The sequence below is a fragment of the Bos mutus genome, chromosome 11 (genome assembly GCF_027580195.1).
Source record: "Bos mutus isolate GX-2022 chromosome 11, NWIPB_WYAK_1.1, whole genome shotgun sequence".
NCBI lineage: Eukaryota > Metazoa > Chordata > Mammalia > Artiodactyla > Bovidae > Bos > Bos mutus.
The window spans coordinates 69660836-69721783 of record NC_091627.1 but is presented as its reverse complement, the minus strand read 5'-3'; the positions used below and the strand labels follow the sequence as shown (position 1 = coordinate 69721783).

At 39.3% G+C, this 60948-nt stretch overlaps 1 protein-coding gene across 2 annotated transcripts; it reads left to right on the top strand.

Moving 5' to 3' along the window:
- Positions 1–5710: 5710 nt before the first annotated feature.
- CIMIP6 (ciliary microtubule inner protein 6) lies at positions 5711–32465 on the top strand. 2 transcript variants are annotated; one of them, XM_005907305.2, is made up of 5 exons: positions 5711–5914; positions 9935–10142; positions 17418–17571; positions 29799–29914; positions 31688–32465. In XM_005907305.2, exons 1-5 carry the CDS (start codon positions 5889–5891, stop codon positions 32054–32056), a joined length of 873 nt encoding a protein of 290 aa, XP_005907367.1. In that variant the 5' UTR covers positions 5711–5888; the 3' UTR covers positions 32057–32465. The 2 variants fall into 2 exon arrangements, with proteins under 2 accessions (XP_005907367.1, XP_070236262.1); XM_070380161.1 differs by lacking the exons at positions 5711–5914; positions 9935–10142; positions 17418–17571 and adding an exon at positions 23810–23864 and having other exon boundaries at positions 31688–32464.
- The last annotated feature ends 28483 nt before the right edge of the window (positions 32466–60948 follow it).

Sequence of the window (60948 nt, the reverse complement as noted above, 5' to 3'; positions counted from 1 at the left end):
CAGTTGGATTATTTAAAAATGAATCTTGAATTATGAAGTTATAGAACCCTTCAAACTTATAAAATATAGTCTTCTTCCTTCAGTCAGGTGAATTACCTAATTATTGATTTCTAACAATGATTTTGAGTAACCCAGGCTGTAATTGTTTTAGTTATTTCAAGAAATTTCATAAAATTAAGGTTTTAAATTATACATCTACATGAATAAATCCATACTCATGAATACATCCAGGGTCACTTATATTGGAGTGATCTATATGATTTATACTAGACATCTTTACTTTTTAAGAGACACAACACTTCTTATTTGTTATATAATCAATTGACTTTGAACTTGGACCAGAGGGAAATTAACAGTCCCTTTCATATCTGGAGAAGGGAAAGGCTACCACTCCACTATTCTAGCCTGGAGAATTCCATGGACTGTATAGTCCATGGGGTCACAAAGAGTCGGACACAACTGAGCGCTTCACTTCATATCTGTAATTCATCCAAACTTATCCATCCTCAAAGATAAACAAAACTAACACTAACATTTCTCATTCCCATTGCCCTCAAATTAATTAATGTGTATTTTGGCTTAATAAAGGTCTTATAGTCTAAGGTAATGAAATAAAGACAATGTAATGCATGTACTTCATGAATTTTCTATCCTATTAACTATAAAAATAGGAAGAATACTAACAGCCAGTTTTTAATGTATGCTCCCTGGTGGCTCAGACAGTAAAGAACTGGCCTGCAATGCAGGACTTGGGTTGGGAAGATCCCCTGAAGAAGGGAACGGCAACCTACTCCAGTATTCTTGCCTGGAGAATCCCAAGGACAGAGGAACCTGGAGGGTTACAGTCTATGGGGTTGCAAATAGACACGACTGAGCAACTAACACTTTCATATTTTTTTCACTTTACTTATGAGGATAAGTTATCTGCATGTATTTTGTAATTTAATCCTTACAACAAATGTAAATGAGGCAAAGAAAAAAACCTACCTTTAAAACAATAAATAAAATTAGAGATAGCTTTGTTTATTTGCCGTCTTCTTGAGATCCTCACCTGTATCCCATCACTGAAGAAAGAACTGAGAAGCAGCAGGAGCTTCCTGAGCCTCAGCTCCCATCAGGTTATACAACCGCACCTTCATTATTTTTGGCATTTTCCTATGGTTCGAAAAAAAGTGTTGACAATTTTCTGCATCTATAACATTTTGGATGAGCAATTTGCATCCTATTGTGTTTCCTCACATATGGTGCTCTAGCTCAAATAGCACTGGTATTTTTATCTCGCACAATTTAAGTATACCACTTTGAATTCTTCTTCGCTGACAAGTGTCCAAATTACCTAACACAAATGAGAAAGCTCCACGTGTGTTCATTGATTTCAGACAAAAAATTTCCAACAGAATCCTGTATTTTACAGCTAGAATGGATCATAAGGACAATCTAATCTGACTATCTCTCTTTAGAAGTGATAATCTACAGCAGAGAGGTTTAAGTGTCTCTGCTAGGTCAGGTTAACTAGTTGATGGTAGAAAAAACTAATAGTACTTCAGTACTTTTTTCTACATAAAAATGTCAATAGTTATTATAAAAATCCATATTATTTTTCAGTGTCCTGCAGAGGATGTTTCAATAATAAATGATGAGCACATTTTTATAATATTGTATTATCAGTACTGAAATTGAAAATTTGTGACTATGAGTTATGTAATATCATTGTGGTTCAGAATTTTTTCCTGTATCCATAAATAGATTATGACTTCCCTGTTGGTTGGCAGAATACCTTTTTTTCTTTATATGCTGCTGCTGCTAAGTTACTTCAGCTGTGTCCAACTCTGTGTGACCCCATAGATGGCAGCCCACCAGGTTCCCCCGTCCCTGGGATTCTCTAGGCAAGAACACTGGAGTGGGTTGCCATTTCCTTCTCCAATGAAAGTGAAAGTGCATGAAAGTGAAAAGTGAAAGGGAAGTCACTCAGTCGTGTCTGACTCTTAGCGACTCCATGGACTGCAGCCTACCAGGCTCCTCCGCCCATGGGATTTTCCAGGCAAGAGTACTGGAGTGGGGTGCCACTGCCTTCTCCAATATATGTATGTGTATGTATGTGTCTGTGTGTATATATATATATATATATATATAATTAAAGATAGTTGACTTACAATGTTTCAGGTTTACAGCAAGGTGATTCAGTTATATACATACACATATATTACTTTTCACATTATTTTCCATTATACGTTATTACAAGATACTGACTATAGTTCCTTGTGCTATATAGCAAACCTTTGTTGCTTGTTGCATATCTGTTTTTTTTTTAATTAGAAATCTAGCATTCTATTCATACTACGTTAAACAAGTAGAATCAAAATGTCATAGATTTTTTAGCTAGGCAAAAATTCATAAGTTTTCTAAAATACATATAGTAGGTTACATACACTATATATATGTATACAAAGACCTGTGCTTGATAAAGGCTTGAGAAAGAACATAAAAAAAAAAAAAAAAAAAGGCAAGAAGAGATGGAGAAACTGGAAAACATAGACTAAATGAAATGTAAGCACTGAATAAAAATAGAAAAAGTGAAACACACCAGAAAAAAGGCACAATTTCTTTTTAAACAATCTTTTTTATACCCCTTAATAAACCTTCACATACATGAACTACTTCACAGCTGGAAAGAGACTGACATAAATATATTTATATTTTAGACTAATACTATATGATTCAAAATAGAATCAAACAACTGTCATCCTGTATGAATGCAGGTGAGTATGTTATTTGGAGAGACAGAAAGTTGAGAAAACTTTTTTTTTCCTATCAAGCAATTGAGATTGTCCCTGACGGTGAGGGGATTTAGGTGCTTCAAGAGATTGGTGAGGACTGGAATAGAAAGTAGATGGAATGATGAGAGTTGACTGAGTCTTAACACATCTGGTGGCATATGCAGATCAAATTTCTCAAAAATAATAATAATAACTGAGGACTTAGTACATGTTTGGGTCTCCTCTCCACGCTCCTGAGTTAAATCATCTACACTTCAAAAGTCAGTTCAGTCACTCATTCATGTCCAACTCTTTGCAATCCCATGGACTGCAGCATGCCAGGCTTCCCTGTCCATCACCAACTCCTGGAGCCTACTCAAACTCATGTCCATCAAGTCAGTGATGCCATCCAACCGTCTCATCCTCTGTTGTCCCCTTCTCCTCCCTCCTTCAATCTTTCCCAGCATCAGGGTCTTTGCCAATGAGTCAGTTCTTCGCATCAGGTGGCCAAAGTATTGGAGTTTCGGTTTCAGCATCAGTCCTTCCAATGAATATTCAGGACTGATTTCCTTTAGGACTGACTGGTTTGATCTTGCAGTCCAAGGGACTCTCAAGAGTCTTCTCCAACACCACAGTTCTAAAGCATGAATTCCTCCTCACTCAGCTTTGTTTATGGGTCCATGAGTTGATGTGAGTCCAACTCTCACATCCTTACATGACTACTGGAAAAATCATAGCTTTGACTAGACGGACCTTTGTTGACAAAGTAAAGTCTCTGCTTTTTAGTATGCTGTCTAGGTTGGTCATAGCTTTTCTTCCAAGGAGCAAGCATCTTTTAATTTCATGGCTACAGTGACCATCTGCAGTGCTTTTGGAGCCCCCCAAAATAAAGTCTTTCACAGTTTCCATTGTTTCCCCATCTATTTGCCATGAAGTGATGGGACCAGATGCCATTGATCTTAGTTTTCTGAATGTTGAATTTTAAGTCAACTTTTTCACTCTCTTCTTTCACTTTCATCAAGAGGCTCTTTAGTTCTTTTTCGCTTTTTGCTGTAAGGGTGCTGTCATCTGCATATCTGAGGTTATTGATTTTTCTCCCGGCAATCTTGATTCCAGCTTGTGCTCCATCCAGCCCAGCATTTTGCATGATGTACTCTGCATAGAAGTTAAATAAGCAGGGTGACAATATACAGCCTTAGTGTACTCTTTTCCCAATTTGGAACCAATCTGTTTTTCCATGTCCAGTTCGAACTGTTGTTTCTTGACCTGCATACAGATTTCTCAGGAGGCAGGTCAGATGGTTTGGTATTCCCATCTCTTGAAGAATTTTCCACAGTTTGTTGGAAAATTTGCAAAAAACTTCACAAAACCTTGTTATTCTTTCCCTATTCTGTAAAGAAACTGAGGCTCAGAGAAGTCAGAACATTCGCTCAACTGAACCAGCTACTTGATAATGGAATCAGAATTCAAACACCGACGTCTGCCAAGGCCTATGCTCCCAACCATAGTTTATAATAGTTAGGATACAACCTAAGTTAATAGATGAGTATGAGGCACTTAATTCAGTGCAGAGCAAATACTGGGCTCCCAAGCAGGAGTTCGCTTATTGTTAATTCCCTGCTTTTGATTTCAACCCACTCGCCTCATACACATTTATTCATCTTCTCCTTGACTCCCTGAGTACACATACACATAACCATATACTCACACACATTCCCGTCTTTTTATCAACAAGATCCACACTCAGGTGTCTAGGTAATGAAAGTGAAAGAAAGTGAAAGTTGCTCAGTCCTGTCCAACTCTGTGCAACCCCATGTACTGTACAGTCCATTGAATTCTCCAGGCCAGAATACTGGAGTGGGTAGCCTTTCCCTTCTCCAGGAATCTCCCCGACCCAGGAATTGAACTGGAGTCTCCTGCACTGCAGGTGGATTCTTTACCAACTGAGCTATCAGGGAAGCCCACTATGTATCAAACTTCTTTTCATTTACTCTTCTTCCTCTTAGGACTTAAGCTCGTTTCTGTACAATGATTCCTGTGATCCTACCTCAACAAACCTCTGCTGTCCCATATCTTTCAAGGTAAATGTAAACACATACTAAGACTGAGGCTGGGTTACAAAATATATGCATATGCATAGTCCAATATACAGCAGAATTCAATTCAAAAAGGAATCTTCTCTTCCCAGTATCTAGGGAGATGCCCAAGCAATACCAAAGACATTTGGCTCTGGTAGTGGAAATTGGGAAGCAATGGTGAAATGAGGTAAGACATTCCAGGGCCTGAAAGTGGACGCAAGTCATCAGCTGCTTCTCTCAGGAGGCTTGTTCTTTTTGGATAAGGGCTATATGTACAAGCCACGATCTGCTGCTACAGCCTCCAGCCCCCTCTACCTGATTCTGAACCCCTCTCAGTCTGGAGCTGATGCCCACAATGCGGGGAGTCTCATTTGTAGATGAGTGTTCCCTTGCTTTATTTTACTGTTTGCCGCCAGCCAGGGTAAGGAGGATGTGTCAGAAATCATGGAGAACAGCGACAGCCAAGCTTTCTCACGCAAAGACTAGGCAACTCAGGAACAGCAAATCATGACTTGCACAGTATTTAATGGATCATGGGAAAACAAGCTTCTCTCTTGCCTGCCTGCCCTTTTGGAACCAGCTCTGGCAGACATGGGCAAAACCGGGGTGGCGTCCTGAGGGGCTCTAGAGGGCGGGCGATGTAGGGACGCAAAAAACTCAGCACCTCACCCAGGGACAAGGGCCGAGCGGGAGGCTCCGGAATCGCCCCTTGATGATCCCAAAAGACAGACTGGGCCCTGATAAATATCCCGCCCGGCCGGATACAGGCAGCGGAGCTTGCAGCGGGTCTGGGAAGTACACAGTCAGATCCAGCCAGCCACTCCCTCCCCATCACCAGCCTCACCCTCTCGCTGCGGAGCCGACAGGGTTACTGCGCCTGCGCAGTCCTAGTCCCGCCACTCCCACGCTTTCCGAGGCCTTCTACCCAGCTTGCTGTCGCTTAGCAACGCACAAGTCACAGTCGCGATTTCTCTGCGCGTCCCTTTCCTGGCAAGGTTTAGTCCATGGTTTTCCCGTGAGGCTCCTCATTGCCTCGAGTCAGACGTAGGAGCCCATGGAGGGAAAGGAGGATAAGCAGCAGTAAGTGCTGAGCATTGGTTTTCTATTTCCCCTTCCGAAAATGTTTTCTTCCCTGTGGGGAGGGTTAAGTGAGATCTGAAGGGTGTCTTCAGGCCATCAGGGCGTTTCCTCTGCCAATCCCCTTTCCTACTCTAACTTCTAGTATTGAGTGCAATAATACTTTTTAAAACGCACTGTTTACTGAGCGCCTACAATGTATCAGGCATTTTACATGCATTGCTTGGCCTAAAATTCTTGACACAATACCATCTTGAATCATCCATTCCTTCTGACATCTAATTCATTAGCAAATTCAGTAGGCTTTACCTTGAAAATAAATGCAGACTCCACCATGATCCAGCATCTCTACCGTCATTCCCACTCAAGGCAGCGTTCCGCGTGGTCTTTTTACAGCATAAATTTAGATTCCTGTTCATCCTTGGCTACTGCAGAGGAAAAGGCAGGGCTCCTACAATGGCCACTGGGGCCCACACAATGTGTCCTTTGCCTTCCTTGGCCTTGTCTGCACTTGCCTGCCTCTGACAGGGTTCTGCTCCAGCACTGAGGCCTCCCTGCTACATCTGCAGTAACTTTCTGAGTGTGGTCCCCAGAACAGCGTCAGCATCACCTGAGCACTTATTCAAAATGCACATTCTGGGGGGTGGGGAGAGGTTCCCCTCCTCTCCACAGATGCACCATATCAGAAACTCTATAAGAGCATGATAATTGGGTATTAACAAAGCCTCCAGGTGATTCTGATGGACCCTAAATTTTGAGAACTATTTAATCAAGCAGCTTGTTACAGCTTGTTATGTCGTGGAGCCAGGTTATTTGCTTCCAAAGTCTGTTATTTTTGTCTCTAAAATGGTGGTTCTCAAATTTCAATGTATATAAGAATAATAGGGTTTCCTGGGAACCTGCCCCAAAGATTGATTTGGTAGGTTAGGGAGGGGGCCCTTGAATTTGCATTTCTGACAAATTGACAACTGATGCCAGGGCTGCTACTCCAGGAACCTCGCTTGAAAAAGCACCATCCTAAGGTCAGGTACTTCTGCTGCAAAGCTTTGGCAGCTACAGTTCCCTTGCTAGAATGCACTCCCTCAAATACCTACTTAGCTCTCTCCCCTCTCTCCTTTCTTCATTGCCATCTTCATAATGCAGCCTCCACCTTATCTAAAAATGCCACCTACCTCCCATATACACGGACTTTCCCCCATTCCCTGATTTATTTTTGTCCTCAGTACTTAACAGACTATATACTTTACTTTTTATTTCTCAACTGCCTTCACCTCCTAAAATGTAAGCTCCGTTTGTTGCTTCTCTATCCTCAGTGCCTCAAACAGCACAGAGCATATAACTCATTTATTGAAAGAATGAATTATTTAATGTTATTCTCACATGTCTTATGATAGGTATTATTGTCCTTACCATGCAAAGAATTGGAAACCAAAGCTCAGATAGTAACTGGCAGAGCTGGGATTCCAACCCAGGTCTAACTTACTTCAGAGCCCACTAGTATTTTTAACCGGAGAAGGCAATGGCACCCCACTCCAGTACTCTTGCCTGGAAAATCCCATGGACAGAGGAGCCCGGTAGGCTGCAGTCCCTGGGGCTGCTGCGAATTGGACATGACTGAGCAGCTTCGCTTTCACTTTTCACTTTCGTGCACTGGAGAAGGAAATGGCAACCCACTCGTGTTCTTGCCTGGAGAATCCCAGGGACAGGGGAGCCTGGTGGGCTGCCATCTATGGGGTCGCACAGAGTCGGACACACTGAAGCGACTTAGCAGCAGCAGCAGCAGTATTTTTAACTGTGCTTTCTTTCTAGTAAGAGATAACTAAGAACTCCATATTTCACATTTATGAGTCAATCTAGAGCCACTCAGACCACAAATACTTAATAAAATGACTGCATCAGTATGTGAGCAAACAGCCATAGTCCTTTCCTTAGGGACCTGATTCTAGTACAAATGCACTGCTGGGTTACAACTATGAGAAGCAGATGGAAAAAACTGATGCCAGAAGTCTACGATGATAAATAATGGCCTTTAAATAAATTCATTTCTGAAAAGATAACAGGAAAAGCCTTTGAAGTGATTTACACTTAACCGGTAATCATTTTTTCCAAACCCTTCACAGAGAGCAACTTCTGTTGGGACACAGGGAACTGGAATCCAAGGGTCCTGAATATTGTATGTGTTCTGGGTGAGGGTTGGATGTGTAACAGCTAACACAAAGCCAGAGTGACAAACAAGTCCAGCAGATTCACCAGAAATGTGTAGACAGTATAGTGGCAAGATACTTGTCTGGATGTTGGGTACATAATGATGAATGAAACCCAGTCATCACCTTCATGGAACTTAATGGCTTGTAAAGGACATTTTTGTAGTGCTTACTAGAACAACTAAACAAAAATAGGTACATAAATGATAAATCGTAGTTTGCGTTATGAAAGAAATGAACAAAGTACTAAAACAGAGAATACATAGTGTGGGAAGGGGAAGTCTAGGAAAAGCTTCTGGATTCTTTACCCACTGAGCCACTAGGAAGCCCAAAAGCTTCTGAGGAGATGACTTTTCAGCTGGAGACCTAAAGGGTAATGAGTCAGGAGCTGTGCAGGGAGCTGCGGGGGGTCGGGGGGCGGGGCGGGCAGCAGATGCCCTGAGGGGAGAGGAGACCAGTGTATTCCAGGAACTGAAGGTAGGCAGTCTGGCTGCAGAAGGGAAGGGAGAATGGCTTGAGTGGCTGAACAGATTAGCGGGAGCAGGGTCACACAGGGTCTCAGAGCTATGATAAGGATGAAGTGTTTTATCGTAAATGCAATGGAAAGCCATTGGGGCTGCTGCTGCGTCGCTTCAGTCGTGTCCGACTCTGTGCGACCCCATAGACGGCAGCCCAGCAGGCTTCCCGTCCCTGGGATTCTCTAGGCAAGAACACTGGAGTGGGTTGCCATTTCCTTCTCCAATGCATGAAAGGGAAAAGTGAAAGTGAAGTTGCTCAGTCGTGTCTGACTCTAGCGACCCCATGGACTGCAGCCCACCAGGCTCCTCCATCCATGGGATTTTCTAGGCAAAAGTACTGGAGTGGGATGCCATCGCCTTCTCTGCTATAGTGCCACTGGAGGGTTTTAATTGGAAAAACTGACAAGATAGAAGGGATGGACTTGGCTTTGGTTTGAAGTAAGGTAAGGCCATGGACAAGGCTAAACAGAACTACTTACTTTCTCAATAAATTTCGAATATTATTCACTCACTTTCCATGGGTCAGGGCTTTGATTTTTTTCTACATAAAAAGTATCTAAACTCAATATTTTGTTCTTACCTTTATTTTTCAAGTATCTGAAATTTTTTAAAAAGCACCTTTTATAAAGTCTATTACTCATTTGAAAGGAGAAAAACTTTAATAAACTATTACTTTAAAATATTTTTATTTATAACATTTGAGAAAATCAGTAATTTTTATTTTTATTCCAGGGTAGTCATTAGAAGCAAAAAATGATGAGATTGAATTAGCTGTTCTGATGTCTGCACAGTGGTCTCTTCCTGAAAAGATAAATAAGTGCTCATTTGGTAGCTTTTGTAACTCTGCTAGGTGAGCCTTTAAAATTAAACAGATGGCTTTGTCACCTCGTCCAGATGACTAAATTTACTACATAACTAACATAAAGAAGATGAATTAAAATTAGCATGTGACATAGGCACCTGAATAAATACTGTAAACATGATTTGTAAGAATGATCAAATCACTACTCTTTCTTTACTCCAAGCAAATGTCTGTACACTGCATTGGTATAATAGTAATAAAGAATCATGAGTAAAACAAATATCTTTATCTTTTATATGATTTCAAATGAGAGGATACCTTCTCAAATTTTAATTGCACCAGCCCCTAATATTTATTAATAAAGCCTAAATTGTCTTGACACCCGAAATATATTTAAATCTTATTTTATATGACAATCATATAAAATGATATGTTCATTGGAATGAGCACTGAAATGTTCATTGGAATAAAGGATATACAATTTAATTCTGTTTTTCAGACAGCATAAAATAGAAGATGCTGGTATACTGTATGTAACTGAAAAAGAAGAATTCAAACATGAAAAAAAACCTGGAAAAAGTATTCAACATTCAAAACCATGTGTTGGGAGAGGACGTGTATATTATGCTAAATTCATTAACACAAATGTAAGAACATGCAATGAACCAGTTCCCTACATAGATGTCAAAAAAGAGCCAGAAAATCAGGTTGGATTGATGTTCATTACATACAAATATAGATTTAGATTCAGAAATGTTTTGCAGGATCATTTTGTCACAGACTACTTAAAGGATGTGACATATCTCAGACTAATACTTTTTATAATCCAATAGTTAAAAGCAGTAATCTGGAACAATACTCGCAGATAATGTTTGCATACAAACGATGTGTGTGTTTATAGAAGGAATCCAAATAATTGTTTTTCTCAACTGGATCACAGTCACTCAGTGGTGCTTAGGGAGAGGAGGGGCTATTGAAGAAATCTCTTCTAAAATATTGTATGTGTGACAGATATTATAAAATTTTCCATGATACTCAGTAATTCAAATACTTTCTATAAAATAATAGCTACCAATTATTGAAAGTGTGCGACGTGCTAGGAATGAGCTAAGAGTTTCATATAAATTATGTCCTTTAATCTGCACAACTATTTCTAGGAGATATTACTGGAAATAGTTTAGTGATAACATGCTCTAATATAGTAAATTAACATAACCTGAGATTACATAGTAAGCAAATGTCACAGTCACATTTCTGACCCAGGACTCTCAGTTTAGCCAAATCACACTTTCATTCACTATTATATTAAATATATTCCATTATCATTTTTTTACAATCAGGTTTGTTGAGGTTTATTGTATTAGTTTCCTATGTTGCTGTTAATGATTACCACAAACTTAAAACCATAGCTTAAAGGAACACAAAGTTATTCTCAACAGTTCCGAAGCTCAAAAGTCCACAGTCAGTCTCATTGGCCACCGGCAGAGCTGATTCCTTCACCAGGCTCTAAGGAAGAATCCACTTCCTTGTCTTTCCCACCTTCTAGAGGTTGCTGCATTCCTTGGCTCACAGACCCCTCTCTAAAGCCAACAACATAGCATCTTCAAATCTCTGACTGACTTCCCTGCCTCATTCTTCTAAGGACCCTTGTGATTATACTGGGATCCTTAGAAAAAAATAATCTGGGATAATTTCCCCTTTCCAAGATCGTTAGTCATAGCCGCAAAGCCCCTTTGCCATGTAAGGTTAGGTGTGCCTAGTCATGTCCAACTCTTTGCTACCCCATGGACTGTAGCCCACCAGGCTCCTCTGTCCATGGAATTTTCCAGGCAAGAACACTGCAGTGGGTTGCCATTTCCTACTCCAGGGAAGGTTAGGTGTAGTTTTGATTTAATTTAACATTTCAGTGGAGATTGCTTTTCGCGAGCTCTCTTTACACAGATAACATCAACTACTCCTGTCATGAAACAGCACACCACAGCCCTGTGTGTGAATGTGAAATAAATAATAAGATAAATAGATAAATAAAGTTTACCTTGGTTTTTTAAAATTAACTGGTTTATAGTAATATTGGCTTTAAAATGAGTAAAGAAAATAAAGTTACCTAAATATTTAAATTGACATATATCTGTTATGTATTTTTTTAAGAAAATGTCTTTAGCATACCAGATTGGTTGACTTTACTTATTTGCAAGATTTTTAAATTAAATAATAAATTATATAGTTCTACATAGGGACATCAAATTGGTGATATTAGAAAAAGTAAAAACAAGTTTCAGCTCTGTTAGTTCCAATGAAAACTAACTTGGTTGTCTTATTGTTTTAATTATTGGTAAATATTGATATTTCAAAGACAATTATACTAGGTCAGTGTTTTACAAATTGTATTTTTTGGAGCACTAACCTTTGGCTATGTGCTCAACAAAATAAAGCTTCACACTCAAATATGCTGTGGAAAAGCTGTATTTTTATATACCCTTCTGAGAGCTTCACAATTCACATCAGTAGATAAAGGTTCTGGGAAATCCTGTGATAAACTTGTTTAACTTGCTTATCTTTTTATTTGTCAAATCTATTTAACTATGGAAACCTCTTTTATATAATACTTAACATGCTGCAGAACTAGTATTCCACAGAACACAATTCAAGGATAACTGTTGCCTTTTCCCAAAAATGGTGCCGAAGGCAAAGAAGGAAGCCCCTGCCCCTCTCAAAGCTGAAGCCAAAGCAAAGGCCAGGAAAGCAGTGTTGAAAGGCATCCACAGCCACAAACAAAAGAAGATCTGGAGGTCACCCCGCTTCCAACGGCCCAAAACACTGCGGCTCAGGAGGCAGCCCAAATATCCTTGGAAGAGCGCCCCCAGGAGAAACAACGCTGACCACTCACCACCGAGTCAGCTGTGAAGAAAAGAGAGGACAGCAACACGCTGGAGTTCACTGCGGCTGTCGAGGCCACCCAGCACCAAACTAAACAGGCTGTGACAAACTAAACAGGAGCTCTATGACATTGACATGGCTAAGCATGATACCCTACGCAGGCCTGATGGAGAGGAGAAGGTGCATGTTTGACTGGCTCCTGACATGCTGCTTTGCATGTTGCCAACAAAATTGGGATCATTTAAACTGAGTCCAGCTGGCTAATTCCAAATATAAAAGCTTTCACTATTAAAAAAAAAAAGAGTAACTGTTATTGAGCAAAGTATGAATTGCTTAAAGAGAGGTATTTCTCAGCATTCTTTCTGATCCACAACAAAATACAGAGGAATGTGGATACAATGTAACTCTAATAACAAATTTTTTAAAGCCACGGAGGTCTACTAAAAAACATATGATTATCTATGTGTAAGTTGTTGTCAAAAGTCTGTATTTCCCTAGGAGTCCCTACAGTATAATGTTTTGTTCCACAGACAGCACCCCATCAACCACACCCCCATCATCACCAGCAGTCATCTTGGCCAGGCTGCTCTAGAGCTTGGCTTACCACCTCTAACATTCTCTTAACTAGTTTCTCCAAGATATCCCACTTGCTTTCACTATATCCCCCCAGGATTCTCCCTTAGTTTCTCAAAGAATGGAAGTAATTTTACTGATGCATTTTTGAAGATATTGGGATGACAGAAGTATAATGCAGAGATGGCCTCACAGTGGTTTCCAAGGGTAGCCAAGAGGCCTGCAGTACAACGGCTCTTGGGCATTCCAGGAGCCGGCATCATAGTGAGTCTTGTCATTAGGAATCGCCAGGTACCTTCCTACCATGGAGCCCCAGTGCTGGTCATCCTGGGGCAGGGACCCTGGGCTGGAAGGGAGGATTTCATCCTCTCTCTGGGTCCAAAGTTTGGGGAACAACTTTTTCTTTAGGCAAAACTCCCTCTACAATCTGCAGAATTGTGGTCTGACCCCCAAAACCTAAACAAAGCAATTACAGAGAGGGCCTTTTCCAGTCTCCTTTATCATAAATAACTCCACATCAGCCCCTCACAATCCAATGTAAGTGATTGTACACAGAGTGGTAAAGTTTTATCCTTAGTCCTCCCCTTCAGCATGTAGTAAAGGAAAGAAAATAAGCCTCCACCTTTACCTTTAATCTTTATAATCTGAGCAAATGCTTGGATCAAAAGGGCATGCATGTGTATCTGGGTGCATACATGTTTTCAGTCTTCTAGGAAGGAACCAGACTTTTGAGGCATAGGGCAAACTATCCAGAAAGAGAAAAGATTAAAAAAAGTTTTTGAACTGTAGGATTTCATTCTCGTGAAGTGAGGATTCATCCAAATGATGACACTAATCAGAACACTCACCAACTCCAAGGGTCTTAAAATCATCAATTACAACAGGAAAAATTGCTCATTATTTTCCTTATATGCATCTGTAAAACCAGAGAGACCATTTTGGTAAAATTCTAAATTCAAGTTTTCTTGAAAGGTGAATAATCTCTGCATTAAGGCTAGCTTTTGCGCTATACTCTGGTTTAAGGAAAAAAACTGAAGTCTACCAGACATAGTGGTTCACTCATTCCAGAGTCACTTCTCTAGTAACTTGGATATTAGCAAAATAAATTTCCGATCTACAGAAGATGATATAAAGAATATACCTTAAAACCTTATCATATGGCTTCCCTGGTGGTCCAGTGGTTGGGAATCTGCTTGCCAGGGTGAGAGACACAGGTTTGATCCCTGGTCTGGGAAGATTCACCCACTCCAGTGTTCTTGCCTGCAGAATCCCAGGGACGGGGGAGCCTGGTGGGCTGCCGTCTATGGGGTCGCACAAAGTCGGACACGAATGAAGCAACTTAGCAGCAGCAGCAGCAGCAGCTGGGAAGATCCCACATACCGTGGAGCAACTAAGCCTGGGTGCCACAAGAGAAGCCACCACCACCTACTGAAACTAGACAGTAGCTCTCAACTCGTTCACAACTAGAGAAAGCCTAAACACAGCAATGAAGAACCAGCATAGCGATGAAGCATCAATCAGCACAGCCAAAAAAATAAATAAAATAATAATAATCTTTAAAAAAAACCTTATCATAGAAGATCTTTCTCAAGATATTTACTTAGAGCCTCTTTTTATTTTTGAGATAATTTAAATAACTTGGTGTTTGTCTGGCTTTGCCTTCCACAGCAGACTTGTGATAGCAGTGCAGCACAGAAATGAGAGGCTCACACCAATAGATGGGGGCAGAACCAGGTGCAGCTCTGCTACCTGGTGGAGATACACCTTGGAGAAGTTACTTCATCTGCCACCAGTTTCTCATCTGTACAGTGTGTGTACACACCTGGTAGAACTGGTACACACCTCAGCACCTTGTGTTGAGAATCAGGGAGAGAAGGCCTAGACCCTGGGACATAAGCACCACAGTAATCACAGAGTAGAGAAGAGCAAGAAGCAGGCACTCTGACAACAGTAAGACGAAACTATTTTGAGCCAGGGAGTTAGAAGATGCCATCTGTGTAGTGATCTGTTCTAGAATTCCTAGGATCCACATCAAGTAGTCTTTTTTGCAATTTACCTTTAAGTTCATTCTGAAAAATGAGGCATTAGCCGGTTTTTCCTACTTTCCAAAATTCTTTGATTTGTGCAAACGTATTCATTTTTACCTCTGGTTACAGGTTGTTACTGGCCCTCATTACCAGTTGCAAAGGGAGGTCTAACTCTTTTCAACTGTGCAGGGCTTAGTTCATGCACATGGTCTTTGGTCCACGTCCATCCTATCCTGTTTTGTTTTGTTTTTTTTAATCATTTGGGGGCTTCCCTGGTGGCTCAGTGGTAAAGAATCTGCCAGCCAATGCAGGAGACACAGGTTCAGTCCTTGATCTGGAAAGATCCCATATGCCACTGAGCAACAAAGCCCTTGGACCACAACTACTGAGCCTGTGCTCTAGAGCCCAGGAACTGCAACTACTGAACCCATGTTCTGCGACTACTGAACCCCGTGAGCAGAGGGCCCTCTCCAGAGCCCGTGCTCCACAACAAGAGAAGCCACCGCAATGAGAAGCCAGTGCACTGCGACTGGAGAGGAGCCCCTGCTTGCTGAAACTAAGGAAAAGCCAGCGCAGCAATGAAGACCCAGCACAGTCAAAAATAAACAAACAAATAATTGAATCTTTGGGCCATGCCGAACAGCATGCGGGATCTTAGTTCCCCAACCAGGGAGCAAACCCTTGCCCCCTACCTTGGCAGTGTGAAATTTTAACCCCTGGACCACCAGGGAAGTCCCCATCCCGTCTTTTCAGTTTGAAGATAATTTCTCTTAAGGAAGAACCTTGGATTGAATAGCTCTGACTTCAGCTCTAAGCAAGGTACACTACTCCAAATTCTAAGCCTTTCTGTGATTTCTTGCTATAACAGATTTCCTTCCCCAGAATACCCTACTTTTCCTTCCTTTGGTATTTTCGTAACTTTCTGCTATCTAAGCTTCTTGACAATATCCTGACAAGACGACTCCATTAGAGTATGTTTTCTTTGAATCTGCTACTGTGCACCTTTTTATACATACAGGTCTCTTTGGAAATAAAGCTCAGTTGAAAGTTAACTCCCTAATATTGCCATATAGGTTTCTTTAGATGCCTCCTTCTTTTTTAAATCAATGCAGCTTCAATTGTATTTTCAGAATTTAACTTACTAGAATTTCATATTTATCGCCCTTGAATCATATTTTAAAGTCTCTGACTGTGCAATAACAGTTCATTTTTTAAAAGGATGATCTCTTCCTTTAAAGCCTCGGGTAGCTGTTTGAATATACCCAAGGTTATTCTCATTCTCTAATATCCAAGAACTCTGAGGTATCACAGTTCCCTTTTCCCAAGGTTCTCTTCTACCTGATCAACCAGATGAAAAATTTTTTAGTCAGTTCTAAGACAGAAGTGCCCTGGGTGTTCCTTGGAAGGAATGATGCTAAAGCTGAAACTCCAGTACTTTAGCCACCTCATGAGAAGAGTTGACTCATTGGAAAAGACTCTGATGCTGGGAGGGATTGGGGGCAGGAGGAAAAGGGGACGACAGAGGATGAGATGGCTGGATGGCATCACTGACTCGATGGACGTGAGTCTGAGTGAACTCCAGGACTTGGTGATGGACAGGGAGGCCTGGCGTGCTGCGATTCATGGGGTCGCAAAGAATCAGACACGACTGAGCAACTGAACTGAACTGAACTGAACTGAAGACAAGTAACAATTCACCTCACTGCTTTCTCAGCTTCTAAGAGATCAAATTATCAAATGGGCTAATGTAGAATCTTCACTTGCTTCATACTTAGGTCATGTTTTATTATGAAAAATTCAGTAACACTGGAGAAATTTCTGCTTAGAACAAAATTTTTCAAACTGAGTCATTAGTGAGTTATAAATCCATGTGAACTGCAACCAGCTTTATGAAATGAAAATAAAAAAGTAATATAATAGAAAAAATAGCCAAGTGCACTGCATGTCATAAAAGTAAGTATTGTTTTGTGAAACCTAGTTTTATGTGAACGTATGCAGTGGGTACTCTTGCATGACATAAAATGTATTCTGTGGTGGGGGTCATGGACTAAAAACTTTAAAAAACCATTATCTTAGATGATAATACATTATTTGTATTGCTGAAAGGAAAAGAACAGAATGTAAATTTTAGGTTAAATCATGTTTACCATGTTAATACATAGGCATACATGTGTACATATATATATAACAATAGTACAAAACATAGAAACATAACTATTCTGTTGATTTTTACCACTCCATCTGTGGATATAAGGTAGTTTAAGAACTTAGCTGCTGTATTTTAGCTAACAGTATGTGATAATGCATTTTTAGATGCCTTTTAAGAAATATAGCCTTTGTGAAAATACTCAATATATTTATTCCTAGATTTCAGAACTGTATTTTAGGACTAGAAAAATCCAGTAACTTGTTGAATCAAATTACTAAACATTCACAGACATCAAACAGCACATGAAAATATCTTATAATATCCAATGTTATGTTTCCATTTTCCTTCCCATGAAGGGTGACTGGTGGCCACATGGTAAAGGGCTGGAAAATCCCTTCCAACCACCTTATGACACTAAGAGCACCCAGAGGAGTGACTTTAAGAAGCCAACATGCCCATTGGTTTCTCCAGTCAAACACAGCAAGTTGCAAAAGCCTTCTTACGGAATAGGTAAGGTTAGCACGTCTCCATTGTCTCAAGTTACTGCTATCAAATTAAGATGTATTAGATGTGCTTTTACCTCCTGGGGAAAAACAGTCCTCTACAGGAGTTGAAAATATACATGCAGCAAGTGCAGCCCTTGACAAGTTTGTTTCTCATCCCTTCCTGGTGGACGATTTAGCTCTAAACATGTTTAATATAACATAATGAAAATTGTAATGATCATTGATAACACTAGCCTCCAAGTCAGAAATTTAGTGGCATTCTGCACATTATTGCCAGCAAACTTTTAAAACTGTAACTGTTAAAATAGGAGGCAACTCTAACAAGCAGTATTTCTCAAAGTGCACACTGAGGGACACTAGTTTTTCTGATGTTTATAGATACTACTCAAAAAAAAAAAACCAGGGAAAAACTGAATTTAGAAAGTTAAACAGTTTTTGTCTTACTACAGAACTCTTAAAACCCTTATTCTAAGCATAAGCATAATAAATTTCCAAGAAGAGGAATGAAGTATGCTATGTTTGAATGTAAAAGACAACTTCATCCTTTTCAGAAGATCATCTACATGACTGGTATCTCACAAAACATAATTTAGGAAATACTGTTCTATACACTATTCATGTATTTTGAGATCTAAAATTTGTTTTACCTGATGGCATCATTATCATATCTAAGTCTTTCACATTTATTCAATTTGTTTCTCAACCCAGTTCTACTCATCTCTGCCACAGGAGTAGGATTTTTTAGCAAGCCTTTTTTTTTTTCCCCACATTTACTAACTTACTTTTATCATAATAAGAAATGATTTCTATTTTTCTAAGCCAACTAAAAAAGTCTAGGTCAATTGACTGTACTGGTGAAATGAAGTAAAACATGGCTCCCTCCTCCCCCAAATGACTACCAAAAAAAAAAAAATTCACTTGAGTCCTTTCACTTAAGTGAATTGTATTTGATCAATGACACTAATATCAATACATGTTTAGAGATAATAGTGCTTCATATTTTCAAGGCTGAGTGGCAGTTTACCATGGTCTGGGAAGAGCCTAGGTAATTACCTATAAAGAAAGAACCATTTCTGTTTTCTCTTGTCCCGAATGTGAATCTTCATCAGTATTAATTAACTAGAATACTTCCAATAAAAAAAACTGCAGTTTATGTATGTTTAAGGGTTTATTTGGGAATACAATTTTTAATAATTCTCTTTTTTGACCCCATGGACTGCATTAGTAGCCCGCCAGGCTCCTCTGTCCATGGGATTTCCCAAGCAAGAATACTGGAGTGGGTTGCCATTTCCTTCCCCATTTAGCAAGTCTTCAAGCCGGCATCAAGCTTGCCAGGAGAAGTATCAATAACCTCAGATATGCAGATGACACCACCCCTATGGCAGAAAGTGAAGAAGAACTCAAGAGCCTCTTGATGAAAGTGAAAGAGGAGAGTGAAAAAGTTGGCTTAAAACTCTACAGTCAAAAAAGATCATGGTATCTGGCCCATCACTTCATGGCAAATAGATGGGAAAATAATGGAAACAGTGACAGACTTTATTTTCTTGGGCTCCAAAATCACTGTGGATAGTTACTGCAGCCACAAAATTAAAAGATGCTTGCTCCTTGGAAGAAAAGCTAGGACAAGTCTAAACAGCATGTTAAAAAGCAGAGACATTATTTTGCTGACAAAGGTCTGTATAGTCAAAACTATGGTTTTTCCAGTAGTCATGTATGGATGTGGAATTTAGACCATAAAGAAGGCTAAGTGCCAAAGAATTCATGTTTTTGTACTGTGGTGTTGGAGAAATCTCCTGAGAATCCCTTGGACAGCAAGGAGATCAAACCAGTCAATCCTAAAGGAAATCAACCCTCAATATTCATTGGAAGGACTGATGCTGAAGCTGAAGCTCCAATACTCTGACCACCCAATGCAAAGAGCCAACTCACTGGAAAAGATCCTGATACTTGGAAAGACTGAAGGCAGGAGATGGGGACGACAAAGGATGAAATGGTTGGATGGCATCACCAATTCAATGGACATGAGTTTAACCAAACTCGGGGAGATGGGGAAGGTCAAGGGAGTCTGGTGTGCTGCATTCCATGGGGTGGCAAAGAATCAGAAATGACTGAGTGACTTAACAACAAATAGAAGTACAGGTTCAAGTCCAAACAAAAATGTATTTATTGAGTACCCTCTCTGTTCTCACCCTATACAAAAGTTCACAAGATACATATTAAATTTTCTGAACACAACAGTATGCAGTGAAGGATTGCTTTGAGGTCAACAGTTCCTCAGCTGTAGCCTTCTGGCCTCAGTGACTGGGCAGTCTAGTTCAGAATACAAAAAGCAGCTAGACTGAAGGTCAGATATTAGAAAATGGTCATATTTAACATGATTTCTACCTCAAGAGAGGCAATCAATAGGGAGGGCAAACCATGAGATAATCTATAACAATGGTGTCTCTTTTAGGAATGTAATAAAGTTTCCACTTCTAATTCAAGATGGTAGACTGAGCAGAAACATCTAAATCCCCTGCCTCCCACAACCCTATTACATGATACCAAAGCAGTCAACCCACAAAAGACCCATAAAAGTGAGAAGAATGAAAGGAAGAGCTTTCTGACATGTGAGGAGGAATGGAAGACTGTTGATGGACAAAAGACAGCAAAGAAGCAATAATCTAGAATATACAGAAGGAGACGCAACAAAGAAGAGACAATCTGCCTGAAAAAAAACAGAAGTGTCTGAAGGCTCAGCCAGGAGACAAAGCAAAATGCAAAGTGTGGAGGGAGAATTAGAGGGTTATTCAAATAACTTCTCCAGTCATGAGCACTGTACCCTCTCCCCACATTGGCTGCTAGAGTCCAGTGTTTCAGCCAGATGTCAACTACCACACTAGTTAGTTCAGTATTTCAAACTGGTCTTCTCTCCTATTCTTAACTTATGAATGGACAACCAAAGATTAGAATTATGCCAAATTATAAATTCTTTAGTTTGGAGCAAAAAGTCAAGAAAATATCACAGAGCATAAAAAAACAAAGACAAAAACTTTAGAAAATATAAGAGAATAAAAACAAAATAGAGAATCATTCTTGGAGTTCCAACTCTTCTGGAGCTCCAGAAAAGAGTAAATATAAAAGAGAGAGAATTATCCACACATAACATTTATTGAAAGTGAAAGTGTTGGTCTCTCAATCGTGTCCCCAGGTCTCCTGCATTGCAGGCAGATTCTTTATAATCTGAGCCACCGGGGAAGCCCTAAACATTTATTAAGCAGATACTATCTGCCAGGTACTTTACGAACCTTCTAAATGTTAGCTCATTCAATTCTCACAGCAACATAATGGAGTGTAATATTAATAGTACAGGTGACACTAGTGGTAAAGAATCCGCCTGCCAAGGCAGTTCAATCCCTGGGCTGGGAAGATCCCTTGGAGCAGGAAATGGCAACCCACTCCAGTATTCTTGCCTGGAAAATTCCATGGGCAGAGAAGCCTGGTAGGCTACGTCACAGAGATTTGGACACGACTGAGTGAGCACAATACTATTAATATTCTCATTTTTCAGATAAGAAACCAGAGTTTAAGAGTTTAAAAAAAATAATTTTCCCAAGGCTACACAGCAAAAAACTGGTGTCTGAACTCACTTGGACTCTAGTACCTGTAAAAATAACCAGTACTTGGACTTCCCTGGCAGTCCAGTGGTTAAGATTCTGCACTTCCACTGCAAGAGACACAGGTTAGATCCCTCATTGGGGAACTATAAGATCCCATATGCCATGCAGCAAATATTAAATTTAAAATAACCAGTATTCTACACAGCCTCTAAAATAATAATAATTTCCCAATTAAAAGAAAGCCACTGAAAGAGTCCACTGAGTACTTCAAAATATGAAGGGGAAAAAAAAGAGACACACCTACACATCACTATGAAACTGTAAAACCACAATTATAAAAAGATTCTAAAAGTTTCCATTAAAAGAAAACCAAGTCACCACCTAAAGAATAAGTATATGGAATTAACACTGCTGGAAGAGCACAATGGAGTTAGTGTCTTTAAAGATCTCAGGGGAAATCATTTTTAACCTAGCAAAGAGGATTCTATTTGACATGTACACTAGAACTTTTAATCCCTAGTGGCACCGGGCATTGGATCAAATGAGAAAGAAATGTAGTACTAGCACAATATTTGGTCATTAAATGAACAAAATTCATATAATTGTTAATATACTGTAAATACTATATAGTAGTCTTCAACTTTTAGCATCACTCTATAGACACAACATAGAAAATTTAACACTTCCCTGGTGGCTCAGACTGTAAAGAATCTGCCTGCAGTGCAGGAGACCCAGGTTCAATTCCTGGGTTGGGAAGATCTCCTGGAGAAGGAAATGGCAACCCACTCCAGTATTCTTGCCTGGAGAATTTCATGGGCAGAGGAGCCTGGCAGGCCACAGTCCATGGGGTCACAAAGAGTAGGACACAACTAAGCGACTAACACAAACACACAGATCAGACACTACCTACTTATCTCCTGAAAGTCATGTTTGTTTCAGAACCAAGTACACAGGCGAAGATTGGTTCTGAAATAAACATGACTTTTAAAGAGTATTCTCTACCTTCTTGGTCTGAGTTATGTACTCCTTCTCTAAATCCCCATACCATGATATCAGGACCAGCAGGAGATAAAATCGGTAGATCTGGCAGGTCAAATAGGATCATGTAGACCACAGCAGAGTTTGAAATGTATTCTACAAACAATGAGAAATAACTGGAGGCTCTAAACGGGGAGAGTGATATCATTTATGTTTTAAAAAGATCTTTCCAAGGATCTGAGTTTTTTTTTTTTTAAGTAGTTTTTTCTAGAAGACATTCAAAGTTGAATGCTTTAGAAAAGACTTGCTAAAAGGTCATTCACTAACTTAAAAATGCTAATTAAGAGTGGGTAAAATAACTATAAAAGAAGAGAGAGCGCGAATTTTTTAAATCTTGAAGGACGCTGTACTCATTTTCCTTCAAAAGCTTCCTTAAGTTTCCATTCTGTGATGCATCAGGGTGTGGTTTGTACAAGAAATACAAAGTGAAATTCCAAACACACTTCCTCAAAGAAAATGCCTTTGTACTTCAATAAAATTTTGGTAAATGGACTGCTTAAAATATCTAGATATGGTTTCATCATTGACTGTGATTCTTTGCCTTGACTGACTTTTTTGTGAGCTAACCAGTCGGTCCCAATACTTTCTCTGGGAGCAGCTATTTCTTCTCTGGTTCAAGAAGGGACGTTGTGGAAGACGAGACAGAGAGACAGGCTTTGTTCTAGGATGAACAAGCAGGACCTGGCCATTTCATAAAGGAACAACCATAATCACTGTCTATAGGTCCGTCAGTTTTCTCAAAGAGGAATCCTCCAAGCTCTGCCTGGAGTAGGGGAGAGAAAATCTGGGAGTCCCTCAAGCAATCTTCAGTTTACAGCTTCAACTTGCACCACTTTGCACGCTCCTGGCCTCAGAAGCATCTGATGCCAAACACTGGGGCAGGAACTAGATTAATTTTCACCCCACCTCCTCCTCCACAAGCACTTAGCTTCCAGTTTTCTGGGATCTACTCAAGTCAACTGCCACTTATCCATCTGCTTTCCAACCTCCAAATTTGTTAGTATCTTTGCTCATATTTAGTTCTCTTTTTTTTCCTTAAGGCTTTAAGACATTTTAATTTCTTTACTATCACTGTACTATCTTTTTCCTCTTTCTGTCTCTTCCTCTCTCTCTTGTTCTTTTATTGGTATTTCTCATTGCCAAGATCATTACTATATTCCAGGTCCTACCACTATGCCCAGACTCAACAATTATTTATTGATTAAGTTAAATGATAATTCATATTATTCAGTAGATTATTTAAAGTCATAATATAACTTAAACTAATAACATAATATAAACCTGCAATTTATTCATAGTTTAGATGGTGTTTGGATACTAGATGAGAATGATTTTAGTTTATGTAACATTTTACAATGTGTATATAAACCAGTCTGTATGTCAGATTTTTAATGTATATATACATGTGTACATGTTTATATATATGCATACAGACAGAAAATGTGTATATAAACATGCATTACTAATAAAAGTCATCTCATAGTTATTCTTTTCCATCAGCCCACTTAATTACACATGGCTTTTGGCATTTTAGTAATGTCATCTTGTGCTGATAATGAAAGTGCCCTTTATGTCTTGTACCACCACACAATTTCCTGGCTGCCATCCATGGTCAGTTCAACAAATGGCTATACTCCATCATATCCCAGTTGCTGTAGGAGTAAGTGTTCACTTTTGGTTTTATATAATAAAACTTTATAAATTAGAAAAGCTGATCTAGTTTATAAGGGAGGTGTTTTGAACTTAAATGAAATTTTGACTGGTTATAAATTACTTGATATTTTAACATTCTTGCAAATTCAGATACAGTGCTAAAAATATTTTTCTAAAATAGGTTTTAGTTTGTGTTGCTTCTTTTGTATCAGGGTATAACAATGATTTCTTGCTGTAATTGTATCCAAGTTTCTTTTTTTTCCACTGTATTTTGAAAATCTGTACTGTTGTTTTTACATTAATAATCTTTTATTTAAGATGAAAATAAATCCTACTTTGAAGAATGGGGTTTCTAATAGAAAAATTATACTGAGGAATGCTTTCTTAAGTAGATACAAACAAAAAGTTTAGAAAAATTTTCAAAGTAAAAACTGCTAAGTTCCCATTAATATGAGGAGCAAGTTGTGTGCTTGAACAAATCCTGCCTTTGTTGATAAAATATAGATGGCTAGACACCAACTTGTTTGGAAAATTCCTATTTTAATTAGAAGTTTCCAAGAAACAGAGAGTGGATTTCAAATATTTTTCATAGACTTTGCCTTACTTTTGGAAGCCTCATCTAACAAGGTTTCTTTTAAGTAATTATTTTGGGTCCAATTTGAATTCTTAAGTAACCACTAAGAACTTGAATATCTTCTTTGATGTTTTCCCACTTAGATGATCTTCACTATTGTGGGCTTCTTTTAAAATCTCATGTATTTGCATAAATGAATATGGTAGTTATGTCTACTTTTAATAATGTCTGGGTAAGGAACTTCTTTCTGTACTCTAGATTGCCTTGCCTGCCCCTTTATAAGTCTCCATGAAGATATTTTTTAAAGTTACTACTTTTAAGATTCTGGGAGGTCTTATATAAAAGATGATTTAATTGATTTAATTAACTTCCTTCTGAAGTCTTTCTGGCTGTTATCTGCCTAACAAGTCACTCCAACATTTAGTTGCTTAAAACAACAATTATTTATTTGCTCATGATTCTGCAATCTGGGCTGTGCTCAGCTGGGCAGTTCTTTGGCTGGTCTTATCGGTGGGCACTTAAGTGGCTTAATTTAGTTGACAGGTCATCTGAGGACTGGACTCAGCTAGGATGCTGGAATGATTGGGCCTCTCCTTCTGCATTTGGTCTCTGAATGTGGTTTCTCTAGCAGTGTAGATGGACTTCTTACATGGCAGTTCAGGGCTCTCAAGAATGCAGTGTTTTCTTAAACTTTATGCCTGGAACTGGCATGATATTGCTTCTGCCTCATCCTATTGACTGAAGTTAATCACAAGTCCAGTTCACATTCATAGAGGGACTGTGCAAGGATGTGAATACTGGAAGGCCTGATTCTTTGGAGCCATCAATGTAACACATTAGTTCAATGTCTTTAAATAGTTCTTTCCATTAGAATTTAGGAATGGCCAACTCTTCACCTCTCTTTGAAAATGTCTAAACTGAACTGCCCTCACTCTTTAATGAATGAAAGTATAGCTGGATATAAAATTCTAGATCCATAGTTACTTAGCTTTTACACCAGGAAGGTATTATTCCACTGTCATCTGGATTCTATTGTTATGTCAAGTGTACAAGTGAACCAGTTGTTAATCCTTTGAAGGGCTCATGTTTCAGTAGATACTTTTTTATGTTTTAAGGGAGTTTTTGTGTACAGAAAGAGTTTATAGTTACTTATGATTTAAATTAATATTCTAGTTTTAACATTATAAATTTAAAGATATTTCTTTCCTTAAGCCTTTAATTTTTAAATATAATAGTAGATAGTAACTTTCACTTATTCTTTGATGTTTAAACTCAAGTTGAACATAAACCTTAGGCACATAAGGGTTTAAACATAAACCTTCTTGATTTATTTCTCTTCGTGAGTTCTTCCTCTAGAAATTTTTTGAAGTGATCTGTTTTACAGGGAAATATTCTGAGGCCTTCTATGCCTCCAAATATTTTTTATTCTGGCTTCATAATTAAATGGCAGTTTGGCTGGATATAGAAAATCTAGGCTTAAAGATTTTTCCCTTTAATATTTAAAAAATATTAATGTTATCATGTGTCCAATGTTGTTGTTATCAAGTTTGATATAAATCTGCTTCTTACTCTTTTGTAGGTAATCTACCTCTCCTCTTTGAAAACATTTAAAATTTTTTCTTTGTCTCACATGACTTTAAATTTCTCTGTAAAATGTCTAAGTTTTTTTTCTTTATCTACCATGCAGGATTTGGAGGCGTGTGAGTCAAATTAGAGATCTAGGGTGCAAAATGTAAGGAGGCACTCACTCCCAGCATTGTGCAAGTGCCTCCTTAAATCTGCATCCCATGGGCCTCCCCTGCTCCATCTTACTTCTCACCCTGCTACCTGTTTGCTAATCTGTGACCCGTTTCAATCTGAGGCCTCTGGATTTTAATTCTGATATATTTATCATCCTTACTTTAAACATTTCATTTTCTGTCTTCTAGATTTCCTGAATTCTAGTATTGGTATTTTATCATCCATGTCGCTTAGCTTTTTAATTTTTATTTTTTTAACCTTTCCAGATGTCTTCTAGGAGAGCATCTCAGTCTGACTTTCTAGTTCATAAATGTTGTTATTTATCTCATCATTTCCACTTAAACTATTAATTTTTCATTTCTAATATTTTACATGATTCTTTTTTATGTTCTCATTCTTGCTTTATATTAATACCTTCTATATCTTTGAGGATATTTGTTATGCTTATTCTATTCTTGGTGCATAGGTTCTAATAATTCTCCTTCACATAATATATGTTTTAAATTTTGTTGTCTTTCTTTTACAGTGTCTCTCTAGTTTAACTTTAGGTCATATTCCACAAGGGGAATTATCAAGCTCTGTGAGGGCAAGGCTAAAGACCAGAGCTTGGATTTTGTGCCTCCCAGTGAATTTAAGGCAAGAAGACGAAGGTCAGGCTGGGCCAGCTGTACGTCAGGCCCCACAAAACCAGTTTTGACCATCTCTATTTTCTGTCCCTACTAAGACCAATGCTCTAGTCAGGGCTCCACTCCCTTCTCCTTTAAACTCCTAAAAAGAGGCATCACTGAGAGAAAGCTCTTGATGTTTTTAATCCACCAGCACTGACAGTTGCTAGGGGAATGCTGGAGGAGGAAATGCCCAAGAGGGCTGCATGCGTCCATTTTCATCAGCTCCTTACCCTGGAGGGATTTCTGTGCTGTTTCAATGATGTTACTAAGTCGATAACAGATGGCGAGACTGTTGCTGCCAGTTTCTGCTGCCTTCAGGCAAATAGTGATCTTCCTAAGGTAAGGTATGGGAAAGTCAAGAGCAGATTTGAAAAGCTCTCTTCAACCTATTCTCCACTGGCTATTTCTGATCTCCCTATCCTCCAGCCCAAGCTGCCACCAACCCTTCGTACCGGTTTACTAAACTCTTTAGTTTTCTCACAGTCTTTTGATAGTTCATTGGATTCATGCTTGATGGTTTCCCTTTTGTCAGGATACGAAAGAGCTCTCCTGCTGCCTAACTTGGAAATCCCTTTCTAATTTGGTCCATCATCCTGGAGACATTATAGACACTGTCCTTAATCCTCACAGCTCTGAAAGGGAAGTATTATTATCCTCATTTTAGAGACAGAAGTGATTTGTCCAACGTGACACAGGTGGGATATGTGGGAGAGCTGGAATTTGAAAACACGTCTATCTCTTCCCAAAGCCCATGCTTTGGATACTCCATTGACCCCACCTAATTAATGCCTCAATTTAGAAGAGCTTCATTTTATTCACAAAGTTATCAGACTATGTTCCTGGAAACACTGACATTCTGTGAGCTGCACTGTGACATTTACCCCAAAACTGACAGTCTTTTCCAAATTGGTAGAAAAATATGTTATGGTTAGGATTTTCTCCATTTAGTCGTTGTCCACAAATTTTTGTTAAATTTTTGGCACCTGCTCTCTTTTGTGTGATAGCAAATCCTAAAGGAAAGGTAATGATTAGGTAGAAAATGAGTTTTGAGTATCTGATCTCAATTAGAAATCAAGGAAATGTTATCAATTAGCATTTTTTCCTGGTAGTTGGAAAAGAATGCCATCTCACATCATGTAATACATAAATGTTTGAATGCTTCATTCCTGCTAGTAAAATTAGTGTATATTAATGTCTGACTATTGAATTGAATTTGTGAATATTTAATAAATGTAAATTTACTAACATTTTTCCTTTTTATATGCACTCCCTAATTTTAAAGGCATGTTTTTTAAAAATTAAATTTTATTTTTTAATAGTGAATACATGCATATGGTACAAAATTCAAATGGTACATTATGATGAAGAGTGGAAGTGAATCCACCTTTCTCCACCTCCATCCTCCAGTCAGCTAACTCCTTCCTCCTGCAGCAACCACTGTTATCAGTTTCTTGTTATCACTCCATAGATATGGTAGTGATATGTATGTAATTACCTTATGTATGTTTTTTTCTATAAAAAGAAATTTTTTAATGTATTTATTTTAATTGGAGGCTAATTACTTTACAATATTGTAGTGGTTTTTGCCATACATTGACATGAATCAGCCATGGGTGTACATCTGTTCCCCATCCTGGACCCCCCTCCCACCTCCCTCCCCATCCCATCCCTCAGGGTCATCCCAGTGCACCAGCCCTGAGCACCCTGTTTCATGCATCGAACCTGGACTGGCGATCTGTTTCACATATGATAATATACATGTTTCAATGCTATTCTATAAAAAGGAGAAATTTTTAATTTTTTCCTTGACAGAATTTTATGTCACTAAACTGGGTGTTACTCTGACTCCTTATATAACAGTGTGTGCTAAAAGCAGAAATAAAGTGAGTTTTAAAAATTAAAAAATTTTAACATTGAGAGTCCAACATAATGAACCCCTACATAGATAGCTATTACCCACATTAAAAGATTATTTTAAAGTTATTTTTAGAGAGCTTAATACTCTTGCAAATTTTCAGAGCCTCTGTAAATGGGAAATGAAAAGAATTATGTGTTCAACTGTAGGTGCAACAGCCCTGGAATCTTCCAGTTCATCTGTCAGTGCTATCTGAGAGCAATTTGTGCATAAATTTCTCAAAACCTTTCTAGTAGTAAAAAAAAAAAAAAAAAAAAAAACAACAAATAAATTGTACTTATGCTTTTCCTAGCACTTTGGTTGGTATATGTACAAGAAGCAGATCTAACAGTAGGTTTTTAAAAGCCATCAAAGCTATGGTTTTTCCAGTAGTCATGTATGGATGTGAGAGTTGGACTATAAAAAAAGCTGACACCAAAGAATTGATGTTTTTAAACTGTGGTGTTGGAGAAGACTCTTGAGTGTCCCTTGGACTGCAAGGAGATAAAACCAGTTAATCCTAAAGGAAGTCAGTCCTGAATATTCATTGGAAGGATTGATGCTGAAGCTGAAACTCCAACAATACTTTGGCCACCTGATGCGAAGAACTGACTCAAAAGACCCTTATGGTGGGAAAGATTGAAGGCAAGAGGAGAAGGGACAACAGAGGATGAGATGGTTGGATGGCATCACCAACTCAAGACATGAGTTTGAGCAAGCTCCAGGAGCTGGTGATGGACAGGGAAGCCTGGTGTGCTGCAGTCCATGGGGTCGCAGAGCTGGACACAACTGAGGGACTAAACTGAACTGCACTGCATTAATATTAGCTTTTTAAATTACTAGCAATTCCACATGTGGGGCTAATTTGGTTGTTTTGATTTGGTTCTTCTCATAGAGAAAGAATGATAAATCTATCATAGTATTATTTAGATGTGTTTAGGTAACCTTGCATACTTAAAACAATTTAGTTTCATTTGCATTTTTTATAAAGCAAAATATTATACTTATGTTTCCATATACAAATCTAATGTATCCTGACCTTTACAAAATCTTTTTCCCCCTTAGTTCCACTTGTCTCTCCTGATGCATCAGCAGAACTTCAAAGGAACTTTAAAGAACACATCTCCTTTATACATCAATATGATGCCAGGAAAACACCCAATGAGCCCATTCGGGGAAAGGTGAGACAGTGTTTAGAATCAATTATTTAATAGTTTATGATGGGGGATAGATTTATGCTAGAACTCCAAGCCTTTTCAAGTCACAATCATCTTTCTCAAAGTTGATTTAAACAAACTAATATGGTTATTAGGAGGATGAAAATCTTAAACACATGTCATAATCAAAACTAAAGAATGATGTCATCATTTTGGATCACAATATTTGGAATTTGGTTCAAATTAGTAAAATCATTCACTTAACGTAAAGCAAGTTCCAAATAGGAAAAGGAGTACGTCAAGGCTGTATATTGTCACCCTGCTTATTTAACTTATATGCAGAGTACATCATGAGAAACACTGGGCTGGAAGAAGCACAAGCTGGAATCAAGATTGCTGGGATAAATATCAATAACCTCAGATATGCAGATGACACCACCCTTATGGCAGAAAGTGAAGAGGAACTAAAAAGCCTCTTGATGAAAGTGAAAGAGGAGAGTGAAAAAGTTGGCTTAAAGCTCAACATTCAGAAAATGAAGATCATGGCATCTGGTCCCATCACTTCATGGGAAATAGATGGGGAAACAGTGGAAATGGTGGCTGACTTTATTTTGGGGGGCTCCAAAATCACTGCAGATGGTGATTACATCCATGAAATTAAAAGACGCTTACTCCTTGGAAGGAAAGTTATGACAAACCTAGATAGCATATTAAAAAGCAGAGATATTACTTTGCCAACAAAGGTCTGTCTAGTCAAGGCTATGGTTTTTCCAGTGGTCATGTATGGATGTGAGAGTGGGACTGTGAAGAAAGCTGAGCACCAAAGAATTGATGCTTTTGAACTGTGGTGTTGGAGAAGACTCTTGAGAGTCCCTTGGACTGCAAAGAGATCCAACCAGTCCATTCTAAAGGAGATTAGTCCTGGGTGTTCATTGGAAAGACTGATGCTGAGGCTGAAACTCCAATACTTTGGCCACCTCATGCGAAGAGTTGACTCATTGGAAAAGACCCTGATGCTGGGAGGGATTGGGGGCAGGAGGAGAAGGGGACGACAGAGAATGAGATGGCTGGATGGCATCACTGACTCGATGGACGTGAGTCTGAGTGAACTCCGGGAGTTGGTGATGGACAGGGAGGCCTGGCGTGCTGCGATTCATGGGGTCGCAAAGAGTTGGACACTACTCAACGACTGAACTGAACTGAAAGCAAAGCAATTTGATAAATTTTTGATGTGTGTAGCAGGGGGATGCATATCAGGTTTATAAATTGAAACAGTAATGTAATAGCCAATTGCTGGATTTTTTTTTTAACCAACTACAGATGTTTGTTTTCATATTTCACAATGGCTAATAATAACATTTCACAACAACTATTAGTTGTTGGAACTAATAGATGTTTGTGATGCAATCATAAATCCTTAGGTCTTTAAACCGCAGTTTCTACTGTTTCCATAGCAACCCAAAGAGCAAGAAAGGAAATTTGATATGAATAGTCTCATACAATCCAAATGACAGAAAAATTGAGAATGAGAGGTAATGAGATGTTCTTCTGACTTTGTTTTTTCTTTCCTGTTCATTTTCTGGTGCACCTTTGTTCATACTTTGTTTGAATGGTTCACCAATAATTATTATGCTGCTGCAGTCTACAGTTTCAGACTAAGGTGACAGCTAATGAACAGGCAGAGAAGTAAGAGCCTGTTTCAACCAGGACTTGAGCTAATACATGAACTCAGGTCACAGCTGCATCTTCCAGCAACTTGTGTGCCCTGGTTAACATCAACTTTGTTTTCCTTTCCAGAGACATGGAGTTTTTGTGCAGACAGAGATAAAACCAGGGAGTAGGCCAACAGTTCCTGAGAGAACAGAGGTATTACTGAATGCTTCAGGGTCATGCTCATCAGAACAGTCCAAAAAAACAGAGAAAGGAAACTCAGCGGAAAGCAAAATGATCTCACCCGGTCTCTGCCGACAAAATTCCCAGGAGTTGTTAGAGACTAAAACTCACTTATCAGAAACAGACATCAGAGTGGCAGCCAATGCCTCCCCCAGAAGGCCTGAGAAAAGGGAGAAGACTGCAAAAGTCTTTCAAATAGCTGTAGTAAATGCTCTTCTCACCAGGCATGATCCTTTAAGTCCACCAATAAAAAGTCAAGACAAATCAGGATAAATTACCTTCTTCAGAAAAAAAAATAAACCTTTGAATGTACAGAAATTTCAGAATCGTCATACAGGCCCTCACATTTGTTTTTTGTTTGATCAATAAACTCAAAAATTACAATTTGGGAAAATGAAAAAGGGATAATAAAATACACCAAAAATTCAAGTGTGGTCTTCAATGAGTGATAGACATGAGACATATTTCTATGTCATATTTATAAATATAACAACTTTGTTTTGTACAACAATGGATGTAATTAACAAATATGAGAGGCTTTGTTAGATAGTCGTTAATCATGGCTTTAGAATCAAACTGGGGTTGAAATTTTGGCTCCAGCACATATAAGCGATGTGACCTTGGATAAATTACTTAACCTCTCTAGAAGTCAGTTTCCTCATCTATAAAATTAGGATAATAGCAACTTCATAAGGATATTAAGCATGAGATCATGCACACTGATCAGTGATCAATGTAACCACATCATCACTATTACTATAATTAAAATTTAAATTTAAGGATAACATTCTCCCATATGCTTGAATTTTCCTCCTTATTCTAAAATTTTGAACCCTTTTATGCACAGTTAACAGTGTGAAAACTACAAACATTCCTCCCAGTAAAAGATACACAAACATACCCACTTAATTCAAAGGCATGAGTACCTAGAATATCAAAATATTTCCTAAATTGATTTCTATTTTACTTAAATTATTTCTAGCACTAACTCACTCTCTGCCTTTTTGGCTCAGTTTGGTATGGTTAATTCTTCCAGTTATTCTCTTTGATACATTTTGTGCCAAAAAATGTATCTATTATAAGCTTGTTGTATTGGTGTGTTGTGTTGCACACAAGTGGAAGTAGGTAAAGTATTCCTCTGATGCCTAAAAGAGTATTTACGTACACAACAACTTTCCAGGGGAACTTATCAGTTGCACTCTATTATCTATAGTACTGGTAAGACTCTAGGTATATCTTTATTCCCTCACTAAAGACATTTTAATAGACTGCAAACAACCAAATGCCATTATTAAATATTTGTGTATTGGGGACTTCTGCTTCTTACAACATGGCAAATTAAACCAAATAGTGAATCCTTTTCATTACAAATATGTTGAAATGCTGAATAAAATGGAGCAATAAAATTCATAGCCCAGCTCACAAAACAGAGAAATCCACATTTCCACAACAGAGAACTTGCTTATTTTATGTATCAATTCCTATCTTGAAGATCTCTCCTTGTCAACACATGTAAACTACCTTATTATTTTTTTATTGAGGTATAGCTGATTTATAACAAAGCTGTGTTAGTTTCTGGTGTACAGCAAAGTGATTCAGTTATACATACATGTACATATTCTTTTTTCATCTTGGTTTATTATAGGATATTGAATATACTTCCCTGTACCAGAGGACCCTGTCTATTTTGTATATAATAGTTCATATCTGACAATCCCAAACTCCTAATTTACCCCTACCCAACCCTCTTTTCCCTTTGGTAACCATAAGTTTGTTTTTTTCTGTCTGTCAATCTGTTTCTGTTTTGTAAATAAGTTTATTTGTAGACTACCTCATTATTGTGTGTTGGGGAAAGGAATGGAGGTTGTTAGCAGATTTGGAGAGAGGTCTTAAAGGCTATGGACTTGAAAAAAAATTTGTTAAAGCATACACTTTTTTTTTTTTTTTTTAAGGCTTTGGACTTGAATTTTAATTCACATTGGAACGGAGTTCGAATTTTATAGCCTCCAAAGTAGAAAGCTGGAACTGAAATTTGCATAAAGCCAGAACTCTGGAATAGCGGTGTCGCATTACATGGCAGACTAAAAGAATTCCAATATTTAACTATTTTTATGAGATTTAGCCCAAATCAGTGGCTCAGACAGTAAAGAGCCTGCCTGCCATGCAGGAGCGGGAGACCTGGGTTCAATCCCTGAGTCGGGAAAATCGCCTGGAGAAGGGAATGGCAACCCACTCCAGTATTCTTTCCTAGAAAATCCCATGATGGAGGAGTCTGATGGGCCCCAACCATGGGGTTCCAAAAGAATTGGACATGACTGAGTGACTCTCACACACATGAGATTTAGTATGCAGTGATAGAGGTGTATGATCGGTCTGCCATCTTGAGTCAATCTTTAATTTTCTTTAAGTAAATCACTTGTAAACTTAGTACTTTAATTATGAGTAGACCACAGATACTCTGAGATAGACCTCGCAGTTGACTGATAATCACTGAGCATTGCTACAGTCCTTCTGCCTTAGACAAGAGGCTTTAGTGAAGGATAGAGGGTCTGGATCCAGTTAGTGGACTACTTCCATAGGCTAGGTCTGTCATTTTCAATATTTTCAAGTATGAGGACATCTTTTCTGCATTATATAAAGATTTTATGTTTCTGCACAAAATAGTAATTGGACTTTCAGTATTCATTGTTTGAATAAACAATAACAAAATGCAGTGATGACTTTCAGGTTCAATTCTCTGTTTTTAACTGCTAAGAGTTTCTCTCTCCACAATGAATTCCACAGTCTATTAAACTTATAACTGCCTGTCAGTGTAAGTGCTGGTCTTAAATTTTTCCAGAATATTTGAATGTTTCCATGTAGTTCCCTTATTAGGTATTTTCATAGAAATCATGGATTTCTATGAAACAGGATCTTTTTTTTCATTAATGGGGGTCACAGAGAGTTGGACACAACTCAGCAACTAAATAACAATAACAAATCAAACAAACAATAATTCTTCACATAATATTTTAAAACCTTCTTAATGAATGTGTTAATGGTTTCAATCCTTGACGCTGCTATTAATAATATCATAAATTTACATTATGTGATTTAAGCTTTAACATATTTTTTAGTCTAATATCTCATTTGATCCTTATAAAACTTCTATGAAGCAGGCAAATAATAATATGTCAAATTTACAGCTAATCATAGGCTCAGAGAATTTAAGTAATTTCCCCAAGACTGCAATTAGCAAGCAACAGAGTGAGGACCTAAATCTAATCCCAATGCTCTTGTCCATTAATTCTGAAATGTCAACCACAGGGCAATGCTGGCCCATCACAAATGAGTAAACAAAGACAGTATAAGAAGTATCAAAGCAAATAATTTCAACACTTTTATTGAAAGATTTTCATTCTATTGCTTTGGGGTTTAAAATTCTCTTTGCCAGACGTTTTATCACTATGATGGACTAAGTTGATATGGAAAACACCAATCATTCCTAACACAGATAAAGCTCAATAAAATATATTTCAAAAGTTGAAATATACAACTAAGCACTAAAACAAGAAATTAAAATTCTCAAATACCAGAAATAAAGAGAATGCTAAAAAGTGGTGAGTAAAGGGTGAGGCTAAAGAGGCAACTGAAGAAGTAGAATCAGAAGTTGAACTTAAGGGCTGGGATTTTAATATCTGAGCTGAAAAGGGAGCTGAGATTCCAAGCAGTGGAGTTGGGCTTAACATACAGCCAGGATTCCAGAAGAGATTTGCTGCTTTGAAAAGTATTCTAGAATATCTCCTCTCATTAGCCTGAGAATTAGGGGAGAGAACAGAATGATTACTACCCACATGATGTATCTCCCAAACTGAACTGTGCACAGGTGTGTAGGCCAAATGTGCATTCATGAATAGTGCAGGAAACTGAAACAGAGGTAGCAATAGAAAAGCTGGCACAAACCACGAAAACCTGAAGGCTGCAGGCAGAGACAAATACAAAACTGCTCCATAGTAACCCTTTACAATCCTAGATACATGAGACAGTATAGAAAGAAATGCCCGAGATGAGATGAAAACACATACACACACACAGGGCTTTGCTGGTGGCTCAGATGGTAAAGACTCTGCAAAGCAGGAGACCTGGGTTCAATCCCTGGGTCAGGAAGATCCCCTGGAGAAGGGAATGGCCACCCACTCCAGTATTCTTGCTTGGAGAGTTCCATGGACAGAGGAGCCTGGCAGGCTACAGTCCATGGGGTTGCAAAGAGTTGGACAAGATTGAGTGACTAACACTATGACTATCAGTGACTAACACATGTGTGTGTGTCTATTTTATGGGAAGAAGTTAGGAGAATTCATTCCCCCAAGAATTACAGACAGTAGGGCAGAGAGACTATGAAGTAAGTACAGTACACTTAAATGATCTGAGACATAAAAGAATAAAAACTATACAGTAAAAAATAACAGGCATATTTCAGGGAAAAAGTCATAGAAATTCTAAAGATAAAAAAATATCATTTTTTGCAGTGATATGGATGAACTTAGAGAGTATTGTACTAAGTGAAGTAAGTCAAAGAACAATAAATACTACTGTATGATATTACTTATATATGAAATCTAAAAACTAATATAAATGAATGCATATGCAAAACAGAAACAGACTCACAGATACAGAACACAACTAGTTGTTAAAAAAAAAAAAAAAGAACTAGCTGTAACCAAAGGAGAGAGGTAATGCGGAGGGGCAAATTAGGGGTATGGGACTTAGAGATACAAACTCCTATGTATCAAATAGGTAAGTAATAAGGATATACTGTGTAGCACAAGGAATTATAGCCATTATCTTGTAATAACTTTTAATGGAGTATACTCTGTTAAAATACTGAATCACCATGCTGTACACCTGAATTTAATATAATATAGGAAATCAACTATACTTCAATAAAATATATATAATTAAAAAAACTTAACTCAGTAGACAAAACATAGCTCAAAAGAAAACCAGTAAATTGGAAGATAAAGCTGAATAAATCTCACAGAATATAACACAAAAAGATTAAAACATATTAGAAGGAGGCAAAGAGAACAGAATGTTAGTCAGAATGTAATGTTACGGAGAGTTCCAGAAGGACATAAAAGAGGGAATACGTGAGAAATCTGCAACCAGAAAAAGGCTATGAGGGAGACTACTAACTTGTTTCCAGTAACCAATCTCTCCCTCTGCATTATTCATTGAATTACCCATTTTCAGCTGGGAATTTGGTTGCCTAGACTAAAGACAGTATTTTCCAGCTTCCCTTGTATCTGGACTGACCATATGACTATCTTCTGAGATATAACTGAAACGGCAGAACAGCTTCCAGAAATATACTTAAAGGGAGGAGGCAGGCCCTTCTTTATACTTTTTCCTTCCTAGTAACTGGAATGCAGATGCTAAGGTTTGAGCAGAGAATCTACTTGTGGAGCACGGTGGAACAATTAAACAGAAGGGTCCCTGAGCCCCTGGCATCATCAAACACCACCTGGAAGGCCTAATTTATGTGAGAAAGGAACTTCTATCTCATATACATTACTCTGATTCCGAGTTTTTCTGGGTGTTTTGGTTTGCTTTTGTCACTTGCAGCAGGATCTCATCCTAATTTACACAATGATTAAGAATTTTCTAGGACTGAAGAAAGACGTGAATCTTCAATTTGTAGGAGCAAATAATTTTGAGGTAGAAAAATGCAATTAAACTCACACATGAACACATAATAATGAAACCACAGAACATCAAGTATAAAGAAAGAAGGCTTTGAAGCAAATAGAGAAAAGAGATTCTTGCCTATAAAGGGAAGGCAATCGCAATGGCAACAGACTTTGCATTCACAACAACAGATGGTAAGAAGATGGTGGAGTAGTATCTTGAAATGCTGAAAGCAATAAAGGTCAACATAGTATTTCATGGTTAATTAAACTGTAATTCAAGAATGAAGACAAAACATGGACATTTTCTAACATATACAGATTAATAATAACAGCAAGTGCTATGTAATAACAATTTTATAGGACACTATTCTAAGTGCTTTGTATGTTTTCACTCTGTAATCTCCATAACACTTTAAGATATTATTTATATTTACCATATTAGAAATGATGACACTGATACACAGGAGGTTAAGTAACTTGCCCAAGGTCACATAGCTAGTCAGTAACCAAATGGGGATTCAAGCACATGCATTTTTTTTTTAATTGGAGGCTAATTACTTTACAATATTGTGGTGGTTTTTGCCATACATTGACATGAATCAGCCATGAGTGTACATGTGTTCCCCATCCTGAACCCCCCCTCCCACCTCCCACCCCATCCTACCCCTCAGGATCATCTGAGTGCACCAGCCCTGAGCACCCTGTCTCATGCATTGAACCTGGACTGGAGATCTATTTCAGATATAATAATATACACGTTTCAATGCTATTCTCTCAAATCATCCTACACTTGCCTTCTCCCACAGAGTTCAAAAGACTGTTCTTTACATCTGTGTCTCTTTTGCTGTCTCACATACAGGGGCATCGTTACCATCTTTCTAAATTCCATATATATGTGTTAGAATACTGTATTGGTGTTTTTATTTCTGACTTACTTCACTCTGTATAATAGGCTCCAGTTTCATCCACCTCATTAGAACTGATTCAAATGCATTTTTTTTAATGGCTGAGTAATATTCCATTGCGTATATGTACCACAGCTTTCTTATCCATTTGTCTGCTGATGGACATCTAGGTTGCTTCCATGTCCTGGTTGTTGTAAACAATGCTGCGATGAACATTGGGGTACACGTATCTCTTTCAAGTCTGGTTTCCTCAGTGTGTATACCCAGCAGTGGGATTGCTGGGTCATATGGCAGTTCTATTTCCATTTTTTTAAGGAATCTCCACACTGTTTCTCCATAGTGGCTATACTAGTTTGCATTCCCATCAACAGTGTAAGAGGGTTCCCTTTTCTCCACACCCTCTTCAGCATTTGTATACTTTTTGACAGCAGCCATTCTGACTGGTGTAAGATGGTACCTCATGATAGTCCTGATTTGCATTTCTCTGATAATGAGTGATGTTGAGCATCTTTTCATGTGTTTGTTAGCCATCTGTATGTCTTCTTTGGAGAAATGTTTGTTTAGTTTTTTGGCCCATTTTTTGATTGGGTCGTTTATTTTTCTGGAATTTAGCTGCAGGAGCTGCTTGTATATTTTTGAGATTAATTCTTTGTCAGTTGCTTCATTTGCTATTGTTTTCTCCCATTCTGAAGGCTGTCTTTTCACCTTGCTTACAGTTTCCTTCATTGTGCAAAAGCTTTTAAGTTTAACTAGGTCCTATTTGTTTATTTTTGCTTTTATTTCCATTACTCTGGGAGGTGGATCATAGAGGATCTTACTGTGATTTATGTCAGAGAGTGTTTTGCCTATGTTTTCCTCTAAGAGTTTTATAGTCTCTGGTCTTATGTTTAGATCTTTAATCCATTTTGAGTTTACTTTTGTGTATGGTGTCAGAAAGTGTTCCAGTTTCATTCTTTTACAAGTGGTTGACCAGTTTTCCCAGCACCACTTGTTAAAGTGATTATCTTTTCTCCAATGTATATTCTTGCCTCTTTTATCAAAGATAAGGTATCCATAGGTGCATGAATTTATCTCTGGGCTTTCCATTTTGTTCCACTGACCTATATTTCTGTCTTTGTGCTAGTACCAAACTGTCTTGATGACTATAGCTTTGTAGTATAGTTTGGAGTCAGACAGGTTGATTCCTCCAGTTCCATTCTTCTTTCTCAAGATTGCTTTAGCTATTCGAGATTTTTTGTATTTCCATACAAATTGTGAATTATTTGTTCTAGTTCTCTGAAAAATACTGTTGGTAGCTTGATAGGGTTTACATTGAGTCTACAGATTGCTTTGAGTAGTATACTCATTTTCACTATATTGATTCTTCCAACCCATGAACATGGTATATTTCCCCATCTATTTGTGTCCTCTTTGATTTCTTTCATCAGTGTTTTATAGTTTGCTATATATAGGTCTTTTGCTTCTTTAGGTAGATTTATTCCTAAGTATTTTATTCTTTTCATTGCAATGGTGAATGGATTTGTTTCCTTAATTTCTCTTTATGTTTTCTCATTGTTAGTGTATAGGAATACAAGGGATTTCTGTGTGTTAATTTTATATCCTGCAACTTTATTATAGTCATTAATTAGTTCTAGTAATTTTCTGGTGGAGTCTTTCTATGTAGAGGATCATCTCATCTGCAAACAGTGAGAGTTTTACTTCTTCTTTTCCAATCTGAATTCCTTTTATTTCTTTTTCTTCTCTGATTGCTATGGCTAAAACTTCCAAAACTATGTTGAATAGTAGCAGTGAGAGTGGGCACCTTGTCTTGCTCCTGATTTTAGGGGAAATGCTTTCAATTTTTCACCACTGAGAATAATGTTTGCTGTGGGTTTATCATATATGGCTTTTATGATGTTGAGGTATGTTCCTTATATTCCTGCTTTCTGGAGGTTTTTTTTTTTTAACCATAAATGGATGTTGAATTTTGTCAAAGGCTTTCTCTGTATCTACTGAGATAATCATATGGGTTTTGTGTTTCAATTTGTTAATATGGTGTATCACACTGACTGATTTGCGGATATTAAAGAATCCTTGCATCCCTGGGATAAAGCCCACTTGATCATGATGTCTGATCTTTTAAATATGTTGTTGGAGTCTGTCTGCTAGAATTTTGTTAAGGATTTTTGCATCTATGTTCATCAGTGATATTGGCCTGTAGTTTTCTTTTTTTGTGGCATCTTAGTCTGGTTTTGGTATTAGGGTGATGGTGGCCTCATAGAATGAGTTTGGAAGTTTACCTTCCTCTGCAATTTTCTGAAAGAGTTTGAGTAGGATAGGTGTTAGCTCTTCTCTAAATTTTTGGTAGAATTCAGCTGCAAGCACAGGCATTGTTCCCCAGAGTCCATGGTTTTAATCACTTACAGTAATGGCCTGTATTACCCACTGACCTTCCCTAAAATTATTACTAAAAGAATGATCTTGAACCTGGACATAAAAAGTAGGATGTAAGTAGAAAAATAAGACAAATCAGTAAATCATATTGAGTAACTCATATATTAACTACAAAAATGTTCTTTTGTAAAATAATTCTGATACTAGATTTTAGGGATCTTTTTTTTCCTTGTAGAGTCTTTACTTGGCAAAAGAAAATATTTGACAACTCTATGTTAGTTCCCCCAGAAAAAACTTTGGGAATTTTCCTAGTCTATGAAATCATGAAGTCTGGAAACTATTGGTTTAATCTATTGTGCAACAAAGGTTTGTTTTTTGAAAAAGCAAATTAGCCAAGTTGATTACCAATATGTTATACAAAAAATATACTTATTAGTAAGAGGATATTTCAGTGGGTATTTGAATTCATGGTGTAAAGAGGACACAGGCTACATGTAACTATTAGGGAGAATCACCCAGGAAAGGGCATGCTATAAATCAAAATGTAAAAAAGGAAGGGAAAAAAGCCCTTTGGACCACAGAAATTCATTACTAACTTATTAAGATTTATGGAGAGAATGCCATTGGCTGATAAATTATATCAAGATGATCTATAGTATTTCATCCAGGAAGGCAGAGCCCAGTGCTGTTATATGTACAACAAAGTCAAAGATGTATAACCAGACTGCACATCTCTGAAAGAGTGAACTTTGTGAGGAAGAGAGAAAATAGGTTACTTTTTCAGTTCAGTTCATTCGCTCAGTCATGTCCGATTCTTTATGACCCCATGGACTGCAGCATGCCAGGCTTCCCTGTCCATTACCAACTCCTGGACCTTGCTCAAACTCATGTCCATTGAGTCAGTGATGCCATCCAACCATCTCATCCTCTATCATCCCCTTCTCCTCCTATTACTTTTTGCTTGTTTGTGGTGATTAACTTTTTTGGGAAACTTTAAGAAAAAAGATTTATGTACTCAATTTTTTGGCTGCACTGGGTCTTAGTTGCTGCACACAGGCTACTCTCTAGTTGTGGGGCATAGGCTTCTCATCGTGATGGCTTCTCCTGTGGTGGAGCACAGGCTCTAAGGTGCACGGTTCAGTACTTGCAGCTTGAGGGCTCAGTAGTTGCACCTCGTGGGCTCCAGAGCGCTGGCTCAGTAGTTGTGGTACATGTGCTTAGCTGCTTTGCAGCATGTGGGATCTTCCTGGACCAGGGATGAACTGGTGTCCCTTGCATTGCCAGGCAGATTCCTGACCACTGGAATACCAGGGAAGCCCAATTAACTTCTTTATTATAAAACTTTCTTCAAATGGTTCTGTAAACTATCTTTTTAAATTCTGTAAATAAAGAATGCCTAACATTTTACTCTTAGGTAATCACATTTCCTCATTCTCTAGTCAGCTTTGCACTAGAAGGAAACATGCCAAAAATGATGCCCAGAGTTCTCAGCTCTTTGTTTCACAATCACAAGCAAATGAGTTGAAGAAGCCTACTACCTAATGGAGTTTTTAAGGCTAGAATCTTAATTGCGGCTCTAACGGATGCTGCATTTCCAAATTAAGCACTTCTGAAAAAAAAAACAATTTCATTATTTGGTTGTTTCTGTTTCTTTATGCTTATTTCTGCTTTGGTATTTAGAGGCTTCAGTATTTCATTGTGGTGGGAGCTGGGTATAATGAGAAGGTATTTTTAAAAGTCAAGCTGTAAAGTAAAAAGTCCTTTGAAAGTCCTTCACATCATTTAGGATGTCTAGAACATGAAATTTGTGGTATAGTAATTTTTATATACACTAAAGTATCATTGAGCTACAAGGACAAAAGAAAAATCTTGATCAGATGTCTGCCTGCCTTAAGGGTTTCCTCCATTCTGTTTTTAAAATCAGGATTCTATAACCCTACATGTTTGTATAATAAAGTATTAACCCTGCCTAAACAGAGGACTGACCTTTACCCTTGGCTCCTATGAGGTCACTTCTAAGACTTTGGAATACCCTGACTGATAAGTGTGTCTTTGTTGACCTGAGGACCTGGGCCATGCCAGATAGTCAATGCAACAATATGATTATTTGGGGGTGGGTCCTGGGCCATGCAGTTTTAGTTTGACCACTATAGGCTCTGGAGACAAAGGTCAGCCATGGAGGCAGTCAACCATGGCTGTATGACCAAGCTCAATAAAAATTCTAGACACCAAAACCCAAGTTTGGACACAAAATCCCAGGTGATAATATTTCATGTGTCTCTAACATAGGACCGAGAGAAGTTAGTTCTGTCCACTACTCCATGGGGAGACAACTGGAAACTCATGTTTGGATCTCTCCTGGACCTGCCCTATGCACCTTTTAATTTTGCTGATTTTAATGTGTATCCTTTCACTGTAATAAACTGTAACCATGAGTATAAGAGCTTTAGTGAATTCTGTGACTCCTAGCAAATTATTAGACCTAAGGGTGGATCACAACAAACTGTAGGAAATTCCTCAAGAGATGGGAATATCAGACCACCTTACCTGCCTTCTGAGAAACTTGTATGCAGGTCAACAAGCAACAGTTAGAACGAGACATGGGAACAATGGACTGGTTCAAAACTGGGAAAGGAGTACATCAAGGCTGCATATTGTCACCCGGCTTATTTAACTTATATGCAGAGTGCATCATGAAAATGGAGATGGAAATGGCAACCCACTCCAGTGTTCTTGCCTGGAGAATCTGAGGGACGGGGCAGCCTGGTGGGCTGCCGTCTATGGGGTCGCACAGAGTCGGACACGACTGAAGTTACTTAGCAGCACCAGCAGCATCATGCGAAATGCCAGGCTGGATGAAGAAGTAGCTGGAATCAAGATTTCTGGAAGAAATAACAACCTCAGATATGCAGATGATACCACCCTAATGGCAGAAAGTGAAGAGGAACTAAAGAGCCTCTTTGATGAAGATGAAAGAGGAGAGTAAAAAGGCTGACTTAGGACTCAACATCTCAACATTGAAAAAATTAAGATCATGGCATCCAGTCCTATCACTTCATGGCAAATATATGGGAAAAAGATGGAAACAGTGACAGATTTTATTTTCAGGCTCCAAAATCACTGCAGATGGTGATTGCAGCCATGAAATTAAAGGACGTTTGCTCCTTAAAAGAAAAGCTATGACAAACCTAGACACTGTATTAAAAAACAAAGATATCACCCTGCCGACAAAGGTCTATATAGTCAAAGCTATGGTTTTTTCAGTACTCATGTATGAATGTGAGAGTTGGATGATAAAGAAGGCTGAATGTTGAAGAACTGATGCTTTTGAACTGTAATTCTGGAGTCCCTTGGACAGCAAGGAGATCAAACCAGTCAATCCTAAAGGAAATCAACCCTGGATATTCATTGGGAGGACTGATGCTGAAACTGAAGCTCCAATACTTTGGCCACCTGATGAGAAAAACCAATTCATTGGAAAAGACTTTGATGCTGGGAAAAATTGAGGGCGGGAGGAAAAGGCGGGGACAGAAGATGAGATGGTTGGATGGCATCACTGACTTAATGGACATGAGTGTGAACAAACTCTGGGAGGTGGTGATGGACAGGGAAGCCTGGTATGCTGCAGTCCATGGGGTCACAAAGAGTCAGGCATGACTGAACAACAAAAGGTGATCTTGGGGACCCTAGAACTTGCAGTTAGTGTCAGAAGTGAGAACAATCTTAGAGGCCCTCAAACAAAGCAATACTGTTGTGAGGATTAAGCAAGATAATTAGGTCTATAGAGAAATTGCCTGGTAATATAGTACCTCTCACTACATTAGATAGAGTTGGAATGTTTGACAGAAGAATGTAATAATTTAATTTATTTAGCTCTAAAAGTATAATGAAGCATTTTCAAGAAGAAATTCTGAAATTTAAAAGGACAAAATCTTGATTTTACTACAACTAATCTCAGTTGTGGTAAAGAAATGGCAAAAAAGAAGATCTGTGTATCAGTCAATAAAATTCTCATTTCTTTAATCAATCCTATCAAAGGTCCTTTTGGCCTTAAAGTGGTCATCACTATTTCTGGCTATGGTACAGTGTGCTCCTTATTAACTTCATTTAACTCTACCCACAGCTTCCTAAATTATCCCTTTGTTCTCCACATTCACCCTATTTAAGTGGTCATTATTTTCTAGCTGGACTAGATTCATACAGTGATAGGCACTGTCACATATGATCACAGAATCTTCTCAACACCAGGTTATAACTATAAATTGATTAAAGTTGACACTTAAAATACATTTGTCATTCTTAGATTTTGGACGTAATGATATTCCTCCTGGTTTGAACCTGTACAAAGAAACATGCCTTATTATTGGACACTTGATGGCTCTCTCGTTTCTGGTTCATGGAGCAACAACGTCTAGTTATACCACGTCTTAGTTACACCACTCTGTGGTCCTAGTAATGGCAATTTTAACCCAATTTATCTGTCTGTTAATAAAGCCTCCAAGATGCCCTGTGACCCAATAAACTTTGGCTTCATACCTCTTTTTTGAGTCACCTGTCTCTGTTGTCTCAAATTTCCACAGAGACCAGCAGGTTAACCAAAATAAGGCAGTGGTATAAATAATAGTTCTGATTTCTGGTAGAAAAGACTTCGGGAAAATTTATTTCTCCATGAAAGAAATGAGACACTGGCAAAAGTGGTTGATATCAATTACTTCAAAACTTTGAAAATTAACCAAAAGCTTACTATAACCAGAAGAACATTCATTCAAAAAAAATGACAATCTCTGTGAGAACAGTAAGCTCTATGGTATTTTAACTCATTCTATTTCCATCCCACTCTCAAAAAGAATAAAACACTTAGGAATAAGTGTTTCAAAGACTGCAAGTCTTTTAAACTGAAAATTATGAAATATTGTTGAAAGAAATTAGAGGATCTAAATACGTGGAAAGACAGTGCATGTTCAAGGACTGGAACAACTGATATTGTTAAAATGCAAAATACCTTGACTGGTTTACAGAGAAAATACAATACTTTTCAAAATCCCTGGTGCCTGTTTTGTTTTGTTTTTAAAGAAATCAAAGCTGATTCCAAAATTCATATGGAAATGCAAGGGGGCTAGAACAGGCAAGACAATCTTAAAAAAGAAGAGCAAAGTTGGAGTAGTCACACTTCCTAGTTTCAAAACTTCACACAAAGCTACAGTAAATCAAAATGGTGCGTGTGCATTAGGACAAGGATAGACACGCAGACTCACGGAATAGAACTGAGATTCCGGAAATAAACTCAGATATCTAGTCAACTGATTTTCAAGAAAGGTGCCAAAACAATTTAAAGAATAGTCTTTTCAACAAATGGTGCTAGATAACTGGATCGGTTCAGTTCAGCCACTCAGTCATGTCTGCCTCTTTGTGACCCCATGGACTGCAGTACACCAGGCCTCCCTGTCCATCACCAGCTCCTGGAGTTTACTCAAATTCATGCCCATTGAGTCGGTGATGCCATCCAACCATCTCATCCTCTGTCCTCCGACCCACAATCTTTCCCAGCATCAGGGTTTTTTCTAATGAGTCAGCTTTTCACATCAGGTGGCAAAAGTATTGGAGTTTCAGCTTCAGCAACAGTCCTTCCAATGGACTGATCTCCTTTAGGATGGACTGGTTGAATATCCTTGCAGTCCAAGGGACTCTCAAGAGTCTTCCCCAACACCACAGTTCAAAAGCATCAATTCTTCGCTGCTCAGCTTTCTTTATAGTCCAACTCTCATATCCATACATGACTACTGGAAAAACCACAGCTTTGACTAGATGGACCTTTGTGGGCAAAGCAATGTCTCTGCTTTTTAATATGCTGTCTAGGTTGGTCATAACTTTTCTTTCAAGGAGCAAGTGACTTTTAATTTCATGGCTGCAGTCAACGTCTGCAGTGATTTTGGAGCCCCCCAAAATAAAGTCTGTCACTATTTCCACTGTTTCCCCATCTATTTGCCATGAATTGATGGGACCGGATCCCATGATCTTAGTTTTCTGAATGTTGAGTTTTAAGCCAATTTTGTCACTCTCCTCTTTTACTTTCATCAAGAGGCTCTTTAGTTCTTCTTCGCTTTCTGTCATAAGTGTGGTGTCAAATGCATATCTGAGGTTATTGATATAATTGAATAACCACATACAAAAGGATAAAAGTGAACCCCCTTTTTTTTTTACATCTAACAAAAATCAACTCAAAATGTATCACTGACCTAAATTTAACAGTGAAAACTATAAAACTCTTAAAAATAAAACATAGGTATAAATCTTTATCATCTTGGATTAGTCAATGGTTTCTTACAGACGACACGAAAACACAAGGAACAAAAGAAAAAAAAGACAAGTCAGATTTAATAAAACTTTAAAACTTTTGTGCTTCAGAGAACACCATCAAGAAAGTAAAAAGTCAACTCACTGTAGAAAATAGTTGCAAATCATTTGAGAGACTTTTATCCAAAACAACTTGCAAACTCAACAATTAAAAACAGCCCATTTAAAAAATGAGCAAAGGATCTAAATATGCATTTCTCCAAGAAAGCTATATACATGACCGGTAAACACTTGAAAGGATTCTTAACATCTTGAATAATTAGTGCAAATCAAAAGCATAATGAAAAAAACAGTTCATACCCCTTCAGTTTAGTTTAGTTGCTCAGTCATGTCCGACTCTTTGTGATCCCATGGACTGCAGCACATCAGGCCTCCCTGTCCGTCACCAACTCCCGGAGTTTACTCAAACTCATGTCCACTGAGTCAGTGATGCCACCCAACTATCTCATTCTCTGTTGTCCCCTTCTCCTCCCACCTTCAATCTTTCTCAACATCAGGGTCATTTCAAATGAGTCGGTTCTTTGCATCAGATGGCCAAAGTATTGGAGCTTTAGCTTCAGCATCAATCCTTCCAATGGACACTCAGGACTGATCTCCTTTAGGATGGACTGGTTGGATCTCCTTCTGTCCAGGGGACTCTCAAGAGTCTTCTCCAACACCACAGTTCAAAAGCATCAATTCTTTGGCACTCAGCTTTCTTTATAGTCCAACTCTCACATCCATACATCCTTGACTAGATGGATCTTTGTTGACAAAGTAATGTCTCTGCTTTTTAATATGCTGTCTAGGTTGGTCATAGCTTTTCTTCCAAGGAGTAAGTGTCTTTTAATTTCATGGCTGCAGTCACCATCTGCAGTGACTTTGGAGACCCAAAAAAATAAAGTCTGCCATTGTTTCCACTGTTTCCCCATCTAATTTGCCATGAAGTGATGGGAACAAATGCCATGAACTTAGTTTTCTGAATGTTGAATTTTAAGCCAGCTTTTTCACTCTCCTCTTTCACTTTCATCAAGAGGCTCTTTAGTTCTTCTTCACTTTCTGCCATAAGGGTGGTGTCATCTGCATATCTAAGGTTATTGATATTTCTCCACTCTCATAGGTCCTGTGGCCACTGCTGAGTTTTCCAAACTTGCCTGCATATTGAGTGCAGCACTCTAATAGCATCATCTTTTAGATTTGAAATAGCTCAACTGGAATTCCAGCACCTCCACTAAAAATTGATTGGAAAGTGCTTTAAAATTTGTGAAGTGACAGACAGATGTGAGGTTCATTATCACAACTTTGAAGTCATGATTTTATGAACATTTTAACGGGCAAATAAAAATTGTTTAAATAACTAGGAACAATTCCATGGTTACAGGGGAGCATTGTTTTAAGGAGAAAAAGAATACTTCTGAATGCATATTTTCATATATATATGTGTGTGTGTATGAAATACATTCCTTCCTAGGCCACAGAGTGTTTTACATCAGTGTCATGCTGACATTTCTCATCACATCAATCATGCCGAAGTTGCTAGACAAAAGAATTCAGTGATGGCAAGGAGGGTGTCCCACTGCTGGATGGTCAAGTGGGAAGTTCCTTTATTCATTTTGCTTCTAACATCACTACCAGTAAATTCAACAGTACAAAAACACCTGGTAATTCTATGCTACTTCAGTCTTATATTTCAGTGCTGCCAGCTATAAAAAGACAGCAAAATTACATTTTTCAGAGAGAAGGAGGAAAAGGACATAAAATCTCCTATTACCTCCACAAAAACGTTGTAGGAATCACGAGATGTTAATTATAAAAATTACTTTGCATATTCATTTAAAAGCACATACTTTGTTTTGAAATATTAGTTGTTATTTCAGAGCTTTGTTTAAAAAAAAAAAAAAAACCATAAAGAGAAGAGTAGCAAGTGTATTCACTCAGACCAGTTGCCACACAGCTGACATGGTAATTTTTTGGTTTTGCCATCTAGGATTCCACCCCTCAGGATCTGAAGTGGGCTGGAACCCAAATAACTTGTTGAAAATATGAATCTGTGAGGTGCTCTGCCTGGTGATTCCTTCCAGTCTGCTTACACTGAGGAGAGGTGAAGCCTCGCTGGCCTTTAGAAGAGGAAAGCGCTGGTTTAAAGGTGCCTTCTCTTGTGATGGGGGTGGACAGGAAGCCTGGGTGGAGGGCGGGCTGGGACCCAGCAAGACCAGACAGGGTTCCTGACGTTCTTGGGAACTTCCTGGAAGCATGAAGAGGTGAGGCCCCACCCTTGGAGGAACAGGCCACTGGTCAGCTCCGGCTGTGCCCTGGGCCTCTGCCAAGGGGACTGTTTTTATTGTTACCAAATGTCACTCCACCCAAGGCAGGATTTTCAAAGATTCCTTAGATGAATGGAAACTTCTGGTTGCTCCTTGTTTTCTGAAGAGTGTTATGACAGGCATTTGATCTGCTCCTCCTTTGTAATTCAGGAAAAATTCCTCAGGGCCTGGAGGGCGACCTTTAACAGGAAGCAGGGGACATTGTTATTCCTTTCCCCACAGTTTCAGGGTCTCTGATGGGCTAAGATTCATTTTCTCATAGATGTTTTAGGCTGCTCAAGCAGGAAGAAAAAACCCACCACTGTCCTCAGTATTTCCTTGTTTGATTTTGAGCCCCCCAAATAAGGAAGATGGGGCAAGTTGAGATTAAGAAAAGGCCTGAGCTAGGCCAGAGACTCCAAAGCATGAGAGGGACCACCCAGCTGAGACCGCCGCTGGAGGCTGCCAGCCTTCCCCAGGGTGCTGGCTTGTATTGGGTTTTTCAGGGAAAGGCAGGCCCATCTTATTTAGGAGCCCCCAACCTCCACAGCCATCTGTGCCCAGAAAGGCGACAGGAACATCTGGGCCCTGCATCTGCTCTGGTGCTGGGTTCAGAGGGAGCAGAGGCACACTGAAGCGTCCAGTTACCAGTTCCCACTGGCTTGACCCCACCCCACTCTGACTCCAGAGCAAATGCAACAGTCTGGAGACTTTAAGCAGTCTTCAAGCAGCAGGAGTCACACCTGCTGTCACAGTTGTCCGCGTCTCGCCTCTAGTAAATATCAGACATGCCGGCGGTGGGTGAGGGCCTAGGCAGCCACGATGGCCTCTCCCAGGAGGACAACATCAATGCCAGAAACACAGTGGCTTTGCCAGGAAGCAAATCCCACAGTGTGGGTGGGCGCAGGAGTGGGCCTGAGGCTTCTGCCTGGGGAGCAGTTGTGCTGGCTGCCTGGGAACAGCCAACTCCAGTCAAGCAGGAAAGCAGGTTTCCGAGTTACCGCTCAGTCACTTGCCAGCTGTGTGACCTTGCAAATGTCACCTAACCTCTCCCACCTTCAGCTGTTAAACAATGATAATGTGAACAGATACATCAGATGGTCCTGGTAAGGAATAAGTGAGATGATGCATGTGGAATGCTTCATAAACAGTAACTGCTAACATGCATTGGTACTATGTGCCTGATACTGGTCCATGAACTTCACAGGTCTTACTGGAATCCTCACCAACCCTTTGAAGTAGGTTACTATTATTACACCCATTAAAATGGGATAACATAAGGAAAATGGGGCACAAGGATATTAGCTTGTCTCTGATCACATGGCTAACATGCAATGGAGCTGGTATTCAAACCTGGGTAGTCTGATTCCAATCTGCCCTCTGATTTTAGCAATGATGTTATAATGTGGGAAATTTTGACGTGCATATTCAGCTTTAAGGCTTCCTTCCTCCTTAACCTAATATTCCACCAGCTGCTGAGATCTGTAGAGTCCATCAGTGTCTCACATTTGTCCTTTTGTTTTTTCTCTCAAATTTATTGAGCTAGTTTCAAAACACAGCCTGCAACTTTTTGACACTCTCCCTACTGAGAGGTGACTGTGGCCCCTCGCCTTGAATTTAAGTGGGCATGTGACTGCTTAGAGCAACAGACCAAGATAGAAGTGATGACATCAAACTTCCAAGGCTAGGTCATTAAAGCCCACTGTCTACTGACACAGTGAGCCACCAGGTGAGAAGTCACTTCCCCGAGGCTGCCATGTGAAGGGCACATGCAGGCACTGTACCAGCCTGGGCTGAGGCCAGCCTTCTAGTCTCCTCCACTAAGGTGCCAGAAACAGCAGGAGAAAGCTCATCTTGGAAGTGGCTCCTGCCCTTCCAGCTCTTCCTGTCCCAATCATCTGAGTCATCCCCAGTCTCCAGCGGAGGCCGCAGATCAGGAGCAGATGAGCCACGTATAACTATACATTAAAGTGATCGTTATCCTGTGTCACCGTGTTTGGATTCCTTCACCGTACTGCCACAGATAACTGGAACACCCACCATGTCCCAACTCAGACTCGTCCCTGCCTCCTATGCTCCCCGTCCCTTATTTCTGCCTTTAGATGAACGGCAAAATCGGCTACCCAGTAGGTCAGAAACTTTCATGTTCCACCTCCAGTTAGTCACCAAGTTCTATTTCATCTGTTTCCTGTCTTCTATTTCCATTGCCTCTTCCTTTCCTAGCTCAGGATCTACCGCTCACTCATCTAAAGACAACGGTCTCCTAACTGATCTGCCTGTCTTTAGCTTCTCACACCCTGCACATACTCTGCACTATGGCCAGGTTTGGTCTTTGCAGATTCTGATCAGTCTCGGCCTTGCTAAAAACCCTCTACAAGCTCCCCATTGCTGCCAGAAGAACTTACAGGATCTTCACAGCCAGGTAGCCTTTCCCCATCCAACCATCCCCCAGCCCAGAGCCCTGCACTCAGACCTGGAGCTACTCGCTCTTTCCAGAATATGCCAGGAATGTTCAAGCTTCTGTGCCTTTATTCACACTTCCCTCGGCCTGGACTGCCCACGCCCTCTCACCTCCCCCACGTCTGTAACATGTTTCTGATTCCTCCTAGACCTAGCTCGGCTATCACCCTCTCTGAGGCTCCCCCTTCAACTCCCAGCAGAACGAACTGTTCCTTCCTGTACATCCCATTGTTTTCCAGTTTGGGTGTCACTTTGTAGCTCATACTTGGTGTCTGTCTCTATACTCTGCATCTGCAGGGCCTACTGTGTAGCCTGCCTGGCATACAATAGGTGCTCTATCAGTGCTTCTAGGATTTCCACTGCTGCTGCCCTAATTCAAAGAATCATCTCCACTCTGTCTTCTTAAATACAGCACTCCAACAGGCCACCTTCTCCTCAGAAATTTAGGCAGCTCTTCACCAAATGAAGACAGAACTCCTTAGTATGGCATCTGTGACCTACACATATGTCTATGGACTAAGGAGACTTAGCAAAATAATCAAACAGTTGAAGCTGCCCAATAAGTTGGGTGGGTGCTGCCAACCTCTGGGCTGCTTCTGACCAACCCTCCCTCCCCTTGTCTGTACTCAGACATTCATCAGCACGGTGCTGTCCTCGATTTTTAAATTTCTATTCCTATTTTATCTTCCTAATAGTCTGTTTCTCTTGGGCAATGCTTGTCCTTCCATTCCTGTCACTGAGTTTCCACATCAAGTCTCAGGAATACCCATGAGGTCCTACTTCATTCTGGGTGCAAGACAGCAAGTTCACTTTCTTTACTGCTCAATGCTTAGGCAATGGCATACAGACACCTGGCATCAGAAATATAGTGTTTCTCGCTTCCTCTCCAATTATCTTAACTTGTATTTTACTATACAACATGCCTCCTGCAATGTTCTTTTCTTTTTCTTATCCTCTATTGTAACTGGTTTTATAGTCTTGTCTAAACTAAGCATTTCTTGCTCTACACTATAATTCTTATGGATACAATCCTAAAATGTTGAAAATGAATGTCTTTTCTTCTTTCTCATTCTATTACGAGATATTTCCAGCAATTATATACCCATCTACTGGGAGCCCTGTTTAATAGAATGCATTTTGAGTAATTAGATTTGAGTTATCCACTTGAGAAATGATATTTAATAACTGCTGGTACATTCTCATTTGGTCATGATTTCAAGTAAAAAGAAAAACTATCCCAGGGAAAAAGGAGCATAAGGATTTTAATATTTTAAGTAAAGGCAAAATAATGCTAGGAGAACCAATATATATGCCCTATGTTTCTCAGAGACTAATTCCTTTCAAAATAACAACATTGTTTATTTCCATTTAAAGAATTTAAATACCAACCAGAAGCAGAAGATATTGAGAAGAGAAGAACTATACAAAACAGATCTTCATGACCCAGATAACCACAGTGGTGTGATCACTTACCTAGAATCAGACATCTTGGATTGCAAGGTCAACTGGGCCTTAGGAAGGATCATTGTAAACAAAGCTAGTGGAAATGATGGAATTCCAGTTGAGCTATTTCCAATCTTAAAAGATGACGCTGGGAAAGTGCTGCACTCAATATGCCAGCAAATTTAGAAAACTCAGCAGTGACCACAGGACTGGAAAAGGTTAGTTTTCATTCCAATCCCAAAGAAAGGCAATGCCAAAGAATGTTCAAACTACCGCACAACTGCACTTATCTCACATGCTAGCAAAGTAATGCTCAAAATTCTCCAAGCCAGGTTTCAACAATACATGAACCAAGAACTTACGAATTTCAAGCTGGGTTTAGAAAAGGTAGGGGAACTAGAGATCAATTGCCAACATCCACTGGATCATAGAAAAAGCAAAAGAATTCCAGAAAAACATCTACTTCTGCTTTACTGACTTTGCCAAAGCCTTTGACTGTGTGGATCATGACAAACTGTGGAAAATTCTTCAAGAGATGGGAATACCAGACCACCTGACCTGCCTCCTGAGAAACCTGTATGCAGGTCAAGTAGCAACAGCTAGAACTGGACATGGAACAATAGGCTGGTTCCAAATAGGGAAAGGAATACGTCAAGGCTGTATATTGTCACCCTACTTATTTAACTTCTATGCAGAGTACATCATGAGAAATGCTGGACTGGATAAAGCACAAGCTGGAACACCAAGACTGCTGGGGGTAATATCAATAATCTCAGATATGCAGATGACACCACCCTTATGGCAGAAAGTGAAGAAGAACTAAAGAGCCTCTTGATGAAAGTGAAAGAGGAGAGTGAAAAAGCTGGCTTAAAACTCAACATTCAGAAAACTCAGATCATGGCATCCAGTCCCATCACTTCATGGTAAATAGATGGGGAAACAATGGAAACAGAGAGAGACTTTATTTTTTTGGGTCTCCAAAATCACTGCAGATGGTGACTGTAGCCATGAAATTAAAAGACACTTGCTCCTTGGAAGAAAAGTTATGACCAACCTAGACAGCATATTAAAAAGCAGAGACATTATTTTGCCAACAAAGGTCCATCTAGTCAAGGCTATTGTTTTCCCAGTAATCACATATGGATGTAAGAGTTGGACCATAAAGAAAGCTGAGTGCCAAACAATTGACATTTTTGAACTGTGGTGTTGGAGAATACTCTTGAGAGTCCTTTGGACGGCAAGGAGAACAAATCAGTCAATCCTAAAGGAGATCAGTCCTGAATATTCACTGGAAGGACTGATACTGAAGTTCCAATACTTTGGCCACCTGATGTGAAGAACTAACTCATTGGAAAAGACCCTGATGCTGGGAAAGATTGGGCAGGAGGAGAAGGGGACAACAGAGGATGAGATGGCTGGATGGCATCACTGACTCAATGGACATGAGTTTGAGCAAGCTCTGGGAGTTGGTGATGGACAGGGAAGCCTGGTGTGCTGCAGTTCATGGGCAAGCAATGAGTCAGACATGACTGAGCAACTGGACTGGACTGAAACATCAACCAGTTCCCAATTTGGTCCCTTTAGAAGGATGTCATACATTATCCTCAACTGTGTGTCAGAAAGAGAAAACTGGGATGGGCCTGGCCTTGAAAGAGTGGTCACTTTTCAAATGCAGAGCACTTGACAGACTTCTCATTCTCTTTCTCTTCTTTTAATGTGCCAAAGAAAGACAGAATACGCCAGTGCTAAATATTGGCTCCAGAGATGAAATGCGTACACCAAGACACCTTTCTGGGTCCTGTTTGCCTCCCTCGCTCCACTCCCATGCACAGAAGGCTCAGTGCAGCTTTCTACTCAGCATTTTCTTCCCTGAGCTGTGAAAAACATTTCTTAATCTTACTTGGAAAACATTTTTTTAAGGTTTATCTAGTGAAGTATTAAGTAAATCCTGGCTATTACTTTATGACATTCATTTAGTGAGACTTTAAGGCTTCCCCTTATCAGCCGTTAAAAAAAAAATCCAAAACAAGGCCCCCAAACCCAGAAGGAACAGATGAGATTTTTCTACAAAAAAATGTTAAATGCTAATATGGCCAAAAATATAGCTCTACTAAAGATAAAAGATAAATGGCAGAGAGAAAATATTTGTAGCATATAACAAAATATTAATATATTCCTTAATACATAGATATTAAAAGTTCTATATAAAGAACTCATACAAATCAGTAAAATAAAATTCAAAAATGAATATTTCATATTCAAATAAATACAAAAAAGCCAAAGGGCATGAACAGGAAATTCAAAGGACAAATATTTTGTCAAAGAATTGTAAAATAAGAATAACACACAAGTTTTCACCTGAGTTGGGCCAAAATTTAAAACTGTTTATATAAAATATTGGTGAGGATAAGGGGGGGTGGGTAGATATTTCACTATAAGGTTGTGGGAATGTAACAGGTACAACTCTCTTGAAGGGCTATTTGACAAAATAAAAAGTGTAGATGCACATAAAGTTTTACCCTACAATTTTATTTCTTGGAAGCTATCCTACAGAAATAACTATACTATAAACAAGAACATATTTATAAGGATGCTTATCGACTATATTATTTTAACTGTATATCATTGAAGAACACTTCAATGTTCTTCAATAAAGAACTCTTTAAATATATTATGGTACACTGACATGACTGAATTCTCTAATGCACACCGAAAGCATGGGTTCTATCCTCTAAGATATACTGTGAACTAAACAAGTCACCAAACTATCCAATATTTATGGAGACAGTATGATCCTATTTTTTACCTAAAATTTTTCAAATTATGTAGGTAGATAGCAGGGTGTGTGTGTGTGTGTGTGTGTGTGTGTGTAGATAAAGTTCTGGAGGGATACATATTGTGATTATTCCAGGAAAGCTAGGATAAAGAGGCAACTCCCTTTCAGCTTTATAATCTCAAATATTGTTCAAAATTTTTATAGTGATGTGAGTCACTTTGTAATCTTTTTTTTACAAAAGTAATTGAAGAGAAATAATATCCACAGAAATCTTACCTACGTTCCTGTCATGGGGATCTACCTACTAAGTTTGAGGATCCCTAAGATGCTGGGAGGGATTGGGGGCAAGAGGAGAAGGGGACGACAGAGGATGAGATGGCTGGATGGCATCACTGACTCGATGGACGTGAGTCTGAGTGAACTCCGGGAGTTGGTGATGGACAGGGAGGCCTGGCGTGCTGCGATTCATGGGGTCGCAAAGAGTCGGACACGACTGAGCGACTGATCTGATCTGATCTGATCTGAAGACCATATTTGGGGCTTCCCTCATAGCTCAGTTGGTAAACAATCTGCCTGCAGTGCAGGAAACCAGGATTCAATTCCTGGGTAGGGAAGATCCTCTGGTGAAGGAAATGGCAACCCACTCCAGTATCCTCGCCTGGAGAATCCCATGGACAGAGGAACCTGGCAGGCTACAGTCCTTGGGATCGCAAGAGTCAGACATGACTTAGCGACTAAACCACCACCACAACCAAGACCATATTTACCCTAAAATTTCAAGTTTACTTTATGGTCCCTTCTCTTGGCACTAGAGTACAGGGATGACTTTACATTTGAGGCCATGAGTTTTGTTTCTGAACCCCTTCCCAATTATTCTGACTTACTCACTTCCAAATACCTTATTTCCATGGAGGTTTAAATCTGACCTTTGGTGACAGTTACCCAGAATAAACCAATGCACATACTTTGGGGCAATGGGCTGGCAGTGCTCAGCATCAGGAGCCAAACACAGTGAGCTAAAGAAAGCCAGCCAGAAACCATGCTCTACAACCTGCTGTGAGTATGTGTCCACACACCTCACCAGCCAGGGCTGCCCCTTCTTGTCCATTAGCACTGAGGCCCAGGAAGCAGAATATTAAACACACTCCAGGGCTTTTGTTACTGTAAGCACAAGAAATGAGGCTTGCTTTTCCTTGAGGGCACAGGCTCTCCCTTTCAGGGCCACCATCAAGCTCACACAAGCATCTTTGTGCTGCAGTTGTGTGAAAGACCAAGTGCTCTTCTGATATAAGGAGTCTTTACTACTCAGCTCACCAACTTTCCAGACTTTCTGTTCTTCTGACTTCCCAACCAGGTCTCTATTGAGTGGCCAGCAGATGATATTCATTAGTCCTTATGGATCTTTTATTTCATAACAACACCTGTATGGCTACTGCCCCGTGGTTGGTGAATGTATAACAACTGGCTTCTGGAGAAACTATGCCCTGGTTTATAATACTGGGTTGGCCAAAAAGTTTGTTCAAGTTTTCCATAACCTGTTACGAACCCCAACGAACTTTTTGGCCAACTCAATATCTACTGATTTCCATAGTGTGGTATAACTCCCATAGCCAACTTTAAGCTATCAACAAATATCACTGCATATCAGTTGGGAAGAAGTGTACACAGCAGGATACCATTATACAGTATTTCTACCTCAAGAACAGAGGTAACAGTGAATATAATAAAATATTAGGAAGCACTGAGTTGTAACAATGACATTTTAAAATAAGATCTACTTAATGGTTATATATTTCTAATAATGGCTGTGTTTAACAACTTGCTCACTAAATTCCTGAAAACTGAAACAACAAGTCTAGCAAGCCAATACAAGACAGCTCCAGCTCACTCCTAAGACCACTGCATTGCAAGGTTTTATGGGTATTCTTTCTCCTGGAAAACTCACAGTCATTACTTCCTCAATGGAAGTGCGTATCTCCCAATATTTCTGGACAATCTATATGTCTGTTTATATCTGTACACTGATGTGTGCCATCTTGGGCTTGGTGTTAGGGCTGAATGGTGTAGTAGATGAAGAAAGGCATGGACCTTGGAGTCATATAGATCAATGACTGCTCTGTGTCAATGTGCAATTAACCTTTAACTCTTAATTTAAGAATATGTACTGCCCATGGGATCGTTGGAAGAAGAGGTAAAGAAGGGAAGAGTATACTTAAACACAGAGCAGGTGTATGGTTTAAGGACTAACATTTGTAGAACAACTGACACATACCAGGAGATAAACACGTCAGTCCTTTTTCTCTTTAACAACATCTTGATGAAGCCCCATGTAATTGACCAAAGCTCTTCAGAGACCTGCAGAGTCGGGCGGCATCAGGACGCAGACAGGCTGAATTTGGCTCTCTCTTTCTTTATACCTGATTTGAAAATCAGGCTGGGAGACACTCTGACTTTATCATTCTGGTGCCTGGCAACGGTCTGTAGTTTAATCCCGTCAATTAGGGTTGTCATTGTGTGGCAGAAAGTTCTAGAGATAAAACTCTCCTGGCTTTGTGGTGATAATATTCCTCTGGGTCACCAAGACCGGATAGCCAGTGTGACTCGTTCTTGAGGAAAATCTCACCTCACATGCTCTGGGGCTATACAAGTTTATCCAGTGTGCTGGGCCGGCACCTAAGCAGGCCTGGAAGCAGTTTAAAAAGTTTTTGAAGAGGAAAACTATATACTGCAATTTTAATTCTTCCTTAATTAATTGGTCATGTCAGAAGCTTTATACATGCTAATAAATTTTTTTTAGAACATTAGAAATTCACTCTAACTTCGGAAAACATGCAGGTGAAATTTCCAAAAAATACTGTCTAGAAAAAAAACAGCAGCGCCTAGCTTTTTCCCAAAAGAGAACATATTACAATTACCAGTAAAGTTTGAATAACAACGTGTAGTAACACATATAAAAACAGACCAAAGGATATGCAATAACTCACAAAACAATACACAAGAAAGAGGTATTCGCTGAAAGTGGAAAGCTGGAATGCCCTCCTCTCACTATCTACTCAAATCAAATCCCCTTTTCAAGTCTCATGCTGACTGCCAAGGGTTCTAGTAAATCTTTTTTGGACCCACAGCTTCTGTGTTCTGGGACTTCCCTGATGGCTCTGGGGGTAAAGAATCTGCCTGCAACACAGAAGACACAAGAGACTCAGGTTTGATCCCTGGGTTGGTATAATCCTCTGGAGAAGGAAACGCAACCCACTCCAGTATTCTTGCCTGAAAAGTCCCATGGATATAGGGACAAGCCAAGGCAGGCTACAGTCCAATGGGTCGCAAAGAAGAGAGTCGACTAAGCACACAAGCACTCATACTCCCATATTCCTGCAACTACATAATTTGTTCCTTCTACTGCCCGGTTTATATTTTCCTCCATTCTATACTGTTATCCTTTATAGAGATTCAAATTGTTATATTATAACATCTGTTTTTGAGGGCAGAGAACCTGTACTGTACTTTTATATAAGCTTCAATGTAATAGGCCATTCATTTTATGAATGAATAAGTGAACACATTAAGCCACAAATGAACACCTCTGGACTTGGGTAACGCACAACTTCCGGGGCCCTCAGTTTCCTCCTATGGCCTTACACAAGGAGACTGCATTGACTGAGCTTAAAAACCAGGCTTCTACTATAAACATGGTTTCTGGCCTCAGGTCACTGTGACCGACACCCCTGGAAAGTGGCCTGGCTGCTCCTAACAACTTCTCCTCATCCACCCAGATAATAAAGTAGCCAGAAAAAGACCCCTGCTATTCATCTGAGACCTCATCCTTTGACTTCTATTTTTTTCTCTAGTTCCAGTGTCCTCCAGAAAAATGTTTTTCAAGGTGTGGTTGTTGGGTCACCTCATCGATCACCAGGGCCCTATCTAAATATGCTGGTTTCCCGGTCCCATTTGCAGGCTACTGGATCAGATTCTTGGGGGTGAAGTAAGGCTGGCAATCTCCCAGGCAGCTTGTTGAGACTCTAAAGGTTGAGACTCTCTGATTGAGAAGAGAAGGGAGGGAAGGAAAATAAATGTGTGGCCTCCACATGCCAGATGCTTCCTTTGATTCTCACAACAGTAAAGGTAGATCTTACGTTTCTTTCAGTGATGAATCTCAGACGCTCATGTATTGATAAGACAAACTGCCAAAGGTCCCTCAGTGAGTGAGTACTGTGATTCCAGAGTTCAGCTGACTCCATGTCCTCAGTTTCTTCCATGACAACACACAGTTGACCCCCACCCAAAACACCTTCCATCTGTTCACATGCAAGACCCCAGGTTCCAGCTGTTTCCTATACTCACCCCAAATGACTTCTGAGATGCTACTCCACAGCTCATTTGCCATAAGAGATACAAGCTCAAGAAGCTCCTCAGTTTAGTCCCAACAATCAGCACAGTTTATACACTCTAACCAGGGCTTAGAGAGGACAATTCAACTCAGTTCAGCAGAGCATTGTTAGGCCTTTGCCAACCACTGGACTCCAAAAGAAGTATTCACCCTACTTCCAGCAGGCCTCATGGATGAGGGGAAGGAAGATCCTGGTGGGGCTTGGAGGAGCACACTAGGGTTAGAACCTGCTCCAACAGTGGTGGAGTGCTGTGGGCAGCCTCTGAAATGGCCCCCAAACGTGGAATCCCCCTTCCCTGCATGTGGTCTGGGCTTCCTGACTCACTTCTAATGAACGGAACACAGCAGAAGCGATGGTATGTCACTTCTGAGATTAGATTATTAGAAGATGGCCACTTATATCTGGGGTATGAGAACATAGGACTTGGTGAAGTAAAAGGAAGAACATAAATGATGTTCAGGTATTTGGACTGAATACCTGAATGGATGTGGTGTCATTTAATAAGATACTGAAGA

Coding starts and splice junctions, on each gene's coding strand:
- CIMIP6 (XM_005907305.2), top strand. CDS start 5,889: ATGGAGGGAAAGGAGGATAAGCAGCA. Junction 17,572..29,798: donor AAAGCCTTCTTACGGAATAG/GTAAGGTTAGCA, acceptor TTTCCCCCTTAG/TTCCACTTGTCTCTCCTGAT. Junction 29,915..31,687: donor ATGAGCCCATTCGGGGAAAG/GTGAGACAGTGT, acceptor TTTCCTTTCCAG/AGACATGGAGTTTTTGTGCA.